We start from the raw sequence: 72089 nt of genomic DNA, 5'->3' as shown, positions 1-72089 counted from the left end.
GAAAATAGGGAAAGAACTTAAGTGTCAACACATGCTCAGTGTATATGTAATGCGTTTACCTTGACTTTGTGGAATAATCGTCCTATCTAAATACACTAGAACTATCAACTCAACGTTTGTTAGGGTGCAGCTACTATGTAATAATATCTCCTACAAAGGTAGTAAATGCATTTCTTACTTATTTTAGAGGTTAAATAAGTCACACATACAATTTTATTAAGTGGAACAGCTTATTACCTTTTATGTGACTCATCAATGGAGAAAAATTATTCCAAAAAGGCCTATTTTGTAGAATGTCAGGAGCTCATGATATCTTCGGTAGTAGCTGCTGAAGGAAGAGAGGGAAAGATGCTAATCATCATCACTACAGCACCTCCATGTACTAAAAACGGGTTCGGTTGGGGGTTAAATCTGCAGAAAAAGACACAGAGGGACCCCCAAAGTGGCCACTTCAGGGGACCTAGAGGATATCACACTTACGGAGAGAGAGATGCTCGTGGCCCCTAACACGAAAAACGCTTAGTTCACTCTTTAGTATGATTCTGTGATCATCTCCAGATTATATTGTGACTCCCACACACTCGCTGATTAAAAAAGAAGAACTACGGCAGACATGAATAATGTCTAGTCTCTTTGCCAGTTTCACTGTGTGCTGCATGCTAACACAAGACGTGCGAGTCATTCACAGTCTCTCGAGAATGTTATTAGTCCGAGGATTTCACCTGTAGCTCAGACGGCCTTTGACGTTGGCATGACCCCGGTCCCCATCTCTCCAGATGGTTGCTCCGGAGAGACGTCCTCTAGGGCTAAACGGCACGTTCGTGCCGGTGGGAAGGTGTGGCCCCTTCCTCTGAGGAGACGCAGCCTCGCACCAGGGAGGGTACCGGGGAGCAGGGGACGGCCCGCATCCCCCCTCTGACTCGCCTCTGGAGTGGCCCCGGTTCAGCGAGCAGCCTGGGCACCGCGGCCCGGGTCACACCTGGGGGTCAGCGAGCCTGGCAGCAACCCACCTGCTTGGCTCGTGGTTTTGAAAAGCTGGTTGTGTGTATCCTTCGGATTCCCATTACACATCCTAAGGTGATAAATTAGGGGTGCTTGTTTTCATTTTGGAAGTTTATTTACTTTGCAATAAGACATATAATAACAATAATAACAATTATTATTTTTATCCTCGCCAGAGGACATGGTTATTAATTTTAGAGAGAGGGGAAGGGAAAGAGAGAGAGAAACATCGACTGACGGCCTTTCGCATGTGCCCCGACTGGGGGCCGCACTCACAACCCAGACTGTGGGCGATGTCCAACCACCTGAGCCACAGGGGCCGGGGCAATTTTTGAAAAGAAATAACTGCTCTCATTATTCAGTTTACAAAACAGTTTAAGAATGCATCTAATAGTGAAAATATATTTCAAACACTTTTGGTTTGTTGCTTTAGTCCCACAGAAGAACAGAGATGGCCGGTCTCTTCCACACCAGTGTCTCCCCTGCTCCAAACGGCTACAACACACGATGTCCACTCTTTGCCTTCTCCTTTAGGGTTAGGAAGTTTTGGGTTTTGGACACACACACACACACACACATATAAGATTTCCACCTAACCACAAAAACAAAAGCCTTCTCCCAGGTTTTCCGATAAAGATAGGTGTGTGGGTGTGCTGGCTTAACGCCTTTGGAAATCCGCTCGCTCGTGATGAGGAAAGCAGAGGGGTGGGGTGGGAATAGGAAAAGTAGCCACAGTTTGTCCACGAGAGACTCGGATGAGATGCAAGGATTCAGTCCGAGACGGATGAGGGAGGCCTGAGAATGGGCGTGGGTGGAGAGCCACCCGCAGGAGCAGGACCACCCAGGAGGCCAGCTGGCCGGGAAACATCCCCGTGGGAGACACAGGGAGAACTCAGACCTCATTACGAAGCTGGGGGGCGGCGTCAGAAAGTATTCGAATCCCAGGTTCACACTTAAATCTCCCCTCACTGGTCCTCCATTTAGTCAAGAGTTCCCCCAAGTCGTCCCCAGCGCGTGGCCCAGGGTTCCGCAAGCTCCTCGGTTATCTGAAGGTCTCCACTCTTGGGAGCTCAGGACTAAGCTCAGTGGTTGGAGCGTCATCCTGTAACCAAAGGGTTGCTGGTTCGATCCCTGGTCAGGGCACAGACCTGGGTTGTGGGTTCCCTCCCCGTCCGGGTGCATGCTGGAGATAAGCCCTAGCCAATGCTTATCTCTCTCCCTTCCTCTCCCTCTCAAAACAATGAAATCATGTCTTGGAGTGAAGATAAAAAAAGTGATAACATACATTTTCCCCTTTCGTGGGATCTGCAAAGAATCCCCTCTGGTTACCCTTTGCGGCAGCAGGGGACAGCACACGGGGACGGGGACGTGAAGTAGGGCAGCTGGTGCGCGCTCTCAGCCGCCAGTACTTGGTCAAGTGAATTCCCGTCTGTTCTGAACTTGAACAAGAACGTCACCACTTTGTGATTCCATGACGAGCTCTGTCACCAAGGAAGCGATGTCCCTTCTCTGCCCCCCTTTGCCCGGCCACACCTACTTTAGGACCTCCTGAGAGAAGTCTAACGCTCACATTCCACAGCTCTTAGTTTTTGATGTGATATTTTTTATTCATGCTGCTACTTCTACTGTTTGTCGATCTTTTCATAATTCCTTTTCATAATGCCATCTTTCCTAGGGGCACTGTGCCAGTGTCCTCAATGCCCCCCCCACGTCACCCCCCCCTTCACCGTCTCTTACCTGGCCATCCTCAGCCAGCACGGGGTGGCGATGGAGCTGGCCTTGACGCCCTATTTTTCATTGTGACGTCAGTGTTAATGGCAGTTTGAGGGTACTCATACATTTTTCTTTCAAGACTTACGACACTAAGCTGATTTTTTTTAATGCAAGTAGGCCTGTTCTCCGGATGTGTCTTCATCACCTTGCTGGGGAGCAGAGAACTGTATCACAGAGATTGTCCCCACACCCAAAGAGCGCTGGGATCCCGGCTCTTCCATGTGGGGAGAACAATAAATTCCTTCTGCGTAGGAGCCGGCTCCTCAACAGGGACAAGGGAGTATCAGGCTACGATGCTTGTGTAATGTTTCTGAAAATACAGAAGAACGGAAAGTACGGTCTTCACCAGCACGGGCTGTGGGTGTCTCCTCGCTGCTCCCGCCAGTCAGAAGGGTCTCCGTCTCTCCCTCTTGCTCCACAGTCTCCACTGGGTTGTGCGGATGCCCCCGGCACGGAGGAAAACACTTTTCTCTATTTCAGGCAATAGAGGGGCAGAATGGTTCTTTAGGCACCTTTGCTGTAGACTCCTTTTCTCTTCGGGCCCGAGCAAAGGGACGGGAAATTCATTAATTATCATATGGAGTTGTAGAACCATATAAACTAATGTTATATGATCCAGCAAGTCCACTTCTGAGGATACTCCTAAAAGAATGAAAAGCAGGGACTCAGAGAGCCACCTGGACACGGTTGTCCCTCACAGCAGCCGGAAGGTGGGAGCGAGCGGCCACGTGCCCTCGGACCCAGAGGAAAGGACGAACAGAGTGTGGTCTGTGCATGCAAACGGAGTACTGCTCAGCCTGGAAAGAGAGGGGAATTCTGACCCCTGCTAAAACCAGGGCACACCTCGAGGACACTGTAAGCCGGTACAGAAGGGAGAATACTACATGAGTTTATTTGTAGGAGGCGCGTGGAGTAGTCCAGTTCAGAGCTACAGGACGGAGACTGGTGATCGCCGGGGGTCGGGGCAAGGAGCCGGTACTCAGTGGGCACAGCTCCAGCTGCGTGGGATGGTGGCCATTGTGCGGGTGGCGGTGGCCGCGGCCACGTGGATGCCCGGGTGCCTCCCCACTGCACACTCCAGAACGGGGAAGGTGATGAATTTTACGTTGGAAGGGTTTTGCTGCTCTTTAAACAATTTCAGATTTCACCTGCAACATGTGAAACTAATTATAGATTGCCTACTATGTGCCAGATGTTGAACTGGGCACTTCGCATACATCATTCCTGATAAATATTATTGTGCTCCTTGGACAAGTGAGGAAACAGAGGTTCCCAGGAGTTAAAATAATTTCACGAGGTCGTGCAATGACGCAGCTGAGGTGACACCTGAGCCCAGGTCCGTGTAGCCCCTCTGTGGGCCCGCATTCCCGCTGCCTGGGCGGGGCCGCCATGCTGGTGTGCGCTTGCACCCGTGCACACACACACACAGGCACACACACACACAGGCACACACTTCTGTATGTGCATCCTGATACATAATGTACATTATTCCTGGCCTTAAATGAATGGTGTGAATTACTATTAATGACCATACCACAAATGCTGGGGCTGACCACTTCGTTAATGTAGCCAAGTTCATCCACATAATCCCCTCACCGTAAGTGGCTTGGACCAGTTCTCGTCGCCAAACAATCTCGGGGACAGGGCTGCCCCCACGCCGCCGCCCGCTTCCTGGCGGCCGCGGGAAGCCCAGACTCAGGCGGATGGCCAGGGGCTGCAGGCTTTGCAATCACTACCCCGCGTCTCAGAGACGGCCGTGTAAGGTCGGCGTTCCAAAGAAGCTGAGGACCGAGTCTGTCATCTGACACTTTTTTCCTCCCACAATTTTTGGAAAAAGAAGACATTGCTTAAAATGTATCTTACGGAAATGCTCGATGTTTCAAAGGTTGGGTTTGTGTTTGTTTTTTTTTTTCTCCTTTGGTCTCTGAATGAACTTCATACATGTCCCCCGTGTTTCAGACACAGCCTGTTGGGCATAGACAGGAGTCCCGTCCCTGGTGCACGGAGGGGCCGCGGCCCCACGTCCGCGTGTCTCTCCTGCGTTGCGGGCACGGCGGCAGGGGAACGGGCCGCCTCCCGGTTGTGAGGATTGAGGACGGGCATGGCAACTCCAGCCCCGAGGGGAGCCCGCACCTCGGGCTGTAGTTTATCACTAGGCGAGGAAATCACCGGACACCTCCAGCTGCCGTGGATCAGCCGCGGAGTCGGGCCGGAGCCGGGCGAGCGGGCTGCGGGTGCGCTCCGCCCCGCGCGGTGGGAACCCGAGAAGGCAGAGACCAATGCTTCCCAGCCCGGGAGCCCTCCGCTCCGCCCTTCCGCGGCCCTTGACGTGCGTGTTCGAGTTGACTGAGTCCCCGCGCCCCCTCGCCCGAGCCGTCTGTTTCCCGGGAGGACGGACAGTGTCATGTGTCGCTGCCGTGTCGTTCTGTGCGGCCGCTCTGCCCGCAGCGACAGTGTTTCAGACGCGTCCACTCCCAGACGGAAGGGACGGGCGAGGGGAGGCGAGGGGAGGCCGGGAGGCGAGGTCGCGGCGCTTGTTTATGGGGTGCAGGGCGCGCCCGTCGGGGCCCGACGCCCCTTCTCCCGCTGTGGCCTCGGTTCCTTCTCCGCGCCGGCGGTTTCCGAGAAAAAGCCCTGAATAAGATCTCCCGCCGGAGGAACACGTCTGCCGGGCCGTGCCAAGGCCTGGCACACGCCCTTCCTGCCGGGCTGCGCACGTGGCCGCCTCTCCGGGCCTGGAGTGCCGGCCGGGCCTGGAGTGCCGGCCGGGCCCAGCGGCCGGGGCCGGGCGCAGGTAGGGTCAGGCTGAGCCCCCGTCCGCGGGGCTGCTGTCCCCGGCTCGGCTTCGGAGCGCAGGGGAGGGGCCCCCCAGCGGGGCACTGGCTCTGCGGCCCTGGGAGTTCAGACCCGAGGGGGTGGCGGCGGCGATGAGACAAACAAACCCCAGCAGAACAGGGCAGCACACCGCCTCCCGTCTGTCCGCTGCAGCGACGACCCCTGTGCAGGCATCCGAGCGCTTGGCCCCGTCGGAGACGTTTGCAGAGTCTGATCCTCACCCGCCCCATTTCTGGAACTGGATGAACGTGCCTTCTCCCAGCGTGGAAGAATATTTCTGGCACCGGAGGCCAGAGCCTAAAATGCAGAGTTGAAATAGATGCTCAGGGAAGGGAAGGGAACGGCGAGATGGAGGGTTCCGGCACGCAGGACCTCCGAGCCCGCTCGCTGACGGCCCGCCCCCTGGCTTCCCCTCCGGGGCCTGCGGGGCAGGGGCTCTTCCCGCTGTCGCTGCTTTGGTGTCAGGGCAGTGGTGGGCGGGTCCATTGCTTTGTGGAGACAAATCCAAATAAATCGAGTAACAGGATTAAATCAGCCAGTTTGTGTGTCTAACAAGAGATGAGGGCTTCCCACTCTTTCCTCTACGTCAGCCTTTGGTTACGCAGGGTACCTGCTTCTGCTGAATAGTCATAACGATTACCCGATGGTACAAGAAGGTTTTAAAATAGGAGCTTTGGGATACATTTGCTATTTTAGGATGAGACATCGCTGGGGAAGGGTGCTGGGTGAGAAGGACATAGGCTTACACACACACCTTTTTTTTTTTTAAAGAAAGAAGTGTTCCTCCTCTAGCTTAGGGGAAATGTAAGGACCAGGGTTTCGGCCACGAGGGACTTTTGGGGCGGGTCCCCTCGGCTGCTGGTGTCACAAGGAGGACTCCCCGAGTGGGTGCTGAGACGGGGCCGTGGTCAGCCTGCCCTCCTGAGCCTTTGGGTGACGGTCCCCCGTTTCCCCCGCAGTTCTCAGGGTTTGCATGGCTGACTGTCGCCAGTCGGCGGCTGCCTCAGCGACATACTGTGCTCCTCAGAGGCAGGGCACCGGCAGCCCCCCGGGGGAGCAAGGCGGGTGCTTCCCTTGGCCGGGCAGCGCGTCCCTGCTTGAGGAAGCTGCCCTGGCCTTCGCTGGCTTTTCTGCCCCCTCCGGCTCTGGGGGGCTGTCCCTCGGGGCTTGGGGCCCAGAGCCCTGACTCAACAGCACAGCCTGGCCGGGGCGGGCGTGGCCCCCGAGTTGCTCCTGCAACAACCGAGCTCTGATGAGGCGCTGTGCACACACCACCTGCCGACACACACCTTCCCAGCAGGAGGACCCGGTAGGTCACAGAATGACTGTAGGGAAGCTTTTCTCTTGACAATGAACTTGGAAAGTCATTTAATCTCTCTTTTTAGAGGGCATGAGCACAGACGCACACAAACTTTGCAGTCACTGGAAAAGTCACCTGTATCGAGCCCTGGCTGGTGTAGCTCCGTGGATTGAGTGCAGGCTGCGGACCAAAGTGTCGCAGGTTCGATTCCCAGTCAGGGCACATGCCTGGGTTGCAGGCCATGACCCCCAGCAACCGCCCATTGATGTTTTTCTCTCTCTCTTTCTCATTCCCTTTCCTCTCTAAAAATAAACAAATAAAATCTAAAAAAAGTCACCTGTATCGTTAACGCATCGGGATGCGGAAGACCATGTGACTGTTTGTTCTGAACCCAAAATTGGGGTATGCTGTACACCACACTCAGACTGTGGTTCGCACCCTTGAACAGACTGTTTAAAACCAAGGATATTCCAGAAGATTGGGACAAGCGGTCACCACAGAAATAGCTGAAATAAGTAATATTTTGGTCGCTTTTGGCCCTGCCTTGTCTGTGTAAATCTGTTCCCCGGCAAAGTCCAATAAAAACGAACCAGGAAAAACATGGCTGAGAACGCTCTCAGGACTCCCAGGAGGGTCTAGGTCGAGAACTCGTGATGAAACTGGTGGTCGTAACCCGCCACTTCCTTCCTCGGGCCAGAACCACCGTCCCGCGTGGCTGTCTGGTGCAGGAGCTGAACCTGAGGGTGACCGGCAGGGGTGGAGAGCCTGCAACTGGAGGCGCAGGAGTGTCCCTCATGAGCTGCGTCTTCTCAACAAGCACAGCCTTTTAACGGGAAACAACCCCTCTCAGTGGCTCCTTTTATTTGAATAAAGTCCAGTGTTTAAAATTCTTTAAAAACACACAAGTTTTTATATACGTTAAATCATGTGTTTTTGGTGTGCGGCCTTGTTGTGAAGTGTTCTGTCAGGTTCAAAGTCATTAAAAAGGTTTGGGATGGTAGTGACTGCGTGCTCCCAGAGAAAGTCTGTTTCATAGGAGCGTGTGGAAAGCAACCGAAAAACGAAGTTAAATTTTATTCCCAAGTATAAATGATCATAGCACAAACACTTATCTCATGTTCTTTCTAACATGTAATATTTATTAAAAGAGTCCATCTTTTGCCTTGTTCTCTGTTTTCCTGCAAGAATCTGTTAGATACAGGATGGGAACGGTTATTTTTCACCGAAGAAAATTTACCCTGATTTTTCTTTTATTTATTTAATTAATTGATTTATTTTATGGCATTTGTACTCAGTTGCCTTTTCTACTGCGGGCACAGGGGAAGAGATGCGGGTGTCCCCTGGGGTCTAGCTGGTGTCACCTCCAGGAGTGGGTGCTCATCAGTCACACGATGCCAGCAGTGCGTAGGGTTCTGAATGGAAGGGGTGCCCATGTATTATTTAATGAATGTGTTGTGGGGTGTGTTTGTGACATGCGGGGTCCAGGGCAGGGCCCTACTGTGGTCTAAGGTACCAGATCTAGAGATTGTGGAATTGTTATTTCTGTTTTTTAAAAATATATTTTATTGATTATGCTATTACAATGGTCCCATTTCCCTTCCTTTATCCCCCTCCGCCGGGCACCCCCCGTCTCACCCGCATTCCCCCTTTTAGTTCATGTCCATGGGTCGTACATGTCAGTTCTTCGATGTCTCCATTTCCTCTACTGTTCTTACCCTCCCCCTGTCTATTTTGTACCTACAGTTTATGATTCTTATTTCCTCTACCTTTCCCTCCATTGTCTCCCTCTACCTCCTCGCTGATAACCCTCCACGTGACCTCCATTTCTGTGATTCTGTTCCTGTTCTAGTTGTTTGCTTAGTTTATTTTTGTTTTTTTTTAAAGGCTCTGTTGTTAACAACTGTGAGTTTGTTGTCATTTTTTAAATCTTATTTCATATTTTTTTATCTTCTTTTTCTTAGATAAGTCCCTTTAACATTTCATATAATAAGGGCTGGGTGATGATGAACTCCTTTAATTTGACTTATCTGGACAGCACTTTATCTGCCCTTCCATTCTAAATGATAACTTTGCTGGATAGAGTCATTTTGGCTGTAGGTCCTTGCCTTTCATGACTTCAAATACTTCTTTCCAGCCCCTTCTTGCCTGCAAAGTTTCTTTGGAGGAATCAGCTGACAGTCTTTATGGGAACTCCTTTGTAGGTACCTGTCTCCTTTTCTCTCGCTGCTTTTAAGATTCTTTCCCTATCTTTAATCTTGGGTGAAGTAATTATAATGTGCCTTGGTGTGTTCCTCCTTGGGTCCAACTTCTTTGGGACTCTCTGAGCTTCCTGGACCTCCTGAAAGTGTTTTCCCTTTACCAGATTGGGGAATTTCTCCTTCATTATTTTTTCAAATAAGTTCTCAATGTCTTGCTCTTCCTCTTCTCCTTCTGGCAGCCCTATGATTTGGATGTTGCAATGTTTAAAGATGTCTGGAGGTTCCTAAGCCTCTCGTCATTTTTTTGAATTCTTGTTTCTTCATTCTGTTCTTGTTGAATGTTTCTTTCTTCCTTCTCCAAACCATTGATTTAAGTCCCAATTTCCTTCCTATTGCTGTTGGTTCCCTTCACATTTTCCCTTATTTCACTTTGGGTAGGCTTCATTTGTTCCTTCATTTTGTGACCGAGCTCAATCAGTTCTGTGAGCATCCTGATGACCAGCGTTTTGAACTGTGCATGTGGTAGGTCGGCTATCTCTCTGTGGCTTAGTTGTATCTTTTCTGGAGCTTTGATCTCTTTTTCCATTTGGGCCATTTTTTCTTTTTCTCTAGGCAAACTTGTTACATATGAGGAGTGGGGCCTTAGGTGTTCACCAGGGTGGGGCAACCCACAGGGCTGCATTGTGACGCTGTCTGTGGGGGAGGGGTCTGGGAGAGAACAGTGCCGCTTGCTCAGCTCTCAACTGGTTTTCAGTCCCTTCCCCCGCTTCCCACAATCAAATCCGGCCCTTCAGGTGCTGATTCCCACGTGGGCGGGTGGGTGTACATCCTAGGACCCTGTGGGTCTCTCCAACAAACTCTCCTGTGAGGCTGGGACTTCCTCCTGCTGCCGCGTCACCCCCCACAGGTGCTTTCAATCCGAGGTCTGAGGCTTTATTTCCTCGCGCTGGAACCCTGGGTTGCTCAGTCTGTCTCGTTCCCCAGTTGTTCCTCCCAGTTTATCCGCACATGAATTTGGGACCGCCTGGTCTGCCAGCCACTGCCGCCTCACCTGGTTCAGGTCCTCCAGCTGCCAACTGACCAAGGGTCCTCTCCACCTGGCTGTCTGTCTCCGCCCCTCCTACCAGTCTGGATGGATGTGTCCTCTTTAATTCCTTGGTTGTCAGACTTCCATACAGTTCAATTTTCTGTTAGTTCTGTTTTTTTTTAATTTTTAAATTTGTTGTTGTCCTCCTGTTGGTTGTGCGAGGAGGCACAGTGTGTCTACCAATGCCTCCATCTCAGCTGGAACTGATTTTCTTTAGATTCAGTGAATTCAGAGGACTAATTGTCGAGGCCAGTGACCCCACTCGGAGGCCCTAGGGGGGAAGTCTTGTCGTCACCGGGCAGTAGGCTGGTCTTCCCTCGGTGGTACACAGTGTCTAAACAAAAGAAAGAGGATCACTCTACAAAGCTGCTGAGAAAATATTTACATCTGCCAGCTAATTAGTTCTTCTTAGCTTGTACTTGTGACCGAGCCATGTTCAGGCCCCAAGAGGAGCAGAGTGGTTTGGGGGGACTTCCGGTGCAGACCCCCATTATCAGACAGAGCCGGCGTGGCACCACCCATCACTACGCTGCAGGGGGACAGATAATTCTCCAGCATTCCAGCAAATAGATGCTGCTGGGGATGAGACGATCCTTTTGTCATCTTAAACCCTCGAGTCCCCACGCTTCGGAGTCGTGGGTGGGTTGGCCACCCGGGTTGCATCTCATTATTTTATTCCAACGGTGCCTCAGGGGACTCCCTCTCTCAGTTTTCGTTTTAAGGAGAGCCTAGATGCTTCCTTCTATCCCGTGTGCTTTTTCCTGTGGCCTTTTCTTCTCCCCCAGTCATTACGGTAAGCAGAGGAGTCGCTCCTTCCCAAGTGGTCTGAAGCCGAGAAGGCCCCACCTCGTTGTCAGAAGAAAGGAGCCCTTTGAAACCCTTTTTGATTTGGGGTTTGGGGTTAAATCCTGAACTTCTGTGTCTGACCACATACAGCACCAAAATATTTATCAATAACCTGAAATCATTTCTCTACTCTAAACCACACTATTCAAGAATGAAAACTTGAGAGTTTAATGACAGAGCAGTTTAATATACACATATATAACTTACATGTAATTACATATGCTGGTAGATATCATTACATGTAAATGTACATAAACACCATACATAAATACATAGTTTAATTTACACACACACACACAAACACATGCTTTCCCTTGGTGTGCAAATGCGCAACAGGAGAAACAGAGTGAAATAGACTTTCCTTGTGCTTAAAAGTTACCATGCTAGATTTAGTATAATTCAACAAATATTTATAGAACAACTGTATACTAGATTCAAGCAACAGAGAGAAAGTAAGATACACTGTTTCTGTCCTGGGGGTCCTCAGGGGAAGTAGACAGAGAAGTTCATTGCATGGCAGGGTAAACACCAGCCCGGCCCCGACAGCAGCACCCCCAGGCTGCTGATGCATGGCAGGTGTACGGACTGCTTAAAATTGTCCGGAGGATTCAAAACTATGCAGAGAATTGTTAAGAGAAAACTTGCCAAACAAGTTTGCATTTTCATGGGCGCTTCTCCTTGTGGAAGATCATCAAATGTATACACTAACCTTAAAACCCTACATTGTTCTTCTTAATTATGCCTCTCACCAGATATAATTTTCTTCTTCCCAATCTTGACATTTTGTTATTCTGTGGTTAAAGAAATTTGGTCTGGCTGCTTGTTTTGCAAGCAGCACAAGGTTTAAAGAATAAACAACACTTCCCTTACTCCAAGCCCGATTTTTGTTTGTTTGTTGACTTTGGTGAATTTTATGGAACTTAGTCCCATCTGTGTTGGAGAGTGTCAGAAATTTCGTGAATCATTTAATAAATTATTACCTTGGTGCTTGACTTGGGCATAATAATCACTGTGTAAATTAATGCCTTCCAAACTGCTGAGGTTTGGTTCAGCCTAGATTACAGCAATGTGAATTATGATGTGCTTTACCCTATCTTTCAGTTATCAAAACCGTAGCGGCATAGTATGCAGGAAATCAGGTCCATTTTCCCGATAAGCCGGCTTGGCCATATCACGCCTAATCAGTTGTCCAGATGTGGAGTATGCTGTGTTCTCTGTGGGACATAGTTTTACTCGCAGGGTTGCATAAAAAAAAAATCTGCTCAACTAAGTTAGATTTGTATTCACAGATGTAGACACACGTGCATACTAATGTTCAACGTAAAGCCAGACGATACACTTTATTGTCAACATTGCATATGACTTTTCTAAAATTCACGTGCCAGGTTTTGAAGAATAGCACGAAACTTCTATGGGAGTTTTTTCACAGCATTCTTGAAACGGATCCCTTATTTAGAAAAACCCCATTTTGTTTTCTGCTCACAGTCCCGATAAGAACGTTCTTTGGGGCATTTAGAGGTGCTGCCTTCTCTGTGAAGCGGAGGCGGGGGGGCTCAGCGGCTGCGTCCTGCAGCCGTGGGCTGCCAGCGCTCCTTTTCTGTCTCCATCCCCGCGGAACGCCGTGCCGCGGGCACAGCCCACCACATGCACGCTTGCCAGCATCCTTTCGTCCCACCGCGACGGAGACAAGGACCAGAGCGAAGGTAGAAATCCCTGCAGCACGGATCCAAGCCCCAGCGAAGTTACCGTCCTGGCTGAACTTGGAATCTGTGATATGAATGAGGACGAAGGGGTGAGGTGAGTCTCCAAGGCACTGGGGCTACTACCTGGGTGGGGTGACCGTGGGGGCAGGGGCCGGGAAGCTGTTCGAGGGCAGGATTGGTCCCGAGAGCCCCGGTGGCTGAGCTAAGGGTGGAGGTCGCCACAGACCTTCGAAAAGGCTGCACCCCTCTCGGTCGTGAGCCGCCCGGGACACCCTGTGAGCCGGGGGAGGCCTGCTCCCAGGTCCCACAGTCGCCTCAAGCAAGCTTCTGCACCGAGCTGCAGCACCCCGCTGTTCGGAAGATTCCAGAGGGCGGCAGGCGAAGGCACGTTTCCAGGCATTTGGGAATGATCGTTTCAGGCAGAACGTTTAGCAAATGACTTGTCCCTGGGGCCGTGTTTGCCTTTAAGGGACTTCAGAAGTGGTAACTTAAACAGCGAGGATGTGAAGGCCGTCCCGAAATGTAATTTCAGGTGAGTATTACGTTCCTTTTAATTTCCTGTACAAGGATCGGTGCCCTAGAAACGCAGCTGTTCCGTTTCAGAGACACGGTCGGACACAGCGGGCAAGGAGCTGCTCCGTGTTCCCCGCGCCTTGCGTCTGCTTTGTCGTCGTTGTCCACAGCCACCGTCATGGTCGTCCTTGCTCATCAGAAGTAATGAGTGGACACAACGATGGGACCGGCACTGCACTCACTGTGTCCCTCATTAGAACATGAGGGCGGTTACTGGGCAGAGAGAAGCTGGTGCAAGTTCAATGTCAAATGTCTCCCCGATTCTATGTAGATGCTCGCTATTACATAATCATTTTTGTGGCTGGGAAGAAGGTAGGGTTACTGGGTAAATAGCAGTGAAAATTACATTAAATGCTGGTGAGGTATTTTATGCATTTAGCAACATTTTAGACAGTTAGCAGAGACCCACACTTGGGTGTACTAAATAGTCCTTAAGAGTTCCGGCACCATTAGAGTGTAATCTGCAACCTACTGTGTTTTGCCGGGAATAATGGGCACTTTTGTGCCCAGATTTTTGAGGGGAAAAGTAAGGATGTGATTTATACATGGGCAGTACTAATTCTGTATCTATATAAATGTTTTTAATTCTTTTACTTATGCTTATGCATTAAAAGTGTAACTCTAGAAAGCAGTAATGATATCCATATGCAAAATAATACCCTGGAATCCAATAATTGGTTTTGTTTCTACATAGAAATAAATAAAAAATTGAATTAAAAATTAAAAAAGATTTTTTTTCCTGAAAGTTTGGGCCAAAATCAGGGGTGTGCATTATACACAGCATAATAAGGGATATGACTAAATTTCACCAGTACTTCAAAACATCCAGATGAGTTATTCTTATAAATTCACCATTGTAATGCCTATCCAGCATAGCTTGGACATGTAGATAATTTACTAAGATGTAATGACTAATTTTCAGTCACCTCCAATTCAAGCCTTTTGGTGTCTATTTTTCCTGTTTCTCCCAAAAGCCCAAAATCGAGGAAACTGCAGAAGATTGCTACCCCGCCAGGCATTAAAACCCATGCCGGCAAAACAGCCACACAGCTGCACAGGCTAAAGAACTCAGCATTCAAAGATGGGCCCTGGAGGTGGCTCTTTGTGGCGTGATCCGCACCATCATGACAATTTAGAACCAGTGGGAACCGTCTCCCTGGGGACACACAGCCGTCCGCAGGGCGACAGGCACTGTTTTTCCTCCCAGCTCTTTCTCCGCCCCTCCTGTGCTTCTGACAAAGTGCATTTCTTATATCCTCTTTAAGAAGACAAGCTGCTAATTGACTGGCGAGGTAGCTGGCCCGGGAGAGGGCCCTGTTATTGAATTCCTATGGTGGGAGCGAAAACAAAAACACGGATGGATCCCCTTGCTATGCCTACAATTAACAGAGTAAACACCCTAATAGGCGTAGAAGACACAAACAGATGTTCTAATTGCATGTCTGTGAGAAACTCCTGTTTACTAGCGAGCTCCACCCGGGCTTGGCCCGGAGACCTCAGGAAGTTTCCCTCCCAGTGGGGATTCCGGTGATTTATTGCTTTCGGTCTGAGCTGTATTTCAGGAACGGGCAGGATTTTGAAGAGGTTAAATGCATCCTCCCGGAGGTCAGCGTGCCTTCCTGCTAGGAGGGGCGCCTGCTCGGCCTTAGCCGCGGTGAGGATGGTCTCTGGGGCCCATTCCCGTGGGCGTGGGAAGGACCTGGGACGGGGCAAATGGCGGGGGGATGCCTGAGAGAGAGCATCAAACAAAGCATCCGCAGAGATGTTCTGGCTAAGCGGAACACACCGAGAGAGGGGCATGAGTAACAACCAACCCTTACAAAGTCCTGGTTGAAACGCTGATTGGGCTTGATCAGAACAGTCCAGGTCTATTGTGGATGGTATCTGAGACGCTCAGAACGGAATGATGTGATAGGCCCAGAAACCCCACAGCCTTTTCAATGCTTAAGAAATGCTTCCTTTCCCCCGCCCCCCCCCCTTCTGTCCTGCATCTGCAAACGTAGTCTGATGTCATCACTGGGCTGGTGTTCACCAGGAAGAGTCTAGAAAGCTCTTAACACGGACTTTGCACGCTTGCACTTTTGCTCCTTGGTCACACTCGTGGATGGCGATCGCCTGACATGTTCTCACTGGCATCAAGGACGATGATACCTAGCCAGAGCTTACTTCATGCCGGGGGCTGTGTGAACGCTTCAAACAAATTATCTCATTAGAAAGAATGCCATGACATCAGATGAATGAGTGTGGGATTGACAGACTGTTGTTTTGTAATAAATGAGAACAATATTTTGTCTTTTTCTTAGCTTCCCTTTTAAGTCGTGTTCAATGATTGGTTATTTGCCAAAAGATCTCGCTCCATTGTCTCTTCTTTAAACTGGAAAACAATAAAGTAGCAGTGGAGAACGGTGCGGGAGAACAAGAGTGCCGCCTGAGTATTTTGCGGCTGAAGACCAGCACCAGCCACGCATGGCTGTCGGGGGCTGGTGCAAACGGAAGATTTAGGAAGCAGAAAAGAATTTAAATGTTACCTTAATCTATTTGTACTGATGAGATGCGAACATGGTAATGTTTCAGACACACTGGGCTAAATAAAATGTATCATTGAAACGAATGTCACCTGATTCTTTTTACGTTTGTGAATGTGGCTACTAGATCGTTTATCACAGCCAGAACTGCTTGCCTGCTGGGCACTGTCCAGGTTCTCACACCTCAGAATCGGACTGAATTCGGCCACCCCGATTTCTGCCTGGTACTCGCGTTTGGTCTGGTACCAGCCACGGTACCAGCCACTGGCACTAGCACCCCCTCGTCTTCCAGCCGCCTGGCCTGCTCTCCAGCCGCCTGGTCTGCGGTGCGCCTGGGCAGCGGGAGCAAACGGTCTCCAACACCCGAGTCCTGCGCGGTGGCCTGTGGGGACACCGCCCGTCTGGGGACTGTGCGGAGGGGGCGGGGGGCAGAAGGAGAAGGGCAAGGAACTCAAAAGAGAAAGGAGCGGCAGCGAGGGGAGGAGGAGAGGCTGGCAAATATGCGATCTCAGCTCCACAGCCCCTCGCCACCATTCCAGTGCGCGACGGCCCGGCCCGTGCTGCGTCTGCGGAGACGCCGGTCTGTGCCGGCGCTTCCCGTGATGCTCTGGCCAGTGCGGGGACGCCACGCGGGCACGGACCCTCCCTCCTTCTCCCACTCACATCCATCCCCTCCTTTCTTCCTTCTTCTTGCTGCCCCTGGGGTTATATCCCCCAAGAGAACATTGGCACGTGAGTTTACCGCAGGCTCTGTTTTCGGGGGAACTGGATTTCGATGCCATTTTTTTACCATGCTATATTTGTTACGATCTCGATGTTTCCGTACCCTTCACAGCACCTGGTGCGGCACCTGATACCTCCTGGGTGCTAAATAAACACTCACATTTCTGCCGGAAGATCCCCTAGTTTAAAAACAGTAGGAAGTGACGTGTGTCTAAACGCCTCATGTCTATCTCAAAACGGAAGCTTGCCTTTCATCATCTGTCTATATTATAAAAAGTGTAAGTATGTGCATTTAAGCATTATTTACCAGTCAGTCCCCATCAGAGAAAGAGAATTGGAAAGCTATCTTTGACCTGTTTTTCGTAATGAGAGAAGAAATATTTGCAGTTGGAAAGCAGAACTATCCACTTTGAGAACCTCTGTCCTTAACTCTTGGCTGCTACTAAACTTTTCACACCACCCCCCCGGACCACGAACATGTTGCACTAGAAGTAATCGGGTGCAAGGCATTTGTGAACCTACACAAGTATCTGTTACAGAGGTTTTGTTTCGTTGTGTTGTGTTTTGTTTGTTTTTTCCCGATTGCTCCATCCCTGCCCGTCTCTCTGGTTGCCCATGCGGATTGCTCAGCCTGCGCTTCTGCCCATCCTCCGGACGGGAGTCGTGCTAGTTCTCAAAATAAATAAATACATGCATACATAAACAAAGGCCCAATCTGTTTCGGTATCCAAATGTTTTTGTTTAAATCTTTTTAATTCTGGTTTTCATCTACTTTTGCAAAGACACAATGGACGTTCAGTGGTTGCTCAAAGCCACAGAGCGCAGGGCAGCACAAGAAGCTTAAACTCTGAGAGCTGCCCTTCCCCCAGGCCGGTGAGCGCCCTTTTGGGCACTTGGTGGCTCTTTTGGGAGGAGTAAAACTTCTGCAGGGTGGCTCTGGCCACCTGCCTCTCCTCTCTGCACAGAGTAGTTCCAACTGTCTCAGCAGGGTTAAGGCACTCTGAGATTAGATTAAAAAAAAAGGACCATTCAATACACAAGGAAGACACAGGACGTGAGTTATCTGCTGTCCCCTGTGAGAACGATGATGATGATACACAGTCAAAACAGAGGACCCTGTGTTATACGTGTCACGTGGGCACAGCCGGTACACTGAGACTGCACGTTACACAATCGATAGAAATAATGCCACGCCCCAGCTCACTGAGCCTCGGAATGGAAACCCATTTTCACGTAACCTCACACCCAGGTCACGTCAGTGGTGATTACAATGCATTCGTGTCAGCTGAGCGGTTTTCTGCTAAATGACCGGACGGCACCCTCCGGGGCACGGTGACCGGAACCTAGGGGAACATTCTTAGTGCAGACAGCTTAGATGCCAGGAGTCAGTGTTTTCAATTCAGCGCCCTGGGAAGAGTCACTGCAGATGATACGGAACGGAAGCAAAGTCGTCTCGGAGCTTCATCTAGGAAGAGGCTGTGGTGCTGTGTCCATGCTGAGCAGCAGTGAGAAGAGGTTTTGGAGGCCACTGAACGGGCCTGTGCAACGTGAACTAGAAGCGCGGGGTAGATGCAGGAAACGGAGGGCACATGAGTCCCCGATTTGATTCCTCTCCCCACCCTCCAGCCGGGGATCTAGAGCCTCTGCCAGCGCCCACCTGCCCCCTCCTCCCACACCAAGGGGAGAGGGTGAGGCCAGGCTCATGGCGGGCGGCGGGCCCCTGCTCCTAGGGGAGCACCGCGTCTGCAGCCCCTCGGTGCGCTTCTCCTCCAAGTGCTCTCAGCGGCAGGTAGCTGCTCTGGGCAGGGTTAAGTGTGCTATTCTTTTTTAAACGAAAGAGCTCACTGTAAATTCTACATTTTACAATTCTAAATTGGAGGCCTAAAACGAACACTCTCTGATGCCAAAATAAAAACAACCCCACAAAAAAGCAAAAAGCCCTTTAGTCACAGTGATGTACGTCAGTGCGCGGTGACGTCGAGTTATGTGCAGGCTGGGTCATGGGCGCTGTTTCTCCGGAGTGGTGGGGGTGCGGGCGTGCGCACTGCACTCCTGCTCTTTTCCGTCTGCTGAAATCCGGTCGGCTGCTATCTTCCATCCCGTCGCTCAATGAAAAGTGCACCAATGACACTTAGGTCATGACCATGGTTAAATAAGCTTATTATGACCTTTTATCATCTTTAGTAACTCTCAGTTGCAATAAATAAATCTCTAATACAATGAGCTTTTATCCCTGCTGTCTAAACCTTGATTTATTTGGTAGATGCTGGCAATGTCAACATGTAACTAATGGGTCACAAGATGATTTTGACACCTTCAAGGGCTAATGACTAAAACGGCCTTTATTGAATTCTCCAAGATTGAGCTCCAAGCACATTGCAACCCGGTTACGACACGCACAGAAACCAATGCTAAGCCTTCACTGTAATGGACCAGCAAACAGTGACCTCCTGGCTGGCCCTAGGAAATCTGAATCAAATTAATACTTATCCAGATTAATGATGATCACATTTGCCTAAAGGCTGCCTTCTTCTTATGAAATTTAATTGTTTAACTGAATTTTTCCAGCCCAAAGAAGATAATTTATTATGTGGGCCACTAATCAATGCTTTAAGAAAACTACTGGGTGGAGACTGACTTTCTGAAAAAAAAAATTGGCTCATTTGATAGGTCCTATATAGTTGAAGAGAGACTGATAAACCATGGGCATCCATACGAGCACGTAAGACCTTGCTAAGATAACTAATTGTTAATAATGCCTTCGCGTACTTCAGGCACACACCGAGAGGTGAAAGAGCCTCAACATGAAAATATGGAATCAATGACCTAAATTCAATCAACACGAAGTGACTCTTTCCTTTCAGAAATGGGATGTGCTTCCCGCTCACCAAGGGTTCCTGAAACAAGAAACCTGGCTTCCCCTGTATCGCCACACATGTGTGGATCCAAGAAAACATGAACTGAGTTTTCACGCCAGGAGAGTCAGTGTTGTCCTTCTGCCCACCCCCACCCGCCCCCACCCGCCCCCGCCCACCTCCAGAGGAGGCGAACCGCGGACGGACCCCGCATGCGGTGGCTGTGCGTGCACGGAAACACGCTCCGAGCGGCCGGTCTCCGGTTCTGAGCTCGCCTTGTACCAACACCACGTTCCCGTGAACCCGTGAAGCAGACGACAGCCTCTCTGGTTTATTACTCCTTTGAAAACATACCAGCCCACTGTTTATTTTTTAATATTTGAAACGCGAAACAAAAGTCCGATGTTTTTAGACGGCCTTTACTTCTCTGGCAGTTTGCGTGGCCGACAATCCCTCCAGCGCGCAAAGGGATTTCTTCCGCCTGTGCGTTACACGCGCAACACGTGTCACAGGTGGACTCTGCCCTCGCACACAGAGCCCTCGCCCATGTGCTGGTGTAACTATTCACGTTGCCTTCAGACCGTAAACAGAATTTACAAATTCTCAGTGGGAAGAGACGGCACATCTCCTCTTTCGAGTCTGACCAGCCGGCGTTGCTGGCAAATTCCCGAGATGCGCTCCTCAGGTCACGGGCAGTGTGCGGGGAAGGCCAGGGTGCTCAAGGTCGCCAGTCGTCCTTGAACGTAGCAGAAAGGGCACAACTGTCATCCAACGTCTTCACACCTGGGGGGGGGGACGGCCTTTTGTGTGATTCTTACCATGCGTTCATTGCTCTGTTTGGGGGCATTCGTTTCTGCCCCAGAAGTCGGGATAGAATGGGATGGATAAAATTCATAAGAAATGTCAAGGACTGACTTCCGGCCGAGATGGAGGTGTAGGTAGACACGCTGTACCTCCTCCAACCAAAAAGGGACAACAACAAATTTAAAAACAAAAACATCCAGAACTGCCAGAAAATCGAACTGTATGGAAATCCGACAGCCAAGGACTTAAAGAAGAAACACTCGATCAGACCGGTAGGAGGGGCGGAGTGGGGCAGTGGGAATGGAGAGGAGGCAGCAAGGTGGCGGCTGATGGAGCTCGTGGTCCCACATTCACCTGCGGATAAAGAGCGAGGAACAAGAAGGGAGTGAGATAGACCTTGCAGCCCAGGGTTCCAGCTCGGGGAAATAAAGCCTCAAATCTCTGATTGAAAACACCTGTGGGGATTGAGGTGCCAGTGGGAGAAACTCCCAGACTCACAGGAGAGTCCCTTGGAGAGACCCACAGGGTCCTAGGATGTACACCCACCCACCCACGTGGGAACCAGCACCTGAAGGGCTGGATTTGATTGTGGGAAGCGGGGGAAGGGACTGAAAACCAGTTGAGAGCTGAGCAAGCGGCACTGTTCTCTCCCAGACCCCTCCCCCACAGACAGCGTCACAATGCAGCGATGTAGGTTGGTGAAGCCTGGTGAACACCTAAGGCTCTGCCCCTTACTACGTAACAGGTGCATGGAAACAAAACAAAAAAAGGCCCAAATGAAAGAACAGATCAAAGCTCCAGAAAAAATACAACTAAGCGATGAACAGATAGCCAACCTATCAGATGCAAAGTTCAAAACAGTGGTCATCAGGATACTCACAGAGTTAGTTGAGTATGGTCACAAAAGAGGAAAAAGTGAAGGCTATGAAGAGTGAACTAAAGGAAAATGTACAGGGAACCAACAGTGATGGGAAGGAAATCATCAGCGGTTTGGAGCAGAAGGTTTCTATCTTAGAAACATTTAACCAGAACAGAATCAAGAAACAAAAAGTAAATAAATAATTCAAAAAAATAAGGAGAGACTTAGGAACCTCCAGGACATCTTTAAATGTTCCAACATCCAAATCATAGGGGTGCCAGAAGAAGAAGAGGAAGAGCAGGAAACTGAAAACTTATTTGAACAAATAATGAAGGAGAACTTCCCCAATCTGGCAAAGGAAACAGACTCCCAGGAAGTCCAGGAAGCTCAGAGAGTCCCAAAGAAGTTGGACCCAAGGAGGAACACACCAAGGCACATCATAATTACATTACCAAGATTAAAGATAAGGAGAGAGTTCTAGAAGCAGTGAGAGAAAAGGAGGCAGTTACCTACAAAGGAGTTCCAATAAGACTATCAGCTGATTTCTCCAAAAAAATCCTGCAGGCAAGAAGGGGCTGGAAAGAAGTATTCGAAGTCTCGAAAGGCAAGGACCTACATCCAAGATGACTCTATCCAGCAAAGCTATCCTTTAGAATGGAAGGGCAGATAAAGTGCTTCCTACATAAGGTCAAGTTGAAGGAGTTCATCATAACCAAACCCTTATTATGTGAAATATTAAAGGGACTTATCTAAGAAAAAGAAGACGATAAAAACTATGAACAGTAAAATGACAATAAACTCACAACTATCAACAACTGAACCTAAAAAAACAAAAACGAAAACAAACTAAGCAAACAGCTAGAACAGGAACAGAATCACAGAAATGGAGATCACGTGGAGGGTTATCAGCGGGGAGGTGAAGGGGGGACACTGGGGGTAAAGGTAGAGGAAATAAGAAGCATAGATGGTAGGTAGAAAATAGGCAGGGGGAGGTTAAGAATGGTATGGGAAATGGAGAAGCCAAAGTACTTATATGTGTGACCCATGGACATGCACTAAGGGGGGGGAATGTGGGTGAGAGGGGGGTGCAGGGTGGAGGGGAATAAAGGGGAGGAAGTGGGACAACTGTAATAGCGTAATCAAGAAAATATATTAAAAATAAAATTAAAAATTTAAAGAAAACAAAAAAATCAAAGACTAAGTAAAGTATAGGTTCGGGGCAAAGTAGCTCTACAAGTTGTTTATATGGGAAATAATACAATAATTAATAAATAATAATATAAGAATAAACTGTTTCACATACTCACAACTGTAAACCCACTTTTACCCCACCTGTATATTATATTTTTTTGTCGATCTAACTAAAAAATACATATAATTTTGATTCATTCACACTGGACAGTTATTGTTGTGTTGGCTATTCTCATTTTTTTATTTGACAATCTAAGGGAAAAGAGGTCAGTGCCCCTGACCAAATAGCCAGGTACTGCATGTGTTGAAAATTCCTGTGGCGCACTGGTTGAAAATCGCTATTATAAAACAATAAGAAAGTAACCAAAATTGTTTCCATGCTGCAGAGGAGTACATAAATAAATCAGAAACCTTAACAAAACTGGCTATTTCCCTTCACCCTCAGGTTTCAAAAGTAGAAATTTATTTTTGGTTGACTTTGCATTTTTCTCTCCTGGGTCATCAGTGTGATTGTTCAAGTAACACAAGAGGATCTGTTCCTGACACCAGAACTATGAAATACGAGATATACATGATTATATCTGGCCAACCATTTGTACGAATCTTTATTTAAACGTGATCACGTCCAGTTTGGTGTGCTGCGTGGACGCCCCTTCCCGGTCCCTTCCCAAGTTCCGTGGGCTCTTTCGAACGTCTCACTCACACCACAAGGGTTGTGCGTCCGTCCGGAGTGCGTTCCCACTTTCTTTTTTAACACGCGAGCCTTGGCACAGCGACGCAGGCACACTCGCAACGTTTGCTTCCTGCCCTTCCCTAAAGTAAAGGTTCAAAACCAATTTCAGAAGAGTCCCCGATCCCTCCATCCTCTGAACGGCTGGGGTACTTCTGTGCTTTTCGCGGTCGTGCAACGGTAAGTACAGGGGGGCGTGCAAACCTAGGTTTACTGTTGTTTGTACAGAAAACAATACAGTACTTAATAAATAACAACACAAGAAGAAACTCTGTGTTTCATGCACTCACAACTATAAACCTACTTTTGCCTCACCCTGTACTTTTTGGTGTCACGGAATTTCAGTAATCAGTTTATATGGTGCATGAGATGGAAAAGGTTGGAAATCGCTATTCTGTAAGGAGAGAAAAGCATTGATATTTTTTTAAATGACAACTTCAAAGAACTGTGTATGAAGGCATTTGAGGGAAAAGATCCAGAAACCCAGATAATGTTAACAAGAGACAACTGACCCTGGTGGGTGTGGCTGTGTTGGCTGGGCCTGGTCCTGCGAGCAGAAAGGTTGCTGGTTCGATTCCTGGTCAGGGCACGTGCCCGGGCTGTGGGCTCCGTCCCCACTTGGGGTACAGTCGGTAGACAGCCAAGTGATGTTTCTCTCCCTTCCTTCTCCTCTCTCTAAAACCAAAAACAGAAAATAAAACTAAGAAAACCCAAGTAGATAATTAATAAAAATGATTCTAAACGATAAAGGGAAGTGGAATCATAAGGCTCTTTTTTTCTGTTTTAGGATCACCTTCGTCTTCCCAGAATATTCTGTGTTTTATCCTGGAGGACAGCGCTTTCTCGAGGGCCAACAGACTGCTCGGTGTTGATGTATGGGCAAAGTCTGTGCGGAAGGCATTTTGTGCAGATAAATAGGAAGCAATTCACTCGTTAAAGAAAACCTGTAAGGCCAGTTGCCGGTGCCAGAGGGAGCGGGAAAGCTGCGATTTGGGTGCGTTTCTGCCTCCAGCGAAGGAGCCCTGCAGGTCGAGGCAGCCCGGGTGGGCGGGGGCGTGCGCGGCGGCCTCCCCTCCTCCGTCTGGGGTAACAGCATAGTCCTGTCTCTGCAGAGGGTTTTGGGTAATAATTATTGATGTAATTATCTGTGGCTCAGCCTCTCCGGGAATTCCGGTTTTTCTGGACTTTGTATACATCCTCTTTACGAAAACGGAAACTGGAGGTCGGAGGTTCTTTCTTCCTCCGCCCCCGGACCCTTCACGTGAACCACGCTCCCCGGCGAAGGGAGGGAGGGGGACGCGGCCCCTGGGAGTGGCCACGCAGGCTTGCGACTGCGGACTCCTCCGGAGCTGCCTGCTTCCAGGCCGCCGTGCCTGGCTTGCAGTCTAAGCCACGGAGCACAGATGTGTTGTAAAGATCCCAAAGGGTCTTCAAGACTGTGCAGCGCAATCGTGCCAGCTCTGGGCCCGAGAAAGTTGTATGTCTCGGTGCCTTCAAAGACGTAGAGCAAAGTCCGTAAGCACCTGTGTACCGGAGACGCTGAGCAGTCTGTCGCAGGACGCCTCTCCTGCTGCAACGGGACTTCGGCCGCTCCCTGCCGCCCGCCTGCCTCTATCAGCCCAACAACTGGGCCCTTGTGGGCCGGCTGGTGCCTCAAGAGCCTGGGTCAGCAGGACTTCCCAAATACTAGGTAGCGAGCCTACCCCAGTCTGGATCAGCGAGATACTTCACAATCTCTAAAAACTCACTAACATTACTCACATTTATTTCTCTAGGAAAAATACTCACTATTACTCACTTTCACTACACACATAAACCCCGCAGGCCTGGGCACCCGATACTCACGTTGTCACTGGAAACAGGGTCGGGTGTTTTATCTGACCCCATGTCGTGTTCAGCCGTGTACAGAAAACTGAGTGAAAACAAACAAGGAGGCAGAAAATCTACAGGGAACACAAAGAATCAAATGAGATAAAGCACATTGAATCGCCTTTCAAGGCAGGGGCAGAGAGGACTAGTCCCATAACCAGACCTTGGAAGCATCGTTGTATTTTCCACGATAGTTTCTGAGCCCGGCCGACCAAGAACACTGTCGTCTTCTCCAGGCATGTTCTAGTTCAGGAGACACGGACACGGGTCCCTGACCACCTACGGCCGCTCCACCAATGGTGTTTGGAAGATCCGTGCACTTCTTTGGTATGCACATTATAACTCAGTTAACACAAGGAGGTATCCAAGTGTGCGTTACATCACGTCCAGCATCATCAGAAATATGGGGCTCCTCTGGGTAACCCCTCGCCTGTTCGGCCACTGACTCAGACTCTCTGTTCCCTGGGTTCCGTCTAGTCTGGGCCGCCTGGGCTCCAGTGTGGAGCCTGCATTAGAATGCTATTAGCTTTATCTTTGTTTCTCTCATCGTTACCTTTGGTGAATAATGTAGCTTCTTCAGTGCCATTCTTAAGTAGCTGCTCACTTACCTAACGATTTAAAATGTGTATGATATCATTCTCACACCGTGTTAGTATCACCTCGGTCTCAAGCAAGAGACTGAATGTTATACTGAAGGTCAAAAAGACCTGTGTGTGGTGTCACGCTTTGGGGATTTTCTAGAACACGGGACCAGGCCTGAGCCATTTCCCAGAGTGGCCCAAACCCTAGGACACATGTTCTGGGGCTCTGAAGCCTGGCAGCTCCCAGAACCCCAGACCTGGGGGTGGCGGACCTCTCTCTGAATACTGTGAAACAAAATAGACAAACGGATTTTACGGTCCGAAAGCCTGTGCTCGGATATAAGACAGGCTAAAGATGTGATTTTGTGCAGTTTGGACACGGCCTGGAGATAATGTCAACTTTAATTCCTGTATTTTTCCAAACACAGAGAATAGGCCAAAGGTCATGGGTGGAAATTAAAGAAAAATGGAAAACAGATGTCAGGAAGCTCACGCTAGGAATGGGAACACAAACAGCACTGAATATTATTAAAGAAAAGAAGGACCACTGCTTAAAAAAAAAACACAAAAAGCAAACCCGGAAAGTGAGGATCTCATGAAAGTAGTATTTTCATAATGATAGGTTTAAAACTGTGTGACTTTTTATATTTTACTGAAGTGATTTAATTCCACATACACTCTTCCTTACATCTAGAGACGTGATTCGGGAGCACATGATGGTCTTAAAACCTGCCCCTCGTAAACTGCATCTCAAGAGACGTCTAGGAACAGTCTCTTCTCGACAACCGACAGCAGAGGCAGTCCCCACCCCTGCTCATCCAACTCGAACACAGAATCTTTTCTTTTTTTTCCAACTGACAGTGGCTGTCACTTTTCAAAATACATTTATCCTTAAATTATCTTTCCATGAGGACCTGAGTAAGTTTAATCAGAGCTATGCACATTTACTATCATAAGAAATGGATACGTAGGCAAACATTTACTATAGAATGCATTATGATGAGTCTCAAATGAATTGTTGACGTTTTTGTATTGAAGAGGGGCTGTGTTTTGACATGTTTGATTTTTATACATTATATTCAGCTGGAATAAGGGAAGATATTGCAAGATCAACAAAAGCACACAAAATGGATGTGTGGCCTCCTGCAATGTGACAGGCAAACACACATGATGGACAACCAGACTGTGTCCTGAAGTTTTCCGTTGTCATCCTTTAGAAAGTCAGATGAGCTTCATGAAAATGAAGAAGAGGTGTTGTAACCTGGTTAAAAAGCAATTCCCCAAAATTAAAGCAACAAAAAAAATTACGAGGTTAATAAAGATATATGTTTCTCAGCATGTGTTTTGACCCAAAGGCCCCCCACCCCCCTCCCCGGCCACCATTGATTCTTTTCTGTGCCTTCAACCATTTGTTTGGTTCAGTGATGACCCACCGGCTTCCACGCTGACAAGGCGGAGCTGGCACGTGCCCAGAGTAGGTAAGTAATTACGAACGTGCGATTGAGGCTCATTGTCGGGTGCGCTTCCATTAGAGATGCCATTATGAAGAAGGAAGAGTCAGCTCAACAGCCAAGCACAAAGGCCGATGCGGACTCGGGAACCCGGGAGCTCAAGTGGGTTCCTTTGCCAGAGGCACGCCCACAGCCCTCCCCCACCCCCGGCCCCCCAGCCGGCGCGCTGAGGGCAGGCGCAGCGGTCGGAAAGGGGAGACGCGGGACGCCTCCCTGTCCGGACTCCTCGGCCCCTGGCGCGGAGTTATCCTTTGTCCTCTCCTGCTCTCGTCTGGCCCTGCCAAGCAAAACCACGGCCGGCCGTTTTTACGTGCGCATTCTCATTTTCTGGTGAGAAGACACATTAACGTGATGGCTTTGACTGGGGTCCATCTCCTTTACGAGCCTCTGGTTAAAGTTGAACAGCCTGGAGTCGAGTGTCAAACGCGAGAACTCCCTGGCTGGCGTAGCTCAGTGGACTGAGCGCCAGCTGCGAACCAAAGTGTCGCAGGTTCAATTCCCAGCCAGGGCACATGCCTGGGTTGCAGGCCATGACCCCCAGCAACCGCACATTGATGTCTCTCTCTCTCTCCCTCTCCCTCTCTCCCTCTCTCCCTCTCTCTCTCTTTCTCCCTCCCTCCCTATCCCTTCCCTCTCTAAAAATAAATAAAATCTTTAAAAAAACCCCAAAAACAAAAAAACGCGAGAACTTGGGGCGCGAGAGCTAAGGAAGTCGGGGCTCGCGGACTCGCCTGCGGGACCCGTCCGGCCTGCCCTGGTTTGTCCACTGCTGTAACTAACGTCAGGGACAGTGCAGACGTCCCCCTGCTCACGGCATGCCAGGCACGAAGAGCTTTGTGCACGCTAACTCATTTCATTCTCGGGACAGCCACACGGGACGGCTACTCCTACCCCCTCGGCTGTAACGCGAGAGAGCCGAGGCCGGGGGGGAGGTCGCGCAGCGCGTGAGCCGCAGGCAGAGCAGGCGGAGACGCTACAATCCGTGCTCTTAAGCCCCACGCCAGGGTCCGTGCCGTTTCGGAGCTGCCAGAGACATCAATTTACCGTCATCTTCTATTGTGGGAGGGAGTCACCACGGTGGGGTTGGGGGTGTGCTGAGGTGTTCGTGTTGTGCAGAGGGCGATGGGGAGCTTTCCCTGGCCCTCTGAGTCTGTCTTCTGTGTTGGACACACAGCTAGCGCCACGCCAGGTGTCACCGCTACGCATCCCACCGAGGTCGCCCTGCGAATGCGCCCTCATCCCGGCTGCGGTGAGACTAACTCAGAGCCTCCCCATCAGCAAGACGAACGGATTCCTAATAAAACAGGACAAGATTAAGGTTGAAGGCTGCACAGGAAGCTGATCTCATGTCCATTTAAACGTCTAGTTCGGTCATTTGGAAAACATCCAAAGGATTAATGTACATTCCTCGGAAGAGTAATAAAAATTCAGAGCTGGTGGGAAATTAGGGAAGGGTGAAAAGCAAGGACGAGGCACACAATGCAAGATAAAGAAGACTTTACAGAGACTGTTCCTTGCCCCTCCCATCAGACGACGCCTTCGTACACAGGAGAGGGCTAACCTGAGACCCATCTTGCCCTGCCTATCTGTGATCTTCATGACTAAGACACAACAACTTTATTTCATAATCATTCTATTCCGGCCAACCAGCTGTGGTTACTCAAGGCAGAGTAACTAGAACCTGATGGGTTCCGGCCCCTGTGCAGCAGTGCCAGCCAAATGCTGTAATTACACAGGATGCAGGCTGAGATAATGTCGACCTTGCACTTAGAGATAGTCCCAGATAAGCCGAGCTGGGGAGATGCCAGTCAGGATTTCCAGTCCCTGCTGCTGCTGGATCTGGGGAGAGAAAGGGACAGCAGAGGGAGAAGGAAAATCTCTCGCGCTAGCAGTCCCAAAGGAAGGCATCTGACACAACGATACGTTAGGAGTCAGGAGCAGACCGGCAGTGCGGCTCCCAAGGGGGCCGTGTGGGGCTGCGCTGGCCTGGGTGAGCCCAGGTCCTGCAGACACGGCCCGTGAGCACCCTTCCATCTGACGGCGGATGGCACACCGATGTTACGACGTTTCCATGGAGTTCGGAAAAACAGTCCTGGTCATGCTTTACCCTTTCCAAGGAAATGGGTTCCCTTCATCAGAGCACTGTCTTACTTCCCCCAGGAGTTCAGGTAGGGAACACGTTCCGGAATGTCGTCCTGCCAAGCAGAGAGGCGGAGAGGGAACGGCTTGCTGTTCTAAAAATTCTAATGACCCAGGAGTAAAATATTTAGGGTCCTTATACTGGAGAATAAATGCTTAAATTCTGACATCAAGTGCCAGGACCTCTTTGCTGCAAACCAAGCAAAGGTGAGGGACCCAGGGGTGTTCGTTAATGGTTGATGAGTAATTCCCCAAGTCAATCGGTTATTATTATCCAATTCAAATGCCTCACCCCTAAGTCCTTGGAACCATACTGCACTATGCAAAAGTTCCTTGCTTTAATACACTTTATTAAAGGGAATCCTCACACACTGTTGGTCGGATTGCAAATTAGTGCAGACACTATGGAAAACAGGATGGAAGTTTCTCAAAAAATTAAAAATAAAGCTACCATACAGTCCAGCAATACAACTTCTGGGTAGCTATCCAAAGACAGTGAAAACACTAATTCAAAAATATATATGCAGGTCTGGCTGACGTAGCTCAGTGGATTGAGCTCAGGCTGCAAACCAAAGCATTGCAGGTTCTATTCCCAGTCAGGGCACATGCCTGGGTTGTGGGCCATGGCCCCCAGCAACCACACATTGATGTTTCTCTCTCTCTCTCTTTCTCCCTCCCTTCCCTCTCTAAAAATAAAAAATAAATAAAATCTTAAAAAAAGAAAGCTTTATAAAAAATATATAATGCACCCCTACGTTCACTGCAGCATTAGTAGTAGTAACCAAGAGAGCAACCTAGGTGTCCATCAGTAGGTGGATGGGTAAAGAAGATGTGGTGTATGTACAAATGGACTATTATGAAGCAATGAAAAATGAAGTCTCGTCATTATAACAACGCTCATGGACGCAGAGGGTATTACGCTAAGTGAAGTCACTCAGGGAAAGACAAATACTATCTGATCTCACTTATATGCGAAATCTAAAACAAAAAACTTAACAAATACAACAGAAAAAGACCCATAGCTGCAGATAATAAGCTGATGGTTGCCAAAGAGGAGGGGGTGGGGAATAAACATTAAAAAATTAAAAATAAATAAAAAAAGTGATTAGAACTCAAAGAAGGGCTATAGGGATGCAAGAATAATGTAGTGCTGAGATTAATCTAGTCTCTCACAGATTATACGGTACTGAAAAGCTTACTTAAAAACCTTGATAAGGAATTCTAATAAATTTAAAGATGAATTGTCTTAAACAAGTGCAAAGGAAGACCACAAGCAAACTTCTGTCGCACAGTTGGTGCAAAGGAGAGGGTAATGAAAAGGAGACTCAGAGAGGGTGAGTCTCAGCAGCCTGGGTGCGCAGCCGTTCCGTGGGAGAGCTGTGGGGACCGCCCTCTTTTCTGACTACAGGTCAAGGGCGTTTTGGCGAGCATAGCGCCCTGGCACTGAGCCCACCTCGTTGGTGTCCAGATTTATGCTGAACCCTGAGGAATAACTATGAATCATGTATAAGAAATCCCTGAAAAACTCAGCCTTCTATTGTAAGCAAGAGCCTGCACGCTTCCCTATCAAGGAGAAATTCTGAGGCTTAAATTGATTTGACCAATCAGACGCATCACCAAACCAGCAGTTCCAAAAATCAACTAATAAATAAACTTAGAAGGGAATAAACAAGTTATATGCAGAGACCTTTTAAAAGATTTTATTTATTTGTTTTTAGACAGAGGGGGAGGGAGGAAGAAAGAGAGGGAGAGAAACATCAGTGTGTGGTTGCCTCTTGCACACCCAGTACTGGGGACCTGGCCCACAACCCAGGCATGTGCCCTGACTGGGAATTGAACCAGCAACCCTTTGGTTCACAGGCCAGTGCTCAATCCACTGAGCCACACCAGCCAGGGCTACCCAGAGACTTTTAAAAGGGATGCCAAACACATCCAGACACCTGTCTGTACATGGGTCAGAGCCCTAGTATATACTTTGCTTTCTCCAATTTTTAAAAAAATTTCTGCCACTCTAAGGTAGTTGACAATCATTTCATCATATTATAGGTCAACTTAAAAAAGAAACTAAAATACAAAAATCTTTTGCATAAATCAAATGCGCCCTGCTTTCCTTTAAGTTTAATTCTTCCTGAAGCGCTGAGGATTCAGGTGATTTCGTCTTTGCCCGTGGTGGATGCTCTTCTTCCGGGGCTGTCCTTGCTCCCACCCGCTTCTCCCGGTGGGCTCCCGCCCCTCTCTCAGAGCCCGCACCGGGGCCCCGCTGCGGGTCCGCCTGCTCCGTACCCGCTCCTCTTCCTCTCTCCCCCGAGTTAACGGCTCCGTCCCCTCTGGGTTCCCGGTACGACATCCCTGCCTGGGTTACCCCATGTATGCCATTATTCCTGTCGTTGTCTAATAGCCCGTTTCTCCAGCGAGAGCTCTTCAAGGGCACAGAGGCTTGTTTGCCTTGGGTCACTGACGCCAAAGAAACAGGAGCATTTACTGAAGGTTTGTGGGGTGCGTGCGTGCGTGCGTGAACAGGAAAACGAGTCACCCTGAGGAAGGGGCTTGGTACCCACCCAGCTGCGAACGTTTTGCCCTTTCACAGTGCCAAAGGAGCGGGAGTGTGAGTCCTACTCTGTAAAGCCAGCCGTAGGCGAGGGAGGCCCCGAAAGACGGCGTAGCTCTGCGCGTGTACTAGAACTCGCCTTACTCTTCTTCGTTTACTCTTCGGGGAGGGAGGGGAGGCCCTCCCGGCTCCCCGGAAGAGGAGGGAAGGCTCCTGGCACCCTGCTGAGGACACGGATGCTGAGCTTGAGGTGGAACAGAGCCACTGCGAGATTTGGAACAGGAAAGCGGCTAGGTTAGATATTTTAGCATAGTATGAAGAGTCATACTAAGCCACTGTACCATGCAGATGGGGTGAAATTAAAGGCAGGAAGCCTATTTAGAGGGGTTTTGTTTCTTTTTTGATATTCGCAATGGTCCAGCTGACTGCTGATAAGAGTCCGTGGGAACGGAGATGAAAACGAGGACACGAAGTGGGCTGAACCTATGAAACAGGTGGGACTTTGTGTCTGGATGGCGATGGGACGAGGAAGGGAAGAGATTTAGGGACCAAGACACGTCTAGCCTGGAACAGATTAGGGTTCGTCGGTGCATTCAAGTGGGAAAAATCCAGAATACAACAGACATTATACAATGACCATTGGGAGAGTGTTCTGGGACTGATGATCTTACAGAATCAGGGTTCCCTAACAGGTGGATAGTCTTGTACTTGAACTCCGGGAACGTGCAGGGCAAGAAGACGCCCCCGCCAGGACGCGGGGACACAACCACTTCAGGGAGTGCAGCGAGGCGGACCCAGCAGCGAAGCAGACTCCGAAGGGTTTCTCAGACAGGGAAGAGACAGAGCAAGAGAGCATCGTGCTGCAGAAGCCAAGAGGGAAGAGACATTTGGGGGGGTTGGGGGGGAGTAGGATGCATTCATCATCGTCACAGGCCACCGAAAGATCACGTTGAATAAGGACTGATAAGCCTCCCGGGTTTTTTCTCGAGTCGTCCCTGAGGAGGACCCTTCTCAGAAGTGCTCTGGGCAAGCGGCGACGGTGACGAGGCAGAGATGCCGACTGTAGCCGGTGGCGTGGCCAGGTGTGCTCTCCGTGCACACATAAAGAACATGGAAATGTATCAGCTTCTTAGGGGTCTCCCCTCATCTCTGTGCCTCACGATTTTGCCTCATCACCTTTCGAACATAACGTTAGGCCAAGCAGATTTCGACACCAGTCTTCATGTCAAGACGGGATATTTGAATCATAGACATACAGCTGGGTTTATCTCGTGGATCCGTTGTCAACCTCTGCATTTATTGATTCTGTGGAACTGAGATTCTCCACCCTGTCGCCGATGCGACTGCGTCCGTGGGGCCCACCTTGCTCGCTGAGTGTGGGAGCAGGCGTGGGGGCCCTGGTCAGCCGCACTTGGCCGTCACGGGCTTCCTCCTGTCGGGAAGGCCCCAGAGGCTGAGCCGCAGAAACGTCTGCCCTTCCTGAGCAGGAGAACCACGCCGTGGAGGGAGTTATGAGGGAGGAAGTCTCCAACTGCCTGGACAATTCCCAGGGGAAAGATAGAAGTGGAAATCAAAGAAAAAAAATGTTACCACCTAAGAAGTTCAAAATACCAGTCTAGTATATATCCATGCAACTTTAAAAGAAAACTAAGAAATCAAAATAATAAAAAGATTAAGTAAAGAATACTTATTCTGTCCTTTCATAGAATTATTCAGTTGGAGGATCTGATCACTAGCCTGGCAATGGTAATAAAAATATCTACAAATTAATTGTGTTCAAAAGAAATATTCATATTTTTTCCAATTGCTAAGTAATGCTCAGTTTTACAAATTTTAGGCTTTGTCAGTTGGAAAAAAAAAAGAACTAGTTAAATTTGCATACAATCGGTTTTTGTTGAAAGTACTGTAATTTAATCATCTTTCCGTTGCGCGGGCTGGTGTTCCGGAAAATGGTGTGCCTGCCACAGAAGACGTCTCCCTGGCTACGCGACAACTCGATCACAGCATCTCGGAGGGCGAGAAGTTACATTTAATTTCACCGCAACTCTGACTTGTACTTGTCTGCAGTGCGATCTGGTAGGAACTGGCTGGAGCCATGTCAATGCAAACAATCCGTATTTTTCTTTTCTGACCCTATGATCTCCTCTTGGAAATAAATCTCTCCAATGACAGGCTGCTCTCGAATATTTTCCCCACTGCCGGGGTCTTCAGTTGGAAACCTGCCCAAATGGCCCCCGGGGATAACAAACTTCTAACTGCATTACAAGATCGCTCCTTTCCGGAAATACATTCTGATACCCACAGTTTTAATTTCCTATGAAGAAGTCGGTTTTGCTATTAAGTTATATCTCTGTGATGAGCAGATACCACTTGATGTTGGAGAAAATCCCCAAAGCAGGGCTGCAGCAGGGCAGATGGCAATGAAATCGGGTGGGCAGCAGTGTGGCACGGCGTGGCGACAGGGATGGAGACTCCCCGGGTCCTGCTGCTCCCCGACCCTCGGCCTTCTGCCTCGTGTGTCCCCAGGGCTGGTCTCGCCGCCGCGTCTGGTCAGCACGCAGTCCTCAGGAAAGGACCTGCCGGAGAAAGCCCCCCACCAGCCACACACACACTTCCAGGGATTACACACGGTGTTTCCGTTGCCCCTCCGTTGCCCAAGGCTTCACTGCGGGCCCGCACCTAGCTGCAGGAGAGTCCGAGAAGGGTCGCCTCTATTCCGCATGGCCGGCATCCCAGCCACATCCTGAGGATTCTGTTGCCAAGGAGACAGGGGAGCCTGGGTCCCGCCCCACAACCCGTCGTCTCTGCCACAGGTTCCCTCTTCCCGCTGCTCCGCCGGCCACACGCCCCGCCCGTGCGCCTCAGGTCTCAGGTCACGGTCCCACCGCTCTGCTAGGGCGGTTTTGGAGATTAGCCATCCTTTTCCTTCAGCTGGTAGAGCAACCGTGGCTCGGCTCCTGTCTTTATATGTTTCTGTGTCTGTTCGTGGTGTTTTTCTCATTTACTAAATAGTATTCCTTGAGGACAAGGGTCTCGTGTATCCCAAACCTGGTGCACAGTTACGTGGCCAGAAGGAATTCGATAAAGCCGTGACTAAAATGTCAGAGGCACAGACATAAGAGATAAACTTAAATGTTAGGGAGAGCTGTTTTTCTTTTTTCAGAATACAGTTCTTTTGGAACTATCAAACACCGGTCATGTCCTCCTGGAAAGCAGTTCCGTTGCGCTGACCAGGTCTCGAGGTGGGGGGGGCGGGGGCGCTGGGGCGCTCCCTTCTGTCGGAGGCGCGGCGGCCTCCGCCGGTCGGTGGGCCCAGAGCTGGCCCTGCGCAGCCTGGGAGGTGAGACCCAGGGGACCGTGCACTTGACACCCCGAGCCAGCGTGCACCCTGAGGCTACCGTGCCAGTGAGAAGCCGAGCCACGAGGAGACGCACAGGGCAAGCCCTCTGGTTGGCGGTGCGTGTCTCCCAGTCCTCCCTGCCCCGGGGACCAGACATTCGAGTGAAGGAGCCTTCCCGTGGTCCCCCCATGTTTCACCTCCTCAAGGCCCACCCCCAGCTGGGGGGGCTTCCCTTCAGTGCCGTCCGCTTTCCGGAGTCCGGACCCCAGAATCTCTGGGCGTAGTGAAATGGTTGTCTTAGGCCGCTACGTTAGGGGTGTGGCTCCTCAGCCAGAAGTAGTAACTGTGGCTTCCAGGCCTTCATGTTCATTCACAGATGGAAGCCCTCTCGTGGCCTTAAGCAAATGTCCTGCTAAGAAAGGGACAAAACCATTTTCTTTTCTTCAGGGGTGGACGGATCAACATGTCGAGTCGTCAGACGAGGCACATCAGTAGGCTCCAAGGCTGACGAGGACATAGGAACCAGCTGGCGGTCACGTCGGTCCATGTTCCCGTGGGGGACCCGGAGGGACCCGCTGAACAGGCCAGCTCAGCGCAGGTCTGAACGGAGTCGGCCACTGCGGGGTGGGGAGCGCGTGCCAAAAAACAAAGAGGAGGTTTGGCACCCCGGGTGCCTGTTGCTCCGTCCTGCCGTACAAACCCCCAGCGGGTCTGCCAGGACATTTCCCTTCTGTGACCTTGCACTTGCTTCTACATGTTTCTTCTGTCGTTGTTCTGTTGAGTGCAGACCTAGCTCTCCTCCCACAGCAGGGTATTCTGGGGTCGGTGCCCGGCTGCTGGCACCGGTGTGCCTAGCACGGTCTGAAGGGGGCGCCGTGCTCAGTAAACACTGGATGAATGAACCAGTGACATTTACATCCTGAACGTCATCATGGAAGTACGTGGTTTTCTTTTTTTTTTTAATTTTTTTAAAAAGATTTTATTTATTTATTTTTAGAGAGGGAAGGGAGGGAGAGAGAGGGAGGGGGGGGGAGAGAGAGAGAGAGAGAGAGAGAGAGAGAGAGAGAGAGAGAAACATCAATGTGCGGTTGCTGGGGGTCATGGCCTGCAACCCAGAAATGTACCCTGGCTGGGAATCGAACCTGGGACACTTTGGTTCCCAGTCCGCACTCAATCCACTGAGCTACGCCAGCCAGGGCGGTTCTCTTTTTTTCAATGGATGGATTATTATGACTCCTTTATCCATAAATCAACTCCCTAGCATGTATCTTCAGCAGTCTTTCTCTATATTAATTTGACTGAAATTTAAATAGGACAACTTATTTAAAAAGTGATTAATTAGGATTTACTTGGAGAATACGCATTCTTTTCTTACTGTCACTCAAAAAGAAAATTGGTATTGATAAAACTGCAATACAAATGACACATACACAATAAAATAAAATCGATCTTAAATATTTTCCATGCCTAGATATCACCTAGCTAAGTGAATTGGTTAAATTGATGCCTTTTTGTGGGTTTACATGATCATTCCATCAATCTCTTAATGCCTGTAAGTCCGTTTTTATTTTTTTTAAATCTCTGGTTCAACTGAATCATTAGAGGGATTACTGGTGAGTCAGGAGTTACACACGATTGTGTAATATCACTTGGGGTTTAGGATTAAATCAATACGTGTTGAAGAGATTAAGAAATAGAGAGAAATCAAGTAATCCTTGTACAATGTAAACAAGGCAAAATGATTGGTATTTAAAATAACATGGGGTGTGTTCAGCCCTATGTTAAGTCCAGGGGCTCCCGGCATTTCCCTCAGTCCGGGAGGGGCGGGCAGGGCAGCACCTCCAGGGGGCACCCCGTCCGGGTCTGTCCCATGTCGGGCTCAGCACCACCCCAGCACCTCGGGGCCTCTGCCTGCGCCGCCTGCAGTCCACGGGCCTAGTGTGATACGCAGTGCACCTTCAGGGTTTCCGTTTTCCTCCAGATTTATTCCACTGAAGGAAAAAAAAGAGACGGCGTTCCTGTTTGTTCAGTAATAAGTAAGCAAATGAGTAACAGGCTTATTTGAATCTCTTTAGCATTTCTTCCTTTGGCATGACTCGTGTGTGTAATAAACGGGTATCCAGCCCATCATTTCTACCTATAGCCATTTGCAACTTTGTGATCCTACAAGGGCCTGAACACAGCAGTGCTCGGTGTGGTATGGAAAGGAACGACGATTGAGTCGAATCAGGGTTGAGAAAAGGCAATGTGGTAAGTCACATACTCACGTCCCTTCTTGGCTCCCTCGCCCCCAATGTCGTAAACTCTGACCATTTTTTTTTAAATAATAAAGAACACAGCATCAGACGCGTGTCCCTCTGCTGCCAGTGGACCCCTTGCCACATCAACTAACCTCACTCACCGTCGGGGCCCTCTCTTCCCACAGACTGTGTCCAAGGGTAAGAAATGCCGGGCAGAACGTTCCACGGGGTCGCTAGCAATGCCTCAGGGTTGAAGTCAGTGAACTTGACTTGGTGATTTGGTTGACCATTATGGTTGTTATGCGGTTTTATTTTTATCTAGGCTGACGGTGGATTAGTGTACTGGAGGAAGGATTAAGTGTTTTACCTGCTCGCACGCACCAGAAGTTTGCGGCGAGAACTCCTGGACAGCGTCAGGCGATAGATCGTCAGTTTGGCATCGAACCGAGGGCCGTCCGGGCGAGAGTATTTTATTACGCACTAACAGAAGGGAGCATTCAGCGTTTGGGTCAACTCGGATACCTGAAAAACAGCCCCTCTGGCACATTTACAACCTGGTGAACAAATTTATGCAATTTGTGGCCCTCTGCTGATTTACCTGGAAAGGCCATTATGTAAGATAATGAATTTAGCAGATGAAAACCAGTAAATACTTTCGCACACTGTCACTTTGTATTGTAAGGGATTGCTTGGCTTTCCTTCACTGGGGCACGTCCATCCTCATGTGGTCTACACATTAGGGATGCGACCCTTCTTTTGGACCGAAAACTTCTCTTGATTAGTTTCTCCCTCACATGTGATGTGTTTCTAATCAGAGTATTTTTCTTAACCCAAGTTAAGTGGATGTATTAGCCAGATATCTTTGAGTACTTAGACTAAAATGGCAATGCAAACACAGAAATTATGTCTTCTCTCCTATATTTGCAGTTAAAAAGAGAGACGAGGTTCTAGTTAGCACAGCTGCTGACCCTGAACCCTAAAGCCTGGGTTTAAGATCGGGGTAAGTGAGAGTGATGAGTGAGGAAGACACCAAAGAGCGGATCTTTTCTTCTTATAGTTTGTTCTGGAATGATAAGACTCACCAGCAAACCTGCGCTGGCTGAACTAACATGCTCACTGAAAGGGACATGATTGGAGCACGCTGGGGAAAGGGCTAAGAAATAAACCTAGGGGAGTTCGTGGTTTACTGTGGTGAAACATGCGAGAATTTCCAGGAGATAATAACACAACAGACGTATCAACAGCGACTGAAAACTGGCAAATGCAAGAAGACAATTAAGAGCAGGAACACAGAAGAAATTTGAAACAGACACTCAAAAACCCCTTTGAAAAGACGGGAAAGGAGAGGGTGAAGACATGAGAAGGAAGGAAGCACCGAAAGCTGAGATTTAAGACCGGCTCACGTTCCTTGACGAAGGAGTGGCTTTATTTGGAACATCTGTGTGTGGGACTGGTCACCTTGTGATTTCTTTAGTTCCTTGTTGGTATGTAAAATGTGAAATGGGACTCATAATCACTTCACTATCTTGCTTTTTATCATTCTAAAACCATTATAAAATAAGCACTAAGGGTGAGCCATCCAGGAGACAAACTCTTGGCCTTGAACCTCGGTTTTGCCATTGACCATCTCTTGAAAGCTTCCTGTGGGCCCAGTCTTCTCCTCTGACAAATGGCGTCCAGTGGCATCACCTGTCTCTCTGAGTGCCTGTGTTCTTCCAATGAGTCAATACATCAACCCATGGAAAAGAGTGCTCGTGACGCAGTGTCTAAGTCACCTTATTTTTGGGTGAGGTGTTACAATATCATGTGCATTATTGTCTCCTTCTTTAGAATATATGTTCTTTCTTCAAAAGGAATCTCGAGAAATTTACAAGCATTCATGTATGTCCTTGATTTTTTTCATGTTCATATATTGAACTGAGGGACAGGTGGTGTTTACAATTATTTAAATTATGGAGACGATGGGACAATCATTTTGAGGAGCCGCGTACATACCTAGAAAAAAAAAAGGCGATGGTTTGGAGTTGTCATTATAAAAATCTTCATCTGTGAAGTTATCTGGACTCAGTTTGCTTTACGTGAAACCTCTTCCCCGGAGTGGTCAGGGAAAAGGCTGGGAATGAGTTTGATTAAGAATTGAAATAAATCTGCTGAAAATCTAAAATTTGAGTTGGCTTCTCGTATTCCTGCTGCAGGCTAATGTGCCTCGAGGAGGGGTGCGGGGTGGTGAGACCTGCCGGACTCTGAAGGCAGCCGGTGCAGGTTGAACAGTTTAAAATGGCGCTGAGAGAAGGGACCAACGTCGCATGTGTTTTAACTTAATCGCATATGAGTTAGCTTAATCTCCTGATACGAGCTGAACTTCTTTGGAAAGAGCTAATCAGAAGTCACGATGCATTCCTGTGCGTGGCGGTGATGGGCCGTGACACTCACCGACAAAGAGAAGCACGTTTTTGACAAAGAATGTTATACATGGTTTTTGCTTGTGTCCTTCTCCCTGTGACTAGTGCCTTGAAGGTTCAAAGCCATGACTGTTCATGTTATTTTGCTACTTTCACTTCCACCCACCAGCACTCTTAACCACAACAGCCTTGGCGAGGTGGCCGCCGGGACGGGCCCATGCTGAGTGCATTTGAAACAGAGTTTCACGTCATCCTGACAAGGACCCTCTGGGGTGGGCACCAACAAGCCCGTATTTTATTTTTCTGTTGTTGTTGTTCTTTTTGCAATAAAATGAAGGATCAGAGCCGTTAAATTATTAATCCAAAGTCACCCAAATTGTAAGTAACAGAATCAGGATTTGAGCCTGGTCTTGCATGACTACCAAACCACATGATTTTTCTGTTGCACCATAAGTCCTCACAATTTTATCGTTCAAGTTTCAAAGCAGTTTTGGAGTCCTTCATAGGCCTGGGTCAGGATATGTTTTTAAAACCACCAATTATAACCTCAGAATGAACGGAATAGATCTAGCCTTTAATTTATACTCATACATTTATATAATTGAATATATTTAACTTTATGATAATATATTGTCTGTGTTTCTTCTTTGTACGCACATTGCTAAAAACTCTTCCCGGATTGGCAGCAAGCACACTCTTTTTAATGAAATTGTTTTAAATATTAACATTTGAAATGTTTAACTTTTTGTTTTAAACAAGTTTTATTTAACTTTATGCAACTTGAATTTGTAGCTTGGAATAGTAGTACATATTTTGTAAATTCCTTACATTTCTTTATAGTTTTTCAAAGGACATATATGGACAACATTTGCATTTTTTACTTCTAAAATTGAACACATAAGTGTACATTGTTTCACATCTAAATGAAGTATTTTCCAAAGTGTCTCTGTATAGACAGAGTCTAGTTCATTTCTATGAACCTTTCTTACCTGTCCCTAGATTTTCATTACAGGGTTTCTATGTTTCGTCTATCATCAAATATTAGTACACGGTGTCAGCTAATCGGTCTTTGTCAGAATACAGGAGAGAAAGGGCTAAGCTGTGTCTGCCAGCCTGCGGCCACTATCGCATGTGACTCAGTGCTAACCCTCTGCTCACTTCACTCTCCGTGTGGACTGAGTGGGTGCCCCACCGCCCAGCATTTCCTGTGCTACACTCCTAACCCCTGGTGTGAAGACACTTGGAGGCGGGGCCCTTGGGAGGTAATTAGGGTTACACGAGATCATGAGATTAGTGCCCTTGTAGAATGAGACAACCCCCATGATGACAGCCCATGCCGCCAGAAGCTGACCTTGCTGGGCCCCGATCTCTATTTCTGCCTCCAAAATCTTGAGAAAATAAATTTTTGTCGTTTAGGCCCCCCACAGTCTGCACCAGTGTTTAATGGCAGCCCTGGCTGGCTAAGTACCTGCCAGCACCTGGCTGCTTCTGCCCAGCACGTGTACAACCATGGACCTTAAATGGTCCTACATTTGGGAATGAAAGCATTAAGTAAATACTGTCAGGAAAAAGTCGAAAGAAAGCAATTAAAAAAACGGGCAAAGGACCTGAACAGACACTTCTCCAAGGAGGACACACAGAGGGCCCAGAGACATGTGAAAGGAAGCTCAGCATCACTAGCCATCAGAGAGATGCAGACGAAAACCACAATGAGACACCCCTTCACACCGGTCAGAATGGCCGTCATAATAATGGACAAACAACAAGGGCTGGTGAGGATGTGGAGGAAAAGGAACCCGAATGCACTGTTGATGGGAATGCAGACTGGGGCAGCCACTGTGGGGAACGGTGCAGAATTTCCTCAGAAAAACAGAAAAGGAACTGCCTTTTGACCTGGCAATCCCACAGCTGGGAATATACCCTAAAAATCCTGAAACACCAATTCAAAATAACCTATGCACCCCAGTGTTCATAGCAGCACAATTTACAACAGCCAAGTTCTAGAAACAGCCCAAGTGCCCATCAGTAGATGAGTGGATTAAAAACTATGGTACATTTACACAATGGAATACTACACAGCAGAAAGGAAGGAGGGATGCCTACCTTTTGTGACAGCATGGATGGAACTGGAAACTATTATGCTCAGTGAAATAAGCCAGTCGGCGGAGGACAAACACCGTATGATCTCACTTATAACTGGACTCGAATGAACAGAATAAACTAACGAGGAAAATGGAACTGGAAACATGGGAACATGGGACAGACTGACAGCTGTCGGAGGGGAGGAGGAAGGGGGGGTGGTGGGAGGGAGGGGGAGGGACTAGCCGAGGAACATGTGTGAAGGACCCACGGACACGGGCAATGGAGAGGGGGTGACTGTGGGGGAGAGGGGTGGTCTGGGTGGGGAGGGCAAAAAGGGAAGAAACTGGGACACCTGTCATAGAATAAACAAAAAATTAAAAAGGAGCAACAATAAGGAAAGCAAGCAAAGGGGCCCCTTCAGCCCCTCGTAGCAACTAGGAACAGGCGTGCTCGCGAGCTTCTGGGGCTGTGGCCCCGCCGTCTGCGGACGCGGGGTGGTGAGTCAATCGGGGGACCTGCTTAAAGCCTGCCTTCACGCTCCCCGACTCTATTAGATGGGAAGGGAAAGGGGGAAATTTGTTTAGAGAGGACCTTCAAAAATACTGAAAAGGCTTTATTTTATTATTTTATTTCCTGTATTATTTTCGAGAGGAGTACAGTTTAATGACTTGGGAGCATTAGGCAAAAACCAAGTTAGATTCCCGTCTCATTTAGTGCAGGGGCGTCAAACTCATTCTCACCGGGGGCCGCATCGGCCTCGAGGTTGCCTTTGAAGGGCCGAGTGTAGTTTCAGGGCTGTGTACATGTAACTACCCTTAACAGTTTAGTGAGAGCTCGGGGCTGCTGCCACCGGGCAGAAGCAAGGTGCCGGGCCGGATAGAACAAGGTGGAGGGCCGGGTTCAGCCCGCGGGCCTTGTGTGTGCCGCCTGTGATTTAGTGTATGAAAACAGTCTCGGTATATCCTCAAACATTTAAAAAAAATGTGGCTAAATTTTTTAAATTAAATACCAGGTAATAACACTCATGCAGTGCTTACTATGTTCCAGAAATGCATATGCATTCACTTGTCGAAGAAACCCTAAGGGGTAGGTGTTATTAGTCCCATTTTATAAATAAGGAAATAAAAGCCCAGAAAGCAGCTTGTTCAAGGTCGTGCTGACAGCCAGTGGTGCAGCTGCAATTCGAACCTGGGCCGTGTGGCTTTAGACTGTGTGCTTTGAACTGCTGTGCGCATCTGCGTCTTTCTTAAAATTAACTTTATCAGGAGGGCGCTGGTTAATGAAAGTAGATGAGTTCCAAGCACACAATTCTCTGATACGTGGTCTGCACACGGCACTGCGTGCCCGCCACCCACAGTCCGGTCTCCTCCCGTCACCGCGTATTTGACCCCTGCCCCCTCTGCTGCCCCCCCACCTCCTGCCCTCCGGGCCCCACCACGCTGTTGTCAGTGCCTGTGAGTTCTTGTTTGTTTGTTTGTTTGTTTCTCGTGTTTGTTCATTTGTTGTTTTCAGTGTTATGTCCCACACTTGAGCGAGAAATCGTGTGCTTCTTCACTTCGTGCGTCTGACTTACTGCGCTTCGCACGACAGTCCCGAGGCCCACCCCTGTTGCTGGAAAGGGCGGCATTTCCCCCTTCCTCATTGCTCACGGCCGGGGGGTACTCCGTCGTGCGTGCGCCCCGCGTCCTCTTTACCCAGCCCTCTGCCTCTGGCTGGTTTGCTTTCGGTGCTGTGCTGTGTGCTCAGCCCCGGGAGGAACGCTTATGGTGATTTCTTACATCTTTCCTGAACGTTCTGTTTGGCATCAGCATGTTAATACTACCTTATTATGCTACTTTAATTTCTTTAAAAATACTGCTTTTAGTTATTTTAAATTTTAAATATTACACTATTTCACTTTTTTTTTTTGGTTAGCCACTCCCTTGGCATAAACTATTGACAGGAAGTATTGGGAAGCAAAGCCGTCCCTAAGGTGACGATACACAGGAGGCAGGAAATGGGCTCCATAATAGTCCACTCTGGTTGGGAAGACTTTCTCGATGTGACTTAGCTGTCCCAGGGCATCTTGTCCCTGACGTGTTACCTGCTCTTTTCTGGCTTCCTGTTTGGGAAGGTCGGGTCAGGTTGTCCCGACTGCTGCTTAGGGAGACGGGATGCCACTCTGACCGCAGGACACCCTAGTTTGTGCTGCAGTTACGCATCATTACCGATCAATGTAAACATTGCCTGAAAGCGACGGGGGTTTCCAAGCAGGTGAGCCTCGTAACAAACGTTACGCTAGGACCAGCTCGTGGGCTGTCGTGGGGACCGAGAGAGCGAGTCTGACGTGCTCACCCGCGTGGTCCGGGGCGCATCCAGCGAGCCGTGGGCACTGTTTGTGTCGGCGGGGTTTCGTGTCAGGGGGGCGGGAGGGACAGGTCCCCAGGACTCTGAGTATGTCCGAGGCCAGGACAACTCTTTTTCATCAACCACAATGAAATATATTCACTGGTACTCTGGATTTTTAAAAAGAAATCTTTAAAAATGGTATTGAATTTTTGTAACTGCCTACAGGCCTGCGCTCTGCACAGTTGATAAGTCCTGGTCCAGTGCGGGCCTCGCTGTCGGAGACCTTTCAATGACCTCGGGGGCAAACCCCACAAACGCATGTGAACAACAAACACAGTGTGAGAGGCTATAATGAAATCCTCTCTTGGGGTGTAAGGGTTCTGTGGTGTTAAGAATTAAAAAAAAAGAAAGCTAAAGTGAGACTGAAAAACTCAGGAAGATCCTCATTTGGAGCATGAGCTTTCCCTTAAAGAAAAGGGGCCACCTGGTGCGGGAGGAAAACAGGACCCCCAACACCTACATGGAAATAGGCTGGCGCATGCACTTGTGGGACAGCTGCAATGGGAAGTATCAGCCAGCGCCGATTCCCGTGCCTTCCCTGGGCCTCCAGCAGGCAGGCACCAGGCAGAAGCAACGCTTTCCCGTGAATGAGAACATCATTTTCAAACGAATCCCAGATCACTGTTTCTGTCAGACTCAATGCCACTTCCTCAGCAAATGAGGAGACTAATGGCTTTATAATGATATTTTTACAAACTTTACTTATTCAGATCATCTTGTGGCGATTGGATTACTGCATTGGGTCTGGCAGATGAAAGTGTCTGTGTTGTGCTTTACAAATCCGTTTGTATCAAAGGCTGCCTCTTGCACAGAGAACAACGGCCTTAGGGTGGGGCCGTCCTGCCAGATCATTCTAAGCAGGTCTACGTTTCTCACTTACAAATTGGAAGGGCAGGGTCGTGCACTTCAATGAGGAAGAAGTCATAATTCATGCTGAGATATCTAGGCTGGCATTCATTTGGGGAAAAATACAGGAAAAAACCACCCACGGGGAATGATTCATGAACAAGAGGCGCGCTCACACAGAGTAGGTCGGTGTGACTACATTTCCATGTCCTTCTGTCCTGCCTGCTCCTCCTCCTCCTCCCCACCCCCTGCTCCTTCTGTTGTCTTTCTTCTTTGTGTCTAATCTAAGCGACTATCACCTAAACATCTAGTAGTTTTACTGTCAGAGGTTAGCCTCACAAAATATCCCCCAGCCAGATCTGAGAAGTCCTCAGCCGGTCAGCCAGGGCGGGGGGGGGGCCTTATCTGTGCGCAAAACAGACCCTCACCTGCTGTGCTCCGCGCACCTTGCCTCCCCCCCGCTCCCGGAGCGCCCAGCTGCCCGTGTGCTGTGCAGGCCACTTTACTGGCGTGGCCTCCATCCTCCATCCTGCACTTTGCAAAGTGTCCCCGTCTCCTCTTCCCACTGAGCCTTCTAGACTTCCAGGGAGAAGCAGGTCTGCGTGGTGAATGGGGGTGATCACATCACTAGATGCACTAAATGGAGTTCCCACGTCTGATGAGTACTTTGGAGACTGGTGTCAACTTCTGAACGGACACTGGGTGGCTGTTTATTGTCTGAGGAAAAGGAGAAAAGCCATGGGCTCAGTGGAATTTCCATCTAGACGCAGGGAATGTAACCCATTGAATAGATTGTGAAGAAAGGGTGATTGATTTCTTGAAAGGTGCATCTTAATTATGATTGTATACCTTATGGTCGCCCATTGCTGCGTCACAAACCTCCCCAAGACAGCTGTTTCCAGTGGCAGTTTCGGACTTCTGACCCCCAGATCTGTAAGATAATGAATTGTGTTATGTGAACCCACTGAGTGATAATTTGTGACAGCAGCGATGGGAAAATAAGGCGTTAGTCTGCATTTGGGCAACACCCTTAACTTAGCTGGCGACTCTTTGTCCGAATGCCCCCTGCTGTGGGCCAGTCTCAGATCCTAGACTTCAGGCACTGGAAGGTGTGGTCACGTGATTTCTGGCAGCATTGTTCATGGTAGCAAAACACTAAGAAGAACCTATATACTCCTTGTGAGTAGAACTAGGAATATTCATGCAATGAACATGTATTTTCAATTAATATTAGGCAAACATCTACAGCATTAGTACGACAAAAAAGCAAGCCCTCCTTGAAAACATCAGCATGAATCTTTTGTTATAATAATCAAAAGCTATACGGTGTTTGGGGATACTTACATGCATTTTATAACACTGTGCAGAGAAATACGGGGAGGATTTACCCAGAAGTCAATACTGGTGGCAGCCGAAGAAATCTGACAGGGGAGGGGCCGGGGCGCCGCTCCTTGAACCAGGTGCTGAACGTCAAGTGAACATTTCATTACCCTTTAAACTACGCATTTCTATTACATAGCCCCTTTGTATATACACTTAACAACACAAAGTCAAGAACTTTTTAAAAACTAAAAACTTAAAAAAAACTCCTACCATTTCCCAAAGAAAGCTGATGCAGCACTATTACTATTGGATGAATTAAGGCATTGTTGGCATACAAAAAAGAGGTTCGTTAAGTAATAAAGTAGAATAAAACAATAATTCACATAAAACATAACATATTCCATAGCCTAATTTTTGATTTATTAATTCTTAACGTCATCCAGAGAGTGATAGATATTGAGAAAACTCGAGACTGATGGTCGGTTTTAGGAAACCCAGCAGTGTCTTTTTATTGTGGCCGTTCCGCCGCTCGGGGGGTGGCGGTCTGCGCGTTGGGGAAGACAATGACAATGTTAGAGAAATACTTGCAATAGTGCAAGGTTAACTAATACAATTTTATAATTTTAAGTAGTTCCTTCTGTAAAGACTTTTGCAAATAGATAAATGAACAATTAGAGCTGAATACAATTCATGTTTTCCTATTATTGACCAAATGAGAATTAATATTCAGAACAAAAGACCGTGTCATAACATGACCTAAATTAAAAAGCCAAAGAAGAATATTCTTTGGTTCTTTCAAAAACTTAGTTGGTGCAGTATAAAGGGAAGAGAGTTTTGGGGGTTGGCTGTACAATGGTTTGCTGGTCTGAACTGGACGGCCAGAGCTGTAACATGTCATACCAAAGGCATGTCTTAGGGTTCAGAGTGGACTGCACTCGTGTCGGGAAACAGGAATGTGCACGTGGGGACCAAGTAAATCAAGCCACCGAATCTGGGAGATCTTTAAGGTTGAGATTAAGATTAGTTGGTCATGCATGTTTTCATTTCAGTCCTCATTGGGAGCCCGGTGAGGACGAGAGCCAGCCGCACACCAGTCCCCGAGCGCCCTCGGCTCTGTTCCGGGTGCTGTGCCACCGGCCGGGCTCCTGGCCCCGGCGTCTGTGACTCGCGCTGTCCTGGGGAACTGGAAGGAGCAGCCACTCTGTCTGGCTTGGCTGCTCACCATCCGCCCCTGAGCCTCATCACGTCCCGACCTACTCCATATATCCTGGAGCTGGGCACCTAGCAGGCACTTGATAAACACCTGTTGAAAAAATGCACCTGAATAAACAGTAATAAAGGGTAGTGACTTTTGAAAAGCAGTGATAGATACAGTCCTATTTAACAAGTTATTTAAATGTCGGTCATTGCTCAGGCAGGGAGAGCTTCGTCGGAGGTTTGCCTCTGCCTGCAGTATCGTCTCTTACAAGACGTGGAGCTCAGACAAGCCAACAAGCTGCAGTGGGTCTGTTTGTCTTGTATAACTATCTTCGGTTTTCCTTGCAGTTCCAAAATTCCGAAACTCCTTTGCGTTGTTGAGCCTCTTTTGGGGGGATTTCAACATACATAGCGGTGAAGGCTTACGAATTCCGTCCCTAGGTAGCAGGCACTAGTGAAATGACCTCGCCCCTTCGCACTTACACGGAGAGGGCAAAGGGCTAGAGCGGAGCGGACAGGCGCGATGGGCAGACTTCACAGTGCGCGTGCGCCCGGCAGGCTCCCGGCGCGGCTCCGCGGTTTTCCTCGCCTTCGGCTCGCTCTTCGGGAAAAGAGCATTTTCATTATTTTCTAGTCAATAAAGTGATACGTGTTCAGTTCAGAAAACATAGAAAACAGAAAAACACAAATACAAGTGTTCTCCTCTTCCCACTACGCACAAATAACTGCTTTTAAGGATTTTACTGTATCTTTTCTTGGCCTTTATTATTCTATTTTTTTGCATCTATTGATATTTATAAAATACAGGGTGGGGCCGGAGTAGGTTTACAGTTGTGAGTACCCAAAACACAGTTTGTTCTTGTATTATTTTTATTAATTATTGTATTATTTTCCAAACAACAACAAACCTATGTTTGCCACACCCTGTATGTATTTTGTACATAGGATTTTCTGCTTTTGTTTGTTTAGCCAGGTATCAGCAATGTTTTCATGTCATTAAGTAATTAAAGCTTAGCACATAACGTAGATTTTAAATAATTTAATTAATATTTAATTATAGTAAATTATAAGGACAGCAATTCAATTAAGTAAACTTTCTACTCTTGAGCAGTTAGGTTGCCTTTTAGCTTTCATCATTATAAATTATTACTGTATTTGGAGTCCAGTTTCCTTCACATAAGAGATTATTTTTAAAATCTTGATAATGATTTGCAGGTACACGTGTTGGAGATATACCAAGGGTCCCCCTTCACCTTTTGCATATTGCCACAAACTGATTTTTACATCCGGAAGGCAGATCTCCGAAAGCTTCTCTGCACATCACCTGGCTGATCGGGACCTGGGTGCGAGCGGTGATCGCGTGACCTCACAGGTCACAGCTACGTCTTCACGTTTGGTCTCTCTTTCTCCCTTGGACGGTCACTCATGGAGAAGCTGGGCAAGGCACCACAACATAGGGAAGGAATTACTAACGTACCTCTGTGTTCGTAAGGGTTACTCCCAACCACTAAATGGTTATTTCCACCCATTTCAATGAACTTGAGGATAATTTTGTCTCCCCCTCAAACAAAAAGGCCATTTGGAATTTTCATTAAAATTATATTTAATGTGATACTTAATGAGAAGAAATATTGATACCTACAGAATACCAAGCCTTCCTACCTATTGCTGAACCTATTTATAAGCATGATATATCTCACCTGAAAATCCGTCTACATATTATCTACTAACATGTCATTTCTGAATGTACTTAAGTCATGGAAGTCCTTTAGTAACACATGGTTCCCTTTCATGGGTTCTGTAAATAAATTGTTAAAGGTTCCCAGTCATACTAACAGTTACTCAGTGCATACTGCAGGCCAGACCCTGTTCTGGGAATCTTACGTGAATGATTTTGTCTAGTCTTCACGACAGCCGTGTAAGGAGGAAACCATTTTTATCCCTGGCATATAGATGGGGGAACTGAGGCTTGAAGAGGCTACAGATCTTGCTCAGGACAATATGTCTAGTAAGTGGTAGAAGATTTTGAAACCAAGCCATTTGGAAAAATTTTAAGTAATTTTTTAAATTGAATATTAGAATGCACATAGAGAAGTGTGCAAAAATAATGAATGGATAATCAATGGCTTTCTACAAAATAGCCATACGCATGTAATGGCGATCCAGATAAAGACAAAAAAGCGTTACCAGCACCCCCGATGCTTCTCCCGGGCCCCTTCCGGCACCCATTCGCTCCAGGGTGGTCACTAGCCGCACTTGACCCCCACCAATGAGATCGCCGCTGTTGAACGTCTCGCGGCTGGAATCACGGGGCGTGCACTGTTCTGTGTCTGGCTTCTTCCGCTCGGTGTTATAGTTCTGACCCGTTGCTGGGTTCAGCTCCAGTTCGTTCCTTTCGGTTGTGCAGAATTCCATGTAACGTCTAAACCACCGTTTTCCATTCTACAGGAGGGGGCGTTTGGGCCGTTTTCAGTGTGCGGCTATTGCAACGTTGCTACAAACATGCTGCGATTTGTCTCTCGGTGTGCAGACCTCCGTTAGCTCTGTGCTGAGGCGTGGACTTGCTGGGAGAGTGTGTGGGCAGCCTCGGCACTCATCCCAGATTTCCAAAGGGGTCGCTCCATGCTCCACATTTCCCTGCATTGTGGGAGGGTCCCCGTTGCTCTGGAATGTTTGCCCTGGTGTTTTAATCCAACAATTCTAGTAGAATAGAACACTCCCCCAACCCGCCTTGGCTTTGATCAGTATACAGGGGGAGACAAAAGTGAGTTTACAGTTGAGTAGGTGAGTACACAAAACAGAGTTTATTTTTGTGTTGTTATTTATTAAATACTGTATTATTTTCCAGTAGAACGGCTGTGAACCTACTTTTGCCCCACCCTCTGTGTGTTCTGCTAAGTACCTCTTATACCTTTTAAAAAATGCTCTACTCTCTGCTTATAGTTCCATTTTTATCTCTAATTTTCTGATTTATACATTTTTATGACACCAGTAGGTTTATTGTTTGGCTTTTAGCAAAACATCTATGGAGATTATTTATCCATTCCATTGATTTGCAGTTTTAAAAAAATCAATATTTGCTTTCATCTTTATGAATTCTTAGTCTCCCTCTTCTTAAGTTGATTCTGTTTGTTCTCCTTAGCTATCACTAGCAGAATGCTCTCAATTTATTTTTATTGTACACCAGTAAATCGTCTCTGCTGATGGACTGAGCAAGTTGAAGAGAAGTCTGCTGGAGGGATTTTGCTTATGAAAGATACTTTCAGTCAAAGAAAGAGGGAGGGCGAGATGAGTAAGGAATTAATTATCCCTTTCCTTCCAGGACACGGCCGTGTCTGCCTGTGTGGGGGAGAAGTGTGATTTTAATCTCGCAGCCGGGAGGGGGGTTCGCCGCAGGGAGAACGGCGGAGCGGAAGATGAAAGATACCTCGGGCTCCTCTGATATCACCGAGTTGCTGTGATTCCAGCTTCCTTTTATTAAAGACCAAGGGGAAAAAAAAGAAAGACATGTTTTCCCTGGTTTTTACACTGTTGTGAGCTCTGCTTTCTGTTACTGAGCAAGGAACCCTAACTGATTTCCTCCCCGTATCTCCATTCATTTTTGTTGGGTTTGATTTAACGAAGACTGAGAGGTAGGCGGGGGTGTCCTGCCGCTGCTGTTTTTGCCTCTTTTCTTCTCAAACCGGGTTTTGATTTTCACAGCCCTGTATGTTAGCATTAAGCGTGAAGGTGTACACATTATCATTTCACGGCATAAGCTTATATTGTTCTCTCCCACCGTATCTTTTTACAAATACCTCCTATGACTTTGTACACAGGTTTTCATTTTAAAGCATTATTTCCATATTATGTGGTGGGTGGCTCCATGATCACTCTTTCAGGCATCGTCAGAAAGCACCACCGCGGTTCACCTCCTTGCCAGCACCGTGTGCCTGCTCCCTAACACTCCCCTCTGCCCTCACACCGTCGTTGCCCCTTTCCCGGGGACAGAGATACTTGAGCAGGACATTTTCTTGAGTGGCTTTTTGGTTGTACTTGTCCAGGACAAACATGTGGACGATATCCGTTCAATCGCTTTAAGACATAGAGCCAAACAAGGATGAACCCAGAACATGCAACTTCAGGTTTGCCACCTCCCCCCCACCCGCCCCCCGATGCATTTGCAGACAGGTCTTCCCACTTCTTCTGGCTTTCCGTGCGGCGGAGGAGAGGCCCCGGCTCAGCGGAGTGGGCTTTCGTGGCGGGTTGCATCTGCCCTGACTTCGGTGTCGCTCGCCTTCTCCTTCCTCCAGGGTACACCCAAGTGTTGGTGTTTTCCCTACAGATGCTATCTCTTTAAATTCAATTCACTTTTTTAAAAAATTAAGCCTTCTTTTTCTGTTCTCTTTTTCAGGATCATTTATCAAGGTTGGGCCCCGCCTGTTGTCCCCCCATTGACTACCCCCTCTGCTGCTTCCAGTTCACGTCCTTTCTCCCGCCACTCGGTGGAGGCTCTCAGAGCGGTTCTCCAGGCACCGGGTTACTTCTCCAGGCACCGGGTTACTGCTCCACACTAATGAGTATTAACGAGCTTTCTCTGTGTTCTTGTGATTTATAACGAGTTTTAAGTTGGTTTTATAAAATGTATAATTCCAGCATGTTTTCCGTGGTTCCTGTTTTATTTTCTCCTGTTTGCCAGGCCTTCTCTGTCTCACTCCATGGAACATCCCGACCGCACACTGAAAAGTTCAGCGTTAGCCGGAAAGCAGTTTTGGAATAACCCAGAGATTTAAAGGGGTTACGTACGGAGCAAGACAGCAAGATGTGGCTGTGCCCTGGTGAGAAGAGAAAGAAGACAGTGTCTTCGTCTCTCCAGGCCTCTGGTTTGGGACCAAGTTACTCGAATGTTACCCTAAGGAATCTGATAGGTTGCATTACTGTCCTCAGTTCTTCCCTCCTTCTTGCTCTCTCCCCTTGGATGGAGTGTCCTCCCTCCACGTCCTCTCCAGGAGGGGCTGCGCGACCCGCTTTGGTCAAGGACAAATGGGTCCAAGTCCCAACGTGTATTCCGAGACCAGGCCTTGCAGCCCTCACCGGTGTCGTCACACTTCCTCTCGTGTTGCCGCAGGGCCAGGAGAAGGACACACCGTGGACGCTCCCTGCACAGCCTGCGGGCCCCAGAGGAGGAGGAGAGACGGACTCAGGGCGGAGCCACCCCCGCTCAGTGACAGGCAGGCAGGGACCGCAGGAACTTCCCGGCGGAGCCCAGCCCGGCTGGGCAGGTTTCATTGGACCCGCAGGTGCCTGGACGGTAAGAAGACGTCACTCTTATCAGCGTGGCTGGGTCAACGGCCGGCACTATACCTTTCCTTCTATTTCCTCCAATAAATCATGTTTAAAAGTCATTCTTGCCCTGGCTGGCGTAGCTCAGTGGACTGAGCGCGGGCTGCAAACCAAAGTGTCGCAGGTTTGATTCCCAGTCAGGGCACATGCCTGGGTTGCAGGCTATGACCCCCAGCAACTGCACATTGATGTTTCTCTCTCTCTCTCTTTCTCCCTCCCTTCCCTCTCTAAAAATAAATAAATACAATCTTAAAAAAAAAACAGAAAAGAAAGTAACTTAAAAAAAGTCATTCTTTTGCGAGGCTCGGTTATTACTTTTAACAACTCTGACTTTAAAAATTATTCCTTATTGCCTTACAATCCTTATTGAACAAATAAACAGACTTTTCCTAAATTGGAGCTCTTTGCATGTAGGCGAGGCCTGCTCTCTCAGACCCCCAGTGAGATGAGACATCTCCTCGCCACTTGGAGGGGATGCGGAGGGCACCTGCCCCCAGAACTTCGCCCCCACCCCCATGGTTTCTCCTGCCCGATGCGCTGGCTGCCCGCCGCGGAGCGGTCTGGGCCGCAGGATCGGCTTGTGCCCTCTGCGCATGCCCTCGGGGACGGCACTGCGCAGGCTTTGGTTTCACGCGCGGGCTCTTCACGGCAGACGCCCCGGTGCTGACCGGCCGCGCGATGGTTCTGCCCCCTGCTCTGCCGGAGCCCGCCCCTGCTGCCGGCCATCGCCTCACTCGGCCTCCGCTCCCGCGTCCCCTCGGCCTCCCGGCTGGACGGCCGGCTGGGCCCTGCGTCTCAGCCTCCTTCGCCAGCGGCCCTGTGTCTGGTCTCTCGGGAACACAGCGTGGACTCGAGTGCTAGGGTCGTTCCAGCTCTGGCTTCTCAAAGCTTTCCATGGACAGTGTCTCGTTTTCCTCCCCTCCCGCCAGCTGCCTGCAGAGGCTCTCACTGCAGAGACGCTCAGTGAGTGTGGAGCCCCAGACGGACGGAGCCGTGGTCCCCTTCTGGCCTCGGGCCAGGCTGCCCACCACCCAGGAGCCCTGAGTGTGACTGGTGCGTGGGAAGGTGAACTGTCCCGCAGAATCGCAGAGATGGGGGCACATCTGCGCCGGCTGTCAGCGGCTCCTGCCGGATCTAGTCCAGAAACCAGCGGTGCTGGATTGGCACTCAGGCGCCCAGGACTGGGGTGGGTGGGGAGGTTCCGAGGCCGCACGAAGCATTCGGTAAAACGGTGCCTGCCGACAGCCCGGCAGACAGGCCGCAGGCCTCTCCCGGGAGACCTGGTTTGTGACAGGTACCGCAGTGACGCGGGCGGGCTCTGCTGGCCCCCTTGGGTGACTTAGGATAAGCATGGGCTGGTTTTCAAGTGGACTCGAAAGGAAGTGGAGAGGGCGCGGCGGTCAAGGACGGCTTCTGACCCACGGCACTGAGAAATAAACGTAAAAAATCATCGGAAGACAGACACTCCGGGAGGTTTTCCAGTTAAGCAAAGCGAGTGTCCCTGCGGTAAGGGTGGAGGAAGGGAGGCCCAGAGGGGCGGGTGGTGGCAGCGAGGCCGCGTCACACAGCGGCGGTGCGGCAGGCACTTCGGCCTGGTCCTTGAATGTAACCGAGGTGGTGTCCTTTCCTGCTGACTTCCGCCTCAGGTGGTGTCCCCTTACTTTTGTGTAATGCTCCCCCCGCCCTCACCGCTTGCCCGCACCTCCCCAGCCCACTGAGAGCAGGGTCCCGTGCCTCTGGTGGCCCGGAGCGAGGGGAGGGTGGCCCCAGAGGAGGCAGAACCACCGTGGTGCCCCGAGGGCTGGGGGCTTCAGGTTTGAACTGCCAGCCGTGCCTCCTGGTGTGTAAAGGCCTCGAACCAACACCACTGCTGCCGTCAAAATGCGGTCACTTCAGCGAGCGACGAATGAAAGGTGTATACTTAACGAAATAGTCACGGACCATGAGAAAGACAAGGTCCCCGAAAACGTGAACGTTCGTCTTGATCACTTCTGCTTCCCGTCCCGGATGACGCCCCAAAGACGTCACGCCGCTCCCCGCATTTTTTTGAGTGGCTACTTTCTCATTCTTGTTGCTGGTTGTGAGACGATGGAAGAATAAGAAACACATGTTTCCCCTGTAACTGTTTTCAGTTAGACTTTTGCTAACACAGAGATGATTGCAATCACTCGTGCATTATCTCTAAGGATCGTCCCCCGATCCCTCAGCTGCTCTGATCGCCCCGGCAGCGCGGGCACCGGGCGGAGGATGCTTCCCCCGCGGGGGGCCGGCGGGCTGATCAGGGGCTGCTTGGGCTCTGCCGGGAGGGAGCTGTTTGAAAAACACAGACTCTAAATCCTTCCTTTTCGAAGAAGACTCCCCAGCCTGTTGTCTGTTGCCTTGACTCCTTCCTGTTCCATCTCTGAGGTCGGCGCCCTCGGGGCCAGCAGTGTGCCCTGCTGCGGGCTCCCAGATGTCCTTCCGGGGCCCCGGGGCCCCCCACAGCTTCATGTACACATTTGGCGTTCCTTTTTCTGTTTATTCCCCCCTCCCCCCCAGTTCGGGGGGGTGGGCAAGGAAGAAATCTAATGCTTTTATCCGTTTCTTAAAGTTGTCTTTAACACTCCTCCCTTCCTCCCCCGAAGCTAAAAACGCTGCTGAAAGTTAGGATCAGAACTTTGCCTCCAGTCATAAAGATGATGTTACTCTCTTGTGGGCCGATGGGGCTTACCTGGAGAAATAAACTCTCCCCGCTGGGGGTCTGCAAGGCTTCAGAAGGCTCTGTCCCCCGCTGACACCCCGGGTGGCAGGGCGCTGGGCCCCAGGGTCTGGAGGACCAGGGCACAGACGGAGCGCTGACGGTTCTGTGTGGACAAGACTCGGGCGCAACTGGCGGGAGAAAAGGAGTGCAAACGGTACATATTCAAAAATTAGTTCATAAAAATATTAATCCAGGGGACTCTTAAAAATGAGTACATGATGGTGACGAGAAATGCATTGTCATTGAAAGTGCTCTGCGCGGTGGGAAGGAGCACAGCTCCGCCCACCGACCCGGTCTGGTGAAAACACTTATCCCCGCGCAGCCTCCACGCCAGTTCAGGGGGGTGTGGGAAGGACGGGGGACGTCTGTGGCTGAGGAGCCAGAAACTGCGTTGCCTTTGGGGGGTCGGTGTCTGTGGGGTCGCGTCCCCATTTCTGTGTGTCTCTGGCTCCCCCCAGCGCCACCCACTCTGCCCTCGGGACCTCGGCGGTCCCTGACGGCTCCCCCACGCCGGCACCTCGGTTCCCTTGGCCACCCCGGCAGGCGCCTTGCGGTTCGGTTCCTCCCTCTTCTCTCTGGGCCCGGAATGTTCTTCACCTTTGCGCCTGCTTTTCCCTGAGACAGTTCCCTCTGTTGCTATTCAAACGTTACTCTCTCTCTGACACGCCTTTCTGGACCACCCTGCCTGAAATTGCACACCAGAATCCCTCTTCCTGATTTATTTTTCTCTTGAGTCCTTATCACAATGTAACCCATCCTATACGTTTTATTTATCTTGTCTATTCATTAGAACGAAAGCTCCTTGAAGGCAGGAATTTAGTGTTTTAGTATACAACAGCCTTTCAAAGGATAGGCACAGATTCCAGAACGCTACAAACACGCTTCTGAGCAGAGAAGAGAGGCATGATCATCCCCATGGTCACACCACGGTTCTTTATTACCAGACTGACCGTTCTCTGTAAATGTCCTCACAGCAAACTGGATTCAATTTTGGACCAAAAATAAATGTGGGAAAAACTACAAATATAGACAGAAAATGAGGCGATCTGAATTCTAGAAGTCAATATTTATACATTAACCTGAAAACAATTGTAGCAACAATGTACTTAAAACACATCAAACCTGGTCCCATAGTAATTCTGGGTATGAAGGGGGCCTTTTCTTTGTAGAAACCCAAACCACAAGAATTCCCAGTTCCAAATTCTTTCTCCTTCTTTTGTGGCTAATACTGATTGAAGAAGTCCAAGGAATGCAGAAAATGCCGTTTTTCTGAATAGGCTTGTTTCTTTTTTATTTTAAAGGAATATTTTTCTTATGTAGTTACATAATAAAGGGTTTTAAAAGTGGATTATTAACAGCAAATGTGATTTTTGGCCTCAGCCTCTCGAGCGGAAGATGCGGACGAATGGCATCCAAGCAAAGTATTGCCAGTTCAAGGCTGTGCTCCGTGCCTGTCCTTTGAAAGGCTGTTGTATACACCCTCTTTTTTCCGTGACTCCCAAATGCAAAGTTTTCACACCACAATACACAGGCTTGAATTTGCCCGCCTTTGTGCTTAACTAGAGTTTTGTTGTGCTTGGCTGTTTCACACAATACCATTAGAACATATTGTTCTTTCTTCTCCCCAGGTTCCAAATGCAATTAATGAATATTTAATTCATCGCAGCGCTCAAGGGATCTCAGGTTCACGTAGGAAAGACTGCAGCTCGTAACTGGATGCATATCTGGCGAATGTGCCTTATCACAGCGTGTCTGCGTTTTTGCCGCTCGCTTCCTTGAGATAAGATTCCTGGGCAGAGCAAGTATTCGGAAGTGAGCCCACAGGGCTGCCTGGCAAGTTTATTTTGGGAAGGAAATAATCAATTTGGAGCTATTACCGCGAGAGGCCTTATCGAGCTCATTTCCTCGTCTAATGCTTCACGAGCTAGGATTACATGTTTAGTAGCAACTTCAAAGGGGCAGAGCTGTGCTTTGCAGGTTTTATTAATGTGAAGTTTCTCCGAGGGCACCGAGTGTTTGCCATTAACGTGACCACCACGCACAGCCTTGCAGGCGGCGGTCATAAAAGCTTTACCCAGGACCGTGCAGCTGGGACCCAAGACACGGTAGAGGTGACCGTGTTGCAGCTGCATCGCAGGGGCTGGGGCTTGGGGGGCAGGGCAGTGGTGTGTCCATGGTCTGGACTTCTCTCTGCCGCCTCCTCTCCGGTACGATTCAGTGTATGGACAATAGTGACTGAGCCTTAGAGCACTGTGGTCAAGACAAAGGTCTACACCCAGGTGACAGGGGGCAGATGGTTGGGGTTTCGTGTGCGACACCTTGGAATGCAGGCCCTCACCTGTGCAGAGAAGCGCTTGAGGTTCCAAAGTAAAAGAGCAGAAAAGAAGCATTTAGGCCTGGCATGTGGGATCCTCGGAGGAAGGGAAGAAGAGAGTTTGCTTTGGGACCACAGCCTTGATCCTCACACAAATTCTTACTTAGAAATCAGAGTGATGGTGTGAGTGTGTATATATGTGTATATCTGCCAAGTATCTTGGGGCCCACCGGAGACTCTGCAGCATAGTTGCCCTTGGCCCTGAGTGCGGGGGTACTTTTCTCTGTTGCAGAGGGGCTGGGCTCACAGGGCAGCCTGCGCCCCGCGGGACAGAAGGAGGTCATTTTCGTTGTCATCTTTCTCGTCTCACGTCAGTGCCCACCGGATCGGGACTCCTTTTCCGTGTCAAACCGCCACCTCTCCGTCCCCTCACAACCCGCCCCAGCAGGGCCTCTGTTGCACAGGCCGCTCCGGCCAGCTCAGCCCCCGGGACCGTCACGGGGGGAGCGGGCCCCCCAGCATTGCAGGGGCAGAGCGAGCAAACCAAAACAGGCTCTGGAATTTGGCTAGCACTTTAGGAAAAAGAGGATAAAAATATGGAAATTATAGGAAAATCATTAGCAGTTGTTTGGTTATGTTTCTGTGACAGTGGGCTTTTGTGGCGTGTCTGAGCGGGCCTGGGCGGGCTTCGGTTCAGTTTCCTTCGCACGAAACACAGCGGATGGGGCGCCAGCCTCTTGCCGGGCTGCGGGTTAGGGCGAGGGGAGAGAGGGGATGCTACGCACCCTGCGTTAAATAAACCGTCCCCTCCCCCCGTCTCAAGTGCACGGAGGGGAGGGATCCGTCGGAAAGGAAACTTTGGGGGGGTCTTATATGTAGTTAGCGATCACAGTGCCTCTGTGACTGATACTTGTGTAGGACTCAGATCCTAATGAAAAGGGAGGTATTTTCAGAGAGGAATCTTCTTTTCAACGAAAACAAAAATCGCAAAGCCCTGAATAAAATCTATGACAAGAAATTAAAGACAGGAGAGCATTTGTTGCACATTTTTTTATCTTATAGATTCACAAACCCCTTGAGGGAGGTGTTTTGGGATCGTGGTTCTGACACGCAGACGCCACGGAACTCAGACGCCACGGGACGCGGCCTTTCCCGCGCCGGGTCCGGTGACTGTGTTGGGACCCTCCAGTAAGGGCAGCTTGCGAAGAGGGAATGTCAAAAACGCACTTTTCTTTTTCGAGTTTTCTTGTGGCGCTAACCTTTTTCACTTCCCTGCATGCACGTGGAAAGCGACATTTGATTCAGCACAGACACGCACTCAGGGGGGTCTCACGATGACTGGGTTTAACAACCCCACCTCTGGGGCGCTCCACGCGGGGGTGCCCCACTTTGGAAGTGGGCGAAGACGCCCATCTCCAAGGCTCTCTCTTGGGCTCAGTTGCACTTTCCTCTCACGGGGCTGGGAAAGACACTACAGCCTTAAATGACAAGCCCCCAGACCCTCGGGGGACCCACGGGGACAACCGTGAAAAGAACCACGGCCCCGGGGGCGGGGTTTGATCCTGCCCCGTGGTTCGCGAGGTTCAGCTTCCCTCCAGCCCTGGCGTCAGCGCCACTCACGGACTGTCCTTTCCTGTATTTGTAACAAACGTAGACATCGTTTAAGATGAAGTTATTTTCCTCAAACTCCTCCTCTGATGTCCTTTTCCCCCTCCCTTCTCCTTTCTCTATTTTTGTCCCTGTTTCTTTCTCGTGGAGGTAGTGATGCCTGTAATTGTGATCCTGACTCTCACAGAGTGACAGATTTCCCTATCTAGTGCTTCTCGGTTGCTGGGGACAGGGGAGGAGGAAGGTACACGGTTTCCACCCCAAATGCAAAGAACTGATGTGTTTTTGTTTTTTTTTTCAGAAATGTGTCATTTTCTAAACTCATAAAGCCCACTGTAGGAAATTAGGCTACTATATAAATTGCCTTTTTTGTATGTAAAAAAGGGCCAAGTATTTCCCATTTCACCAGGTTCATTCATTATAACGACACACCTGCATTTATTAGAGATGCTATACTGATTTCCATTGTTTTCTTCACTTCAACAAAACCCCAAAACATAAACATCTATTTTGAAACAAACGCACGTAATGTCTTCCCCATCCTGGCTTCCCGAGAAAACCACACTAAATGTAATTAACGTCGTTTTAGATGTCCAATTCCCCGATGAGCCATTTCACAACTGCATATGGTTTTTCCAAGGCTTCAATTGCTTTCCGTTGTTACCCTCGGTGGACGGAAATTCGGAACACCGCGGGCTGGTTTCAGCTGACGCTTAGGATGGAAAACTCAAGGCAAAGCGCGTTCATCGTTGACGATGAGACAGTCACCGAGAGCGCTTGGGCCTCGCAGGCTGCCACTCTCCAGCGGCGTCAGGAGCACAGTGCAGCGTCCTCACCTGCGGCTTTGACCCAGTCCCAGGTGCCTTCCCGCCTCTGGGTCCGGACGGTGCTTTCCCAGAATCCTGTCACACTCCCCTGGCTCAGCGGCGACCCGCTCCCAGCCATGTCCTTGTTCCTGCCAACGCCCGCACCAGCTGTCGGGGAAGCGGTTCTCAGAGCAATCCTTGCCAAGGAGATTCTCGTCTCTCCCTTGATGGAGGGGCAATGTCATTGATACATGAAAGACGCTGCTTAAGAAGCCCAGCTCACTCATGGTCTCCCGTACACATTCAGTTTTAGTTGTATCAGTAACACTATCTGACCATAGTGAACTTTTCCCTGTGCGTAGTACAGTGGAAGCCGGACCCCTGGTCAATACAACTCATATTCCATGTCATGTATCAAAGTGTATTCATGAGTTGGGCCCTGGTGTCCCGATGCGCCAAGGTTGTGAGTTCGATCCCAGGTCAGGGCACATGCAGGGAGCAACAAACAAATGCATAAGTAAGTGGAACAACAAATTTATGTTTCTCTCTCTCTGTCTCTCTCTCTCAAAGCAATAAAATATATATATTCATGAGTTCATATATTTCCGATACTTCGAGGAAAAGAAAATTCAATTTATATCATTTTAGTATTGACACTCAGTGTTTGCAGTTGTTAGATTATCATTAATCTCATTTTTGAGAACGATCGAAGGTAGTTTGTACATGTATACGAGGTGCATCCATGCATCCATCCCGGCCATCTGCCACGCACCCTTCCTTCTGGACGCTCTCCGCGCGAAGACAGCTGAGAGCCTGAGGACTGAGAGAGAACACAGCGCCCTTTCTGCAGAGCCGAAGAAAAGGCGGGAGGAGGGACACGGGACTGAGAAACGGAGCTTGGAACATGACTCTACACTGGGCCCATTGAAGGACGTGGTCACGACAACTCGGGAAAAAGAACACAGAATAAATCGCATCGTCTGTTGAGAGAAAGCCCATTAAGAGGAAAAATGACTGCAACACCACGTTTCACGGACAGATGGGGAATGCGTCACAAAGGCGCTGAATACTCCCCCCCCCACCCCAGAAGGAGCCGGTGCGCAGCTCCGAGGGCCCCTCGGCATCCTGCTCTGAGTCCTGAACCCCAACGAAATCTTCGTGATGGCCGAGGGGTACAGAGGGCTCCCAGCAGGAGACAGAGGACTCCCGTCAAGGCTTAGAGGATGAAAATATAAACACATTAAAAGTAGGAAGCTTTTTAGAGGAGAAGAGAGAAGATGGATAGAAAGAGGTGAAGAGACTGAGCAAGAAACAAACAAACGACTCCCCCCTCAAAGAAAACCCCAGCTCACAGACAGACCAGACATGTGCTTCCCAGGGGGGAGGGGGCAGAGGGGGGGAGGGGGGCACATGGCGATGGGTGCAGACGAGACTGGGGCCGGTGAGCACGCGATACCGTGCGGATGATGTGTCCTGGGGCTGTGCTCCTGCAGCCCACGTACTCTTATTAAGCAGTGTCGCCCCAGTGACTTCAATAAATAAAGAAAAATGTAAAGAAGAACTATTAATTAATAAGCGAGGAACTTACTACCGAGGGAATCCAAAGAATTTCTGTAGCTGCTGCCAGTCACAGACAACCTCTGTCTGTCTATTTCCGATGACCTTCATGTTTCCGCATCCAGCACCCCGTGTCTCTGCCACCCAGCACCCCCTGTCTCTGCCACCCAGCACCCCCTGTGTCTCTGCCACCCAGCACCCGTGTCTCTGCTGCCCAGCACCCCCTGTCTCTGCCGCCCAGCACCCCCTGTGTCTCTGCCACCCAGCATCCCCCCTGTCTCTGCCACCCAGCACCTCCTGTCTCTGCCGCCCAGTACCCCCTGTCTCTGCTGCACAGCACCCCCGTGTCTCTAACAAATAGCCAGTCAGTGTAGTGGTAGAGGTTCTTTCTTGTTTTTTAAATCCTCATGTGAGGACATTTTTTTCATTGCTTTCAGAGAGACGGGAAAGGAAAGGAGAGAGAGAGGGGGAAGAGGGAGAGAAGGAGAGTGAGGAAGACGGAGAGAGAGACGTTGATGTGTGGGAGAAACATCCATTGGTTGTCCCCCTGGGCACCCCGACTGGGGATCACGTGGGCCCAGACCGGGGATCGAACCTGCAGGTTCTGTGCAGTCAAACCCACTCCCTTTCGGTGTCCGGGATGGCGCTGCAGCCACCTGAGCCACACCTGCCGGGGTGGTGGTGGAGGTCCGATCCTGTTTTTGATCATCAGGAAATTGGGGCGTTGCTGTGCTCTAGGAATAAAATGTCCTGGAGCTTAAGTTTGAGACGTTTCTCAGCGCATACAGTGACAGAATTTTTGTTAGACTGCTGTCCTTTTACAGTATAATAATTAAATCTTAGGACAGTCCTCAAGAAAAAGACCAGAGCCCTGGTTGGCGTAGCTCAGTGGATTGAGCATGGGCTGCGAACCAAAGTATCTCAGGTTCGATTCCCAGTCAGGGCACATGCCTGGGTTGCAGGCCATGACCCCCAGCAACCGCACATTGATGTTTCTCTCTCTCTATCTCCCTCCCTTCCCTCTCTAAACATAAATAAATAAAATCTTAAAAAAAGAAAAAGACCAGTTATTCACTGGGGATAAAATAAACCAGTTGTATCCGTTGAAAACAAGGGGGAGATACAGAGAGGTGGCATTTCACCCGAGGGTCCCCCCGAGGGCCGACTCTGCCCCCAAGGAGTGAGAATGCCCGGCGGCCTGTGCGTTGCCATCACTTATAGGCCGGGGCCACGCTTTTCCCCGCCGAGGGGACCGTCAGAAATCCTTAGGGTCACTACGATCTGATGAGCAGTCATGCCTTCGTCTGAAGGAGGCCGTTACCCCTGACTCGGGAAGCATCGAAAGGCACAGCCGAGCCCCGGGGGGCAGGGGGGCGTGGGGTGCGGGGTGCAGAGACGCCGGCAGGCATAGTAACTGTCGCGTGCACCTGATGAGACGCAGCGCCCGCTGCGCACACGGCTCATAAAGCCGATTTAGCAGGACAGTAAAACCCTTCCCTGCCAAGTGGTCTGACTCTGAGCCTTTGCACGGAGACGGGGTCTGAGGAGGAGGGTGGGCTGCGTGTTGTTACTGGACTTCGCAGACACCGGCCTCGTGTAATCACTCTTTATTGCGGCACTGAATCTCCTGCAGGCTGGCGGTCTCTTTCCCCTTCACATCCACATTGGCCCTTCCCGCGATCCGCGCTTCACGTGCTTTCCCAGCCCCGGCGATTGTTCCTGACGGTGGGCGGCCCCCCTCCTCTGAAAGTCCCGCAGAGCTGGGCTGCTGCCGCGGCGGAGGCCGGCGCGAGGCCACGGTCCAGACCGGATCACGAAGACCCAGCGGCCGAGGGAGGCCCACCGCATCCCTGTGCTGGGCAGAGGTGTGGCTGCTGCCTTTTCCTCCTCCAGGTCCACATGACTTCACCCCACGGCCCCTGTGATCATAATTGTTATTAACGCAGAGGCCTCCCAAGGGGCGGGGATTTATTTTGTTTGGAAAGAAGCCCCCGGACGCTTGGACGTTTGTTCCAAGTGTCTCTGAGCCTCACAGGTCTGCAAAACGCTGAAACTCGGGAGCGTGCAGCAGGTCCGTCAAAGCCTGGCAGCCGTGGTTCGCGGCGCTGGAAAAGGGTGAAACGGGGCTGGGAGCTCCCATGGCAGTCCGCGGCCTTCTCATCGCGCGCCTAACGAGACGGTGACCTGTCCCGTTGTCTGCGTAGGGCTGCGGTGCGGTGGGAGCGGGGCCTTGCGGCCTGACTGTCCTTGCTCCCGGGCAGGGCTGCTCTCTCGTCCCTACCCCCGTATTAGCGACGCAATGCTAGCTGCCGAGACACACACCGCCCAGGCTCTTTGTGGCCGCACATCGTGGAAATTCACTTTCCACCTCATCAGGTCCGGGCGGCAGGGGAAGGGTCCATCTCCCTGAAGCATGAACCCGGTGTAGGGAACGCTCGGGCCCAAGAGGAGGCTGAGCCTCAGAATCCGGCCTTCGGGCAGGAGAGTCCGGGCAAGCTCATGAGAGAATTAAAAAAAAAAAGAAACCCTCAAAACACCACTCAGTCGGCTTTGCACTCCCTGGACCGAGTCTCCGGGCCCCGCCCATGCCAGACGCGCTGGCGAATGCCCGTCCTGGCCGGACAGCTGTCCTCAGCAGCGGCCGCTCACGGGGGAAGGAAAGCACAGCTCTCTGCTGGTCAGCCCAGGGTCTCCCCACAGCCTCTCTGTTCTGGGGTCCCGCAGGACTCTGGGACCCCCCTCGATTCTGGGGTGATGTCTGCACACAGGCTGCCTTGGAGATAAACCTCATTTTTTCGTCACTAGTGACTCCTCTGAAAAATACATGACACTTCATTCATGCAATATAAAGTGATTCGATTCATTTTTTCCCCTGAGGGGCAGCTGGGATTAAAAACCGGGAAGCCGGCCTCCAGAGTCTTACTCTTTTACACCTCTCCCCGTTTGCAGCGGAGGTGGAGAAATCAAGGTCCCATCGCATAGCTGAACTTGAACTCTGCTTCTCTGATGGCTCAGGTCAGGCACATTCCCGAATACACTGCACCTCCCCTCAGGGAAGCCTCGTAAAGTCACCAGAATAAAATCCGCTACTTTGGGGATAAAGAGGTTCAGAATGGCTTATTTTATTCATTACAGAGTTACTTCAGAATCCCATATGTTGTTTTTGTTTGAGCAAAATCTGAACTATATTAAAAATGCCTACTGCTGCGTCGCCTGTTTGCTTTTCTCTCTGTAAACGTCCCGCGGAGAAGTGTTGCAGAGACTTCGTCTGGACGCGCGGGGGCCCGGCTCACGTCCGGACCTGCTCCGCCCGGGGGGCCGAGCCCCAGGGTCCTGCCGCGGCGCGTGTTTTGGTTTGGGGACTGCGCAGACGCTGTGTAAAGCAGGCCCCCTGTGTTACGATTTGTGGAAACTCAGCATGTGTCTCAATGTGGGGCATGGAAGGAGCTCCCACAGTTAAGTAGGAGGAGATGGCTATTTCGTTTCATGCTATTGTTTGCATTGTGTATGTTTATTCTTCTATGGTTTATTTTGATTTTTCCTGGGTTTTTCCAAAGTCTCTACACGTACCATTTTGAGAAATTTGATTTTAATGTAAAAATATATCCTCTGGCTGGTTCAATAAAAGACACATTATACCTATTATAGAGCAAATGAAGATAAATGTAGGATGTTTTCACTTGTGACAGGAGATTATCCTTGTCTAAAACTTTCTGCTTATGTCAAGTCTCCGAATCACAACCTCACATAATGTGGAGAAACTGGAAAGGAAGTTAGAGGCCACATCCACAGACGTGCTCACCTGGCTGATGAGGAAACCGAGGCCACCAGCGTGTAGCAGGTGAGTGCGGGGCGAGCGAGGCCTGGAACCCCAACTTCTTCATTCTTTTTTTAAAGATTTCATTTATTTATTTTTAGAGAGGGAAGGGAGGGAGAAAGAGAGAGGGAGAAACATCAATGTGCGGTTGCTGGGGGTCATGGCCTGCAACCCAGGCATGTGCTGTGACTGGGAATAGAACCTGCGACACTTTGGTTCACAGCCCGCACTCAATCCACTGAGCTATGCCAGCCAGGGCCAATTTCTTCATTCTGACGGAAAGCCCAGGGACATACATCGCATGTCCTAGATGCAACGGTTCCGAACATTAGTGGAGTGTGATTCTGAAACATGGCCGTGTTGCCAGAAGTCTCAAGTTTTAGTCTCTGCTTAGGTATCTGAAAGTTAACACTGTCGTCTTCTTGAACTCTCTTGTTGGGGCTAACCCCCTGGCCAGTCACTTTGTTAGCTGCCGTGGATTCCATAGTGAGAAAAAAGGGTGCGATTGCAGCCTTGTGCAGGTGATCGGACAAGTAAATGTGAAATCACAGATGACGTAAACACTCATCCTCTTTCCCCGCTCGTCCCGGTCACCTCTGACGGATCATGCAAACCTCAGCCTGGATCTCCCTTCTGGAGAGAACCTTTCAGACGAGGCCGGGCCTCTGGCACCATCACCTACCGCGGCCTTCTGCTCTGGCTCTGGGCCGTGTGATTTCCCACTGCAGGAGGCCACGCCGGTGGGAGGGGCGGGCACTGGGCCACGGAGGGCCTGGCGGGCCACAGTGAGGATGTGGGCTTTTATCCACGGGTGTGGGAGGGCTTCCAGAGGCCTTACTGCTATCTCTACTTTGGAAAGATTGCTCAGATGTCTTCTTGCTCAGCAGGTAGCGTGGCTGTGGGGAGGCCCGCCAGGGAGCCGCTGAAGGGGCCCCATGGGAGGCGATGGCAGCTTGTTCTAAGCCGTCTCCCAGAAGAGAGAAACGGACCATTGCAGAGCTACTCAGGGAATACACCGAAGGACACGAGCCGAGAGATACTGTGGGTGTGACACAGGGCAAAGGAGGGACAGCATTTGCAGGTTTCCAGAATCAGAGAAGGAGCTGGGCTTCCTTCTGTTGACAATGGCTGGTCTGCGGTCAGGTCTGGCCCATGGGAGAGCAGCACATAGAGGCGGGGGAAGCATCTGCATGTGGGCATCTCTCTCACCGAGCGCACAAGTGCACTGTGGGAGCTGCCGGTGGGGCGGAGGAGGGGTGGAACGTGGCGGCGGGGGGCACTGCTGGGGGACAGGAAGCCACAGAGCGAGAGGTTCCCCCCACCCAAGGTGCCACCAGCCTTCGAGGAGCTGGGTGGAGAAGAGCTGACCTGGGCCCTGCCACAAGGGGGGCAGGCGGACCAGGGCAACATTGCATTTCACCCCTGAATATGGTTTTTTTGGTATTCTTAGCTGTACTTAAAGGGCATTTTTTAAAAAGATTTCATTTACTTATTTTTTTAGAGAGGGCAGGGAGGGAGATAGAGAGAGAGAGAGAAACATCAATGTGCGGTTCCTGGGGGCCATGGCCTGCAACCCAGGCATGTACCCTGACTGGGAATCGAACCTGCGATGCTTTGGTTCGCAGCCCGCGCTCAATCCACTGAGCTACGCCAGCCAGGGCTTTAAAGGGCATTTTAAAAAATCTGTAAATATCAGTGATTAGAAATACAGACAATGCTTTCAAAATGTAAACAATAGATATATCCAAGTAGCTAGGGAAAGATTTCATTATTCAAGAGCTTTGATGTGGGAACTGCTGAGGGGTATTGCTAATTAAGAACAGCTATTTATAACTCCGAACCTTATAATACAACTGCTTGACGTAATGGAAACTTATGGACATGTGAGGGGTGTTTATGCATCTGCCTGTAGGTGGACAAAGCACTGGGTTCATCTCAGCTTTCAAACCAGACCTTATCCAGAGTATAGAGAAACTTCTGTTGTCTGAAGTATATCCCTTGCAGATTTGGGATGATATTGGTCAGTTGTCATGTCTATCTAAGATAAATAAAGAGTTTATTTCTGTGAAGAATAAGATTTAGCAGGAGAAAATATTAGACACAGAAACTAGTGCAAATTTCCAAAGATGTTCTCTGTACAGTGGCCGGGAGGGAAGTTTTCTTCACCACCATAGAACGCCAAACTGATGATTTGGGGACACATCAGAAGGTTATCAAGTAAGTACTTCTTTTGGTGATGCTTAGCTTTTTCAGCCTTTCATAGAAAAAAACCAGAACTTTGGAAAGGAAGAGGGACCAGATATGCCTTCACTCCTTTGTGCATTTCCAAGGTCTGGGTACTGACGTGATCGATAGTCTCAGCCTATTAAATGTAATTGAAAAATCTGTCAGATTTTTATTTTCTTTGGCTCGAAACATACAAAACTTCCCTCTGTGCTCCAGAAATGATTAAACTAAGCTATGCATTTGATTTAGATTTCAATAATATGACAATGTTTATCTGACCTTGAAGGGACACAACAACGTCAGAGTGTCGCTTTATCACAACTGGTTTTTAAATTGCTAACCAGCAGAACTGGGTTGTACACGAGTCTGTTCATTCTGAACTTGAGAACACGTTCCTGAATTTCCTAATGTCATTCTGTTCAAAAAATGGTACGTGCACCTACCCTCTCAACATCTGCTTTCCTAAAAACTCACATTGTACGTCACATGACATTAAATAAACCATGAACTTTGGTGGTTATTTTTTTAGACCATAAAATGCACCTAGGTTTTAGAGGAGGAAAAATAGGGGGAAAAATTTGAAGCAAAAAACGTGGTAAAATATTTAATAACATAAATAACATAACACTTCACCAATGTACATGTAAATGGAACTCAACAGCAGCATTAACATCCATTATTCCTCCCAAATTAGGCGGGGGGGTGCAAGTCCTATAGTCCGAAAAATACGGTATGTGGTTTTGCAAACAAATGAAGACGAACAAGCACCATCATCGACCCGGTGCCAGCTATACGGTGTGCACCGTTTCTTACGTGTGACTTTGTTTTATTTCACAAGATATCAGGTGGGCGTGGCTGTCGTAGATGGTGTCCCTGTTGGCCACACAACTGAGGGGGTGCAGCCAGGGAGGGTGGAGGTGGAACCCCACCAAGGCGCTGTCACCGTGGTGGGGTTTCACCTCGGAAGACCATTGCAACTTGCGTGACACCTACTAAGCTCTCTGCCCAGTCAGGGGGTCAAAAAGCTAGAGGCGCGTGAAGCTTATGCTTTGCTCTACGGCTGGACCTCTTTAAGTAATATTATAGTGAAAACAGTTTAAATCAGCAAGGTGGGGGCTTAAATAACTTTTTCCTTTAAAAGTGCCATATATTACTCAGTTTTTACACGCACTGTAGTGGCCTCCTCCAAGTTCAATATTCTGCAATTATGTGATCCTGCTGGCTGCGGGTTTTGGTCTTATAGGAGCCATTTCCAATGACTTCAGGAGATGTTGAGTAATCCTAGTGCGCTAGGAGAGTTCGGCTCTCCCCACACTGGGGATGCACTTGATTAAACCCATCCACACCCTGTGGTGTTTTCAGTGCACCCTCCCTTTGTCTTCTGAAAGAAGTTCCTGCGTGTGGGAGAAGGGTGGGAGGAAGACAAAGCCCTGGCCCCTCCCTGTGTGATGATGGGTCCCAGGGAGACGCTCAGACATCTGCTGGGTTGGAGGCACCAGCTGCTGGCCGCACGGAGCGGTCCCTGCGTGCCCCGGCCAGGAAATGAAGACCGCCGTGGGGTTGGTGCCCCACACTGGGGAGAAGCTTAGGAAGACTCAGTCTTGCTGTCCACCCTGACGTTGGACTGGTACTAAAGGACTTAAATGAAGTCTGCTGATTTCAAGACCATTTCCTTTTCATCCCATTCATATCACTGATTTTAATAAAATAATCTGAGCTCTTCTCAGAAAGAGATGAGCTCAATGTTGTGTTAGAAACCTGCCCCGTGATGAAAGAGGGGTTTTGCGTCTCTGATTCACCTGTGTTTTCCTTGCCCTCTCCAGAGAAACTTGGCTGGTGTTCAACCTCAGAAAACACTTCTGAAGGTGATGAGCTCTTACCTTATCGCCTTCCGACTTTCCCTTCCCGTGTAGCCCGGACTCACGACAACACAAAGTCTACATTTCAGAGTTGCCTCTGCGCCTGTTCATTTGTGGGCTTGTCGACAGCACTTTTGTGAACTCGGGGGGCTGTTTGTATTGACAAAATACCTGACGTCCCTGAAGGGTTGTCCCGCCACAGGCCACCATGGGAAAAAAGCACGTTCAGTCGGCGACTCGGCGTGGAACCTGTCCTCCACACATGGGAGACCCACATTTTATACATGAAGGAATGGTCCTGGATTGCTGGATTGTGTTAGTTGTAGGGAAGGACAAATGCAGGCAGTGGAGAAACCTATTATAACCAAGCAAATACACTCAGAGTTCAGCTTCTTAGAAGCTCTGGAAAATACAAAAATATAACGGATTATAGAACTGGTTCTCTAATTATCAGAAGCAAAGAGACACTTTAAAAAAATAGATCTTAAGTGTTGCAGGTTCGATTCCCAGTCAGAGCATATGCCTGGGTTGCAGGCCATGGCCCCCAGCAACCGCACATTGATGTTTCTCTCTCTCTCTCTCTCTCTTTCTCCCTCCCTTCCCTCTCTAAAAATAAATAAATAAAACCTTTAAAAAATACAAAAAAAGATCTTAAGTATTTGGACAGAAATGCTTAGCTCTGAGGCTTATTGTTTCTGCCCGCATGGAAGGACAGACACCCCTCAGTGTCCAGTCCCAGGCCCTCCGCCCACCCCCACCCCCACCCCCTGGGGAGGACAGAGGGGGACCCGATTTTCGGCTATTGGTTGTCGCCATGCTGCTGCTCAGTTATTTGGGACTCATCTACAAGATTCTCGTGAATGGGGGGTGGTCTCTGGTTTCTCCCCTCCCCGCCGGGTCCCTGAGAGGGAGCGACCGGGGTAACTGTGTTTGCCCGGCAAAGGGAAAGGCTCCTTGGGGTGAGACTTCCCACGGCCACAGCGGTCAGGCTGGGAGCTCGCTTTGCCTCACCCAGCCACCCCTTCCTGCACAGCACTCGTAAGACAGGAGCTCGGGCCAGACTTCACAACGAGCACAGAGGCCGGGTGGATGGGAAGGGCACTGTGTATCGGGTCACCTTCGCCCCGGCCTTGGCATCTTTGCCTCAGCCATTGGGAGCCCTGTGCCGTGGGGGGACCAGAAGTTTAACGTGTAGACACACAAATGCAAACAGAGGACCCGGGAAGGCTCAGCGCCTTGAGCCTCACCCTTCACGGGAGACTCTGTGCCCCTTTCACGTGGGCTGTGACCTTGGCCTTCACTGTGGGCTGCGGCCGGGCTTCCAGGGGGCTCTAGGCTTTAGGCATAAGCCCTAGGGGACCTCCGTCTTGAGAGGCCATGGCAGTTTGTAGTGAGTGACACTGTTGTCACAGGCAGGTGCTGGTCTCCGTGGAGGCGGTGGGCCTACGCGCAGGAGCAGACTTTAGTGAAGGGACACGCCTGTGCAACCACAGGTGGGTCTGTAAGAGCTTCGCACACAAAGGAGCAGCAGGGAGGGGCGGGGCAGCCTGGGAAGAGGCGCGAGGACCAGGCAGCCCCCCGCCAGGACACACACCGAGGTTCAGATGGTCTCTGTATAACCACCACACAGGAGCAGGCCCGGGGCCGGGAACAGACTCTCCAATCGCTGACCGCAAGGGGCTCAGCCACTGCTGGCTGCTGGCCGTGCTTCCCGGCCAAGGCTGCGGGGCACCGTCGGAGGGAGGTACAGTTCGCTGCGGCTTTGACCTGCCTCTGGAGCCGAGGGAGGGACCAGGGGAGAGTAACCTGGGATTCGGGAGCCTGGTGCTGAGCCACGCCTCCCTTCCTGCATCAGTCTCACCTGGCTACAGGGGTGTTTACCACGTGAGGTCTAGCCCTGGCAGGAGGTTTTCCAACGTCCATACAATGACCTCTCTCAGATAAGAGGTAGATTTTACTACTGATGCAATACCAGGAACTGGAGCCTCTATCATCGTGCAGTGAGTGATCTGACACATTTTTAGAGCTTCCCAGCGGCAAGGCCTTCGCGGGCCAGCCGGGGCTCTGGAGCCTGCCCACGGGAACAGGGCTGGGCAGTGGGGCAGAGGCTCCGGAAAGACGGAGGCAGGGGTGCCCTGATGCTGTGTCTGGAGGAAGTGGGGTTCTCCCACGGGATTTCGAGGAGAGCATTTCACGACCCACGCCCAGGAGACTGTGGGGTGGCGAGATTCATTCTGGTGGGAAGCTGCCCCTGGGTCTCCACGGTCCCATCTCCGTCTGTCCTGCCGTGGAAAAAGTCCACCTGTGTCTCCGGCCAGGCCCAAGCGAAGGCCAGTGTCCAGAGTCTCTGCTGAGGTCTTTGGGGCCCGT

The sequence above is a fragment of the Phyllostomus hastatus genome, unplaced genomic scaffold (genome assembly GCF_019186645.2).
Source record: "Phyllostomus hastatus isolate PE091 unplaced genomic scaffold, TTU_PhHast_1.1 phas_contig_159, whole genome shotgun sequence".
NCBI classification, from domain to species: Eukaryota; Metazoa; Chordata; class Mammalia; order Chiroptera; family Phyllostomidae; genus Phyllostomus; species Phyllostomus hastatus.
This window is presented reverse-complemented; position numbering follows the sequence as displayed.